This window comes from Paracoccidioides brasiliensis, assembly GCF_000150735.1.
Source record: "Paracoccidioides brasiliensis Pb18 unplaced genomic scaffold supercont2.27, whole genome shotgun sequence".
In the NCBI taxonomy this organism is placed as follows: domain Eukaryota; kingdom Fungi; phylum Ascomycota; class Eurotiomycetes; order Onygenales; family Ajellomycetaceae; genus Paracoccidioides; species Paracoccidioides brasiliensis.
The window spans coordinates 52,840-104,960 of NW_011371384.1; the positions used below are offsets into that span (position 1 = coordinate 52,840).

Sequence of the window (52,121 nt, forward strand, 5' to 3'; positions counted from 1 at the left end):
TACTTTAAATTATATATAAAAATATTTATAGATTTTTTGAACTTTAATAGATATAATTTCTATAATATAGTTAAAAATTCAGATCATATATTGATAAATTCTAATTAAACAATAAAATATAAAAAAAGTTTAAAAAATACTCAATTAATTAATTAAATATAATTTTTTTATTTAATACTAAATTAAAAAGAAAGATATTAATTAAATTTATAAAAAATATAAAAATTGTTTCTAGAGAATAAACTTTAATATCAAATGAATTTGATATTTAATTTATAAAAAACTAAAAATATTTTTAATAATACTTTTATTAAAATTTTTTTATACTAGTTTATTATTTTACTTTATTTTATTTTATTTTATTATTTATTTTATTTAAATTTAAGAAAAGACTGAATTAAAATTGAAACTATAAATATATCTTTTATTATAAGATTATTAAATACTATATTATTCTAAAATAAAACTCTATAAGTATATAAGTTAATTATTATTTATTGATTAGATTAGTAAAATAGTTAAATTTTAATTTAACTACATAGATATTATAGTTACTGACTCAATATGTTTTAAATGAATAATAATAATAATAATAATTTTATTAAATCAGATAATTTATCAGATTTTAACTTAATTATTTGATTTTATCAATTTCTTATAAGAAAATATTTATATATGTGTTTAATGATGCATGGAGACATTTTTAGCATGTTATTACAGCAGTTTTTCATAGCTTTCTAAGAGTTATAATCTGTAGGAGAATAATGTTGTTGTGTGTTTATTGCTAGCTAAGCAAGAACAATATATTGTGTGGGATGATTGCATCTCTCATATTAAGAGGCCTAGCTAGCTATCTAATATACGCTATATCACGTGCGGTGGGGCGGCAGCCCGGGCCATATACGCTTAACCCTCACGCACTAATGTGCGAGATATTATATCCTCTATGTATTCAAAATCTAGCTAGCTATTCTATTCTAGATGTCAACTGAAACACACTACATACAAGTTTTTGCTAGAATGAACTAATTTCCTTGTGAAAGATCTAGGAAGCTGATAAAATGTTTAAATGCTACTATGCTCAGAGGTTTTGTAAGTCTATCAGCTGTCATATCTTTTGTAGAAATATGGTCAATTGAAATCACTCCCTCATTTAATTGTGTATAGAAATAGTGGAATCTAGTGTCAATATGCTTGCTACACACAGTAATTGCTGTCACAGTGACAAGATCAATTGAGCTCTTATTATCTGCTTTAATCTGCAGTGAGTTCTTTGTAATAAATTTCATATTCAACATCATATTGTGAATTCACATAACCTCACATACAGCTTTGCTAAGTGCCACATATTCAGCTTCATTAAAGTTCAAAGAGATGCAAGATTGCTTAGAGAATAATCATGAAATTGAGGCTTCCATCAGCAAGAAAACAAAATTTGATATAAATTTTTAATTATTATTCAGAGGTTCTACTTAATCATAATCTATATATTCAATGAGCATAAATGTAGTATTTAAGAACTAAAAGTGTTCATCATCAGACCCTTCATATAAGATACTTAGATTACTTGTTTCTTTCAAATATGATATGATATGAAGTAAAGCTTTTCATGCTTTGAGAGTGAGAGCAGCATTCTTCTATATCAGAAGAGATGCTATGTGAATGATATCAAAATATAATTTAACTGCAAGATATTGCAGACAGTTAACATTATGTTGATAATATTACTTTATAAAGTTAGCTTTTTCTTCAAAAACAGAAAAGTCATTAATTCAAAATTCTTTTTTCATTGACATATAGACAATGACAGTATCATCCAGGTGAAAATCTTGCATCAAATGATTGATATACTGTCTTAGTGTCAAGTTGATTTCATTATTCTATTAACATTTAATCTTTATACCTAAATACTTTGATAACTCTTTGAGATATTTAATCTCTAGCTTGTTTGCTAATATATCTATCAATCAATTAATGTCTGTAGACTTTTTCATTATTATATGAAGATTATCAATGTAGATTATCCTATAGAGATATGTTACAAACTTAAGGGAATATCCCGTATGAACAATTAAGAAATCATTAGGTAGGAATAAACCTAACAAAAGTGCTGATAGAGACTAAGTGACAGAACAGCAGAATGTTTTCCAGAGAGGATATAGATCATGTGACTGATAGATTGATATGACTGATAGATTCATCTATCAGATCTATCAGTAGATTAGTATGATCAGTATACTAGATCTACCAGATCTACCAGAGGATTTTACCATGTATATAAAGATGCTCATTACTCTTAAGATCAAGAAAGCTTATCTTCTTGATCATGATCAATTTCATTACACTTTGAGAACACTCTACCTTTCAACTATTCTATTTAGTTATAATCATAGTTTTGATTCTCTTGAGATATCCTTCTACCACATCTACATCTCTTACAGATCATTAGAGTTTTAGACAGCTGCCTTAGCTATTATCAGTAATAGAGATTAATATTTTTATTATTCAATTCTAGTGGCAGCTGATTTTTCTACAGTTATCAAGTGCAATAAGACACTTAGTCAATCTGATCTTAATCAACTCAGATGAATGCTTGCTATAACAGAGTCAAGTCCAGTTAATATTTATTGTCTCTACATTCAAGATCACAGAGAACCTTCTACTTGAAGAAAATATTTATTGAGAAGTCTGTATATGAATATATCTTTATCACAACAAATGAATCAAGATAAGATACTCTCAAATCTTTAACAGAAATCTAATAATGGCATTGCGAGCTGGATTAGTAATGAACAGATCAAAGAGAGACATGCAAGAACTAGTAAAGGTGAATGAAACCTTGATTGAGAAAATCAAGATGTTGGAATTTGCTATAGCCACCAGAGAAATGAAGTTGAATCCACCCGTACCATTCTCAGAAGAATGAGGAAAACTATGAGTCTTTTTGGCACAGATGGATGTCTATCTCACTGCTAATATATCTAAAGTCATGAGTGAAGTGGACAAAGTCTTGACAGCTTCAACCTACCTATCTAGAGCAGTCTTTGACTGGTTTGAACCAAGAGTCAGAGAATGATTCTATGAAAAGAAAGAAGATCAAGATAAAAACACTAAATGAGTCTTCAAGAGATATGACAACTTTGTTGAGCTACTCAAAATGACATTTGAAGCAATAGATGAGAAAGACACAGCAACTCAAAGAATTTATCAGACAAGATAAACAGAATCAGCAGCACATTATATATCAGAATTTCAATAAATAAGCTCTTATTTGAACTAGAATACTGAAGCATTAGCTTCCCAATTCTATCAAGAACTGAAGGAGAAAGTAAAAGATGAAATTACAAGAGAAAAGAACAGATCATACACTCTACAAGATGTGATAGAACTCACAGTACAGATTGACAACTGCATGTATGAGTGATGCTGAGAAAAGAAAGAGTAATACTTCTACAATATCAGAACTCAGAAGAAATGAAGTGACTCTTATGAATTACAATCTATGAAGCTCAATACAACTGTGAAGACAGAATGCTTCAAAGAAGAAAAAGAACAACAATGTCAGAGAGAAAGATTACTCTTTTTATGTGAAAAATCAGAGTATATAACAAGGCAATGCCCTCAACACAATAACAACAGAAAGCTAAAGGCCACATGAGAAGGACATCAAGCAACAGGATATCTGCAGGCCACTGAACAGCAGCTGAAGACATCTGAACAGACAGAAAATTCAACAGAGAATAATGAAGAAACCTGGATGACAAGAATTGCCAGAGCTGGATTTCAATATTATCAACTCAGTTCTGAAGTGAGACAGTATTGTTGAAGAGAGGTAGAAAGAAGAACACTTAAGTTCTGAGAAAATTATGAATAATTCACATGAGAATTTTGTGAAAAATGAGTCTAAGAGTTACAAGAAGAAAACAAATCACTTACATTCAGATTAAAACATTCAAAGTATGAATATCATACTGAGCAAATAGATAAATCTATTTCAGAATCAACTTATCCACAACATATGAAATTTGAAATGTATGAGTGTGAGTGTAAATATCATCAACAAGTATAAATAGATGATATTGAATAGTAGCAGACTGATTCAAACTACTTTTATCATGAAACATTCTACTCTTGCAAAGCAGAAGATTGCACAACATACAGAGAAGAAGAGAATGATGAGAAAATATCTGATTCATGGAATATGACAGATTTACAACACCTAGAACACAGAAGACTACATTGGTCATTTTGTCTTAAAGACAACTGTATTATACATATGAAGGACAAGAAGAGCTCAAAATATTTTCCAAGAAGAAAACAAGAGAAGAGATATCTTCACACTATCATATCAGTATATAATAGTGATGACAACAAACCACTCATCAACAGTGACAACAATAATAAAGATCTCATCTCAGAATATGTTGAAAGTATCAGTGACACTGATTGACAAGAAATCATCATGATACTCTCACAACAACTTGAACTTCTTCAATTCAGAATACAGCAGTTTGAAAATATCAACTATGAAAAGCTACAGAAAGCTAAATCAAAGATTGATAATCAAAAATACTCAGAAGTATCATAAATACTATGCTGAAGTGACAAATAAAGAATTCACAAAGAGAAGAAAATGAAAGAAGAATATTATCTGCAAACATCATGACAGAGAGAAGATCATCTCAGGAGAATCTTCTACAAATCAATTTTCATGTCAGAATAGCTAAAAGAAGACCTTAGACTGAATTTAAATCATAAAAAATATAGAGAAATAGCCTGGACATACTGCACTAACCACAGTTGCACAGAAGCATATCATGTGTATCATAAGCATAGAGCACAGTGGAGATCAACAGAACTCACAGATATATTCAAAGAGAAAAGAGTCCATTGATATAAGATTGGAGAATAGATACTGAAGATATGCTACAATATAAAGTGCAGTAAAGTGAACTCAAATTCATAATATGAAGTGACCAGACTGATACAGAAAGAGAATGACAATCTCAATTGATGAGAAGATATAAAAAACATCAAGACACTGTATGAGATATTGAAAGACAAAGTATCAGTTGATCTTAGAGCAATACTAAGATCATTAAAAAATGACTATACTATTCAGAATTAGTACCTTGAGATAGTGAAATAGAACAGTAGTTAATTGTCATAGATAGATCACCACACTTGAAGTTCTTAGTGAAACTAGAAGGATGAAGTGCACATGTACTATTAGACTCAGAAGCAACAGGTATATTCATGAATAAAAGATATATAGAGAAGGAAGCAATTCTGATAAAATAGAAAAAAAATGATTATCTTCTACAGAGACTAGATGAGACAGACCTAAGATGAGTTAACAAAGAAATATACCCCATGACAATGAAAACAGAAGATCATGAAGAAAGAATTGTGTTCAATATAATATAAACTAAGAGCTATGATGTGGTACTAGAATACTCATGGCTAAAGAAATATAATCTGGAGATTAACTGACATGAGGAAAAGATAAGACTAATAGAATGTGAATGTTTCTCAAGATCAGACACTTAGTGACCCAGCAATTACAGCACTGAATGGGCTAGAGACATAGCTACAAATAAAGAGATTCAAGCAACAAAGAATGTTAAAATGTTCAGAGAGATGAAAGAATCAATAAGTCTGTAAGCTATAATAGAAACAGTAATATCAGAGAAGTATTCAGAATTTCAAGAGTTATTCTGAGAGAAGAAATTGTTGCAGAGTCTGCTGAGACACTAAGATTGAGACCACAAAATACTGATACAAGAAGGCAAGAAATCAGTCTACTTGATGATCTATCAAATGGCAGAGAAAAAACTGTCTGAACTTTAGAGATATTTAGGTAAAAATAAAGCAAAAGAGTTAATATAATCATCAACATTACTAGCAGAATATCCAGTGATCTTTATTTCAAAGAATGATAGAAGTTTACAGTTATGTGTAAATTACAGACAGCTGAACAGCATAATAACAAAAATCAGTACTTTTTACCCATTATCAAAGAGATACAGAACAGATTTCAAGGAGTAACATGATTTATCATACTAGACTTGAGAAAAGCCTACAATCTGGTAAGAATGAAGGAGGGTAAAGAATGAAAAATGACATTTAGAACACAGTTTAAACTTTATGAATATTTGATTATGCCTTTTGAACTCATCAACACACTGATAATGTTTCAAGCAATGATAAATCAAGTATTGTATGAATACTTAGACAAGTTTGTGATGACATATCTAGATAATATATTGATATACACTCATAGAGACAGACTAGACCACATAGAAAAAGTCAAAATAGTTTTGAAGAAATTACAGAACAATCATCTACTGTTGAAACTGGAGAAATATGAATTCTTCAGAAAAGAAGTGAGATTTTTAGAACACATCATCTTGATAGAAGAAATATAAATGAATTCAGACAAAATACAAGCAATAATGAACTGACTCATATCTAAGAATGTTACAGAAGTACAATCATTTCACAGACTAGCAAACTGCTATCAAATCTACATTGAATGATTTTCAGAAATAGCAAGAGCACTGATGATACTCTTCAAGAAGAACACATTCTTTGTGTGAGGAGATAAACAGCAACAAGTGTTCAAAAAGATAAAAGATGTATTTCAGCACAGAGATATGCAAAGATACTTTAATTTCAGAAAGTCATATATTGTAGACACAAATGCATCAGACTGTACTATCAGAGCAAAATTACAGCAGTCTGATGAGCAAGAAAAGCTATGATTCATTGCTTGTTTCACAAGAACAATGACACTAGTGAAGCAAAATTATGATGTACATGACAAAGAACTGTTAGTAATAGTGAATGCATTGAAGAAATGACAAGTATATCTAGAAGAAGTCAATCATCAAGTAGCAATACTTTCAGATCATCACAATCTACAATACTTTACTATCATGAAGGAGCTAACATGATGGCAAGTGAGATGATCAGAAACACTGATAGTATACAATTTCAAAATCAAACACTGCAAAGAAAAAGAGAATATTTGAGCTGATGTTTTGAACTGAAGATCAGATCTGATGATCAAGCAGAAACAGAGATAGACACTTTTCAGTGTAAATGAAGACAAGAAAATAACTTTCAATCTACAAATAATAAGAGCAACTAATGCTATCATGAATGAAACACTCATACTCAATAAAATAATAGCTTTAGATGAAGACTTGTGGAAGAAGATCAACAGAATGACAGTAATAAAGAAGGGACTCACACTGTACAAGAAATTGATATATGTATCAAAGTAGATACAAATGAAAGTGATGAGGAAAGAACATGATGCTATTACCTCAGAACACTTCAGCATCAACAAAATCATGAAGAAAATTACAAGAACATATTACTGGCCAGAAATGTGAGCAGATATATAAAAATATATTAGAAACTGCAAAACTTGTAAAAGAAGCAAGTCAGACTGACATGCATCATATAAGTTACTGCAACTAATACCACAGCTAAAGCAACTATGAAAATCAATTGTGATGAATTTTATAGTAAAACTGTCAAAATTTAAAGAATCATAGACAAGAGAAGTGTACAATTCAATACTTACAATCACAAATAGACTGACAAAATACATCTGCTTCATATTGTATTGAGAAGTGACATCAGCACCAGAGACTGCACATAGAGTACTCAGAAATATATTTGCAAATTACAGAATGTCAAAAGAGATCATAACAGACAGAGATATCAGATTTGCTTCAAAATTCTGACAAATTCTAACAGTATGATTAGAAATATAAAGCAAGCTTTCAATGATTTATCACTCACAGATGAATGGATAGATCAAACAATTGAACCAGACAGTGGAACAATACTTGTGTTGTTATATCAACTATCAACAAAACAACTAAGCAGAATTACTACCCCTAGCACAATTGACATATAACAGTTCAAAAAAAATACAATCACAGAGTTCACATCTTTCTTTGTGAACTATAGAAGAGAATCAGACATTTTATAGAAAAGTCTACTAGTCAAGACAAGAGCATAGAAAGCTGAGTTAAGAGCAGAACAGTTACAAGAATTGCATCAACATCTGTAAAAGAAAATCAAATTCATCAGCAAATAAATGAAGCACTACTATGACAAAAAATGCCAGGAGGCACCTTATTTTATAGAGAGAGAGAAAGTGTTTCTATTACAAAGAAACATCAAAATCAGAAGATCAAATGAAAAATTGGACCACAAAAAGCTAGGATTATTTGAAATTACAAGAAAAATAGAACTGATTAATTACAAACTTCAATTACTGAAAATCATACAAATACATCTCATTTTTCATGTCTCACTACTGGAAAAAGTATCACAAAACACTAAACAATACAGAACAGAAGTTAATCTGAAAGAAGAAGAATACAAAATTGAATGAATTCTGAACAAATAAAGAATTAGCAGAAAAAATCACTATCTAATCAAGTGAAAAGAATGTGATATCTCAGAATACATCTGGAAATCTATTGAATATCTGATAAATGCAATGCAGATGGTTCAACAGTTTCACTGACAAAATCTGAAGACTGATTCAGCTGAGTAAGCTACAAATCAGAAAGTTCAAAAGAGAAGTCATTAATAGTAGCAAGAAGCTGCTTCATCTTTTGTTGCTTAGCAGCTTGCACCTCACATTGTTTTTTCTCCTTTTCTTTCAACTTTTTCAATTCCTCTAAAGATTTTGTATCAGATTCAAGAAAATGATCAGCATGTTCATAGAGAAGCTTCTTTCATTTTTGAAAATGAAGCAACTTTTGAAGAATTTGTATCTCTTCTTTCTTCAATTTCTTCTGAGCACAGTATAACTTGTTCTAGTCAGAATGAGAAATGCTGGAATCTATAATACAATAACAATGAACTTGAACATATTCACTATACTTTTTCAATTTATCAGATTTAATACAAAAGTGATTTGACTGTGAACAACAAAGACAAGATGAAAGCATAATAAAGTCTTGTCTATTGATATCAGCAGCAAGTTTATGACAGTGAATCATCTGACCATGAATCATGATGGCAAAATGAAGGAAAAGAAGACTTATAGAAATGAAATCCAACAAAACACAGAAGAACTGCTATTTATATCAAATCACTGAGAACAGCTCAACAAAGAAAGAAGGAAATAATATTATAAATTTAAAAAAATACCTCACATGAACAATTAAGAAATCATTGAATAGAAATAAATCTAATGAGAGGGCTGACAGAGACTAAGCAATAGAAGAGCAGAACATGTTTTCAGAGAGAGTACAGATCATGTGACTGATAGATTGATATGATTGATAGATTCATCTATCAGATCTATCAGTAGATTAGTATGATCAGTATACCAGATCTATCAAATCTATCAGAGAATTTCACTATGTATATAAAAACACTCATTACTCTTAAGATCAAGGAAGCTTATCTTCTTGATCACAATCAATTTCATTATATTTTGAGAATACTCTACCTTTTAACTATTCTATTCAGTTATAATCATAGTTTTGATTCTCTTGAAATACCCTTCTACTGCATCTACATCTCTTACAGATCATTAGAGTCTCAGACACCTACCTTAGCTATTATCAATAATAGAGATCAATATTTCTATTGTCTAATTCTAGTGGCAGTTGACCTTCTTACAGTGATCAAGCATGATAAGGCACTTAGTCAATCTGATCTTAATCAACTCAAATGAACGCTTGCTGTAACAGAGCCAAGTTCAGTTAATAAGATATTTACAGATCATATATCATCATAAAGCAGAGTTATAGAAAAAGAAAGTAAATTCATTCTCATATAATAAAGCTGTCAAATAATGATATCAAATCTTCACTGCTGAATATAATTTATATAGAGATTTTTCAATAGTATAAATTAATGTTCATGAAGCTTTTGCTTCAAATCTAATAAGTTGTCTTATATAGATTATTTATTTAAATTAGTTTTAAAGATATGTCATTATAATATCAACTTAATGTAGTGATCAATTTTTCTTCATTAAGATTGCAAACGTCATTTGATTTATAATATCATTAATTACAGAGATAGATATTTTTTTGTGAGATTTCTTTTTCAATTAATTACTGCAAGCTACTCAGTAAGATTTTTGTAATATTCTGTTCAGATCAATATTGAAATCATTTAAATGATCTTTTTCAACAAAGATTTAATAGTTTGATATCATTAGTTTATCTGTGAGAACATCGGATCTTGAGATCAGAGTTCAAGTTTTCTGCTATCTAAGATCTGTGATCTTATATTTTATTAATTTCTTTTAATAATCTTCTATTTTCTCAAATCTGTCTATAATATTTTTGAATATTTTCAGCAAAGATTCTGTGTTAGAGAAAGAAATATATATAATAAATGATTTTGTGAGTTTGATTTATTTTGCATCTTCAATTTTAGAAACATTATCATTCTCAACTAAGTAGATTATAGAATTGAAGAATTCTTCTATTACAAAATTAAACATCAGTCCTTTATCATTCATTTTATTTAAACACTCTTTTAAGAAGAAAATCATGTTATTAGTAATCAATATTTTATCTATTATAGAACTTCATAATTAAAAGATTGACTTATCATAAAATTTAATAAGTTTATATAATTCTGCTTTAGCAGACAGCTCATTCACAGACTTTTGTGATTCATGAAAATGAGTGTAAATATCTGATTCAAGTTCACAGAAGTGTCAAATCTCTGATGAGATGTTTAGAAGTACAGAGAATAAAATTATATAAAAGCAGTATATAGATTATAATTTGTCTGTAGTAACTGTAAATCAAAATTTTGAATTGTATAAAATAGTAAATATAGATATATTCTTTATAATTGCTACTACTGTCTTCAAGATATTCACTCAAAACTTTTTAAAGATATTCTTATCAATGAGAACTACTTTGACATGCATCATAATTGTACAAATGCTACACTTCAATACATCATCTTAATGAGAGGATTAGAAGATTATGAGATCTTAAATCATTCTCTGACTGATAATTATTATTGATATTCTATTAAAATGAAAAATATTATTGATATTTATTCTAATATATATAGATGAGATGAAATTAAGATTTCTCATGAATTGAATTTAATAGTCATAAGAATTAATAATTTAATTCTTTATGTATAAAAATTAAATTCATCTATAATAAATAATATTATTTAATATAAGTATATAGTATTTTGTTCTCTGATATAATTCAACAAAGTGATCTTTCATCTCATTACATATTTTGCTGCCATCAGTAATATTAATATAAATACATTCTATCAATCTTAGCATCTGTAGCATTGAGGTCTATAAAAATTTTCATATCATACTAGCTTTAATGCAGTTATTACAACAGAAATCTGTTTTAAAATTCTTGATTTGTACATTACATAGAGAATTCTTCATCAATATGATTATTACTCTTATATATAAATATGACTTAAATCAATGTGCCGTTTCATGAGAGTTTTTAATATTTTATTTCTATTGTCAAATTCATCAACTATCGCTATTACATTCTCATATTCATAGAATTAAGTGGCAAAGTTAACTACTTTGAACATATGATAAACATCAACTTCTGATTCTCAGTTAACAATTTTATATATAAAGCTCTAAGGCATTTGAATTACAGTAAAGATGACAATATTTGATATTTGAATAATAAAATAAGATAAGATGAATGAAAATAACTTAAATTAAAAGCTTTAATCTTCTAACTCTGTAAATGATAACAGATTGACAGTTAGATTTAAGATTCAATGAATATCTCTTATTATGATATTTCTCTTATCTAATTTTAAAAGAATATTCTCTACTCTTTTAATCTGTTTCTGATCTTTATCAATTGTGCTAATTTTGAAATTATCTTCACAGAGTTTTGTATACATTATTGAATGCTTTTTATTTTTCATATTGAAGCTAATACAGATGTTTAAATATCATAATATAAATAATATCTAAGATAATGCAAATAGTGTGATTATAGTATTGATATTAAATTATAAGATAAGAAGATTTAATGCTTTTTTATTATTTTTATCATCATTATTCTTATTTTTATTTTTTTCTCTATTATTTTTTAATTTTTATCTGTCACTTTTTTTCATGACTATTCTTGGTAATTTTATTCTTATTCACTTTTCTTCATTGATTGGTTGCTAGTTTCAGATGTTGACATTAGCAGATCTTATTTATATACTCTGCTCAGTTGCAAACATTGAACTTTAAGACAAAAGATGATATATTGAACTACTTATTATCATTACTCACAGTAGCAGCATTTATCTTAGAGATTTTTAAATAATCAGTCTTCTTTGTCTTGTTTATATAATTGATTAGTTGTTTTATTAATTTATTAATATTTATATTCATAATCAGATCATGATCAGTTGTGTAAAAGTTATCAAAACAAGTCTTTATAAATGCTTTCTGATAATCATGTAGATCAATTAGAAAAAAATCATAATAAAAGTTATCATTCTGAGTAGTTAACTTCTTATGCTGTGCTACTAGATATTGAAATCTTCTTTAATAGATAAAATAATTATTATTTTGATAATAAGATTTAAGTGCTTCTTCATGATATTCATATATTTTTTCACTAAAGAAACAGTGTATTCTTGACTAATCTTCTATTACAAAGTAACTATGTTATTCAATTCTAAGATTTCAATTGTTATATGTATAAATTCTAGTAGAGATTGCAATATTTGATGATATAAGATCTTTATATATACTATTCAATGTTTCTTTTTCAACATATTAGTATTTTAAAATAATTTATACTAATTTCTCATAAGAATATCAGTAACTTTAATAATCTTTTCATTTGTCAAAATATCAATTCTTTAGATCTGATAGTTGATTTCATTAAATGTTATCACAGTCTTTGTATTCATTGAAACTTATACTTTCTTATAATATTTATATATTTTCTGTTTCAGAGTATAAATAGAGATAGTTTTATTTATACAGACATTCTTCTGCACAGTCATCATTTGTTGACAAAACATGAGTAGATCAGCTGCAGTTATTATGATCATATCATTGACATTTATAGCAGAAATTGAAATAGAATCAGAATTCAAACTAAAAGTTTTATAATTCTCTGATGATTTACCATGTACAGATCTTTTCTCTGTATAACAGATTGAGCTGACTTTTTTCATTACTTCTTCTGTCAATGTGTATTCAATTTCTTCTTTGTCTGCAGAACTGAGTAATATATTCTCTATTTTTTCATAGAGCATAGAAAATATTTCTAAAGTTTTTAAATGAGAATATAGAAATTTCTTTCATTCTGATTGAGAAGTAGATGATAATCTACTCATCTAGTCACAAGACTTGAGTATCCTCAGATCAAAATTTTTAAAAAAGGAAGAAAAACAGAAAAAAGAAAAAAATGATATTTTTATTTTGATTTCTTCATAGACATAATCACTTTCTTACAATAGATAGAATTCTCTTGAGATCTTCTGATTTTTAGTATAAAAAGAGTGTTTTTAAAGAAAATCTAGTTGAACTCATTCAATATCACATTGATTGCAATGTATTCTGGTTAAAACATCTTGTTTTGCTTAAAAAACTACTATTCAGACCATAACTTATGGGATGGTTGAATCTCTCATATTGGGAGGCCTAGCTAGCTCTCTAATATACACTATATCACGTGCGGCGGGGCGGCAGCCCGGGCCACATACGCCCAACATATTGTTAGTTAATATGGTGGGACCAACATGATAAAGTAGCCGTAGTAGTATACAAACAATTGATTTGATTTGATTTAATTTGATTTGATTACTTCATACACCGACCCAGCCACCTTGAAGGCCGCTATGCGGGAATAAGCTAGTTCTAATCTGTTCAACTACTCAAAATATAAGCAAAACAACCAATGCAGTCACTAATTACAAGATTTTGTTTAAATCACATGCAGGCAGTTACAAAAGAATTGAAAATTTGACATAGAAAAATAGTAGAAAGAAAGAAACATGTTGTTAGTTAGATTTTTCCTTGTGGCTGTTGTACAATTCTTATCTTGCTCACACACATTGCTGCAGTGAGGGCTGTTGAGCATCTGAAACAATTAAGAACTCATTGCTTGATGATTTAACTCTGTACACTCTCAAATTGCTCAAGAAGCTTAGTTTTAAGCATGAAGTTGATGACCTGGACTGTCATATCTGAATCTGTAAGAATTCTTTGAAGGTCTGTAGTTCTTTCTTCATTTCAAAGTTCATTGTGAAGGCTAACATGTCTGTTGCAGTTTAGTAAAATATGTGAAATTGTTTAATTCTCTTGTCCACATTCACATCTTCTGTCCTCAACTTCTGAAGCTTTTCTCAAGAATAGAAATTGTTGTAGTCCAATGTTGGCTGTGCATAGCTGGGTTAGGACACTTGATAGTGATCAGATCAGTTTTATATGAAGCTTTGATATTTTCTCACTGAGTTCCTCAGCTATTCTGAAAAGATCACATTCTTGTTTCTCTTATTTCCAGATCTCTTTCCATTTCACTTTCATTTGAATTCTGAGTCTAGTTTTGAGAAGCTTCAGTGCTGTTCAAATGTTGAATTGTGATGCAGTTTGATTCATGTCCTTCTGCACCTTGCAACCTCTGATGTTTGTGATCAGTCTTCATCCAGTAGCCTTCTTGGCTGCAATATCTGCTTTTTCATTTCCTGGAATGTCTTCATGTGCTGGTATCCACCTGATCTCAACCTGGATGTTGTTTTCTTGAAGTTGGTTTCAAATGTTCACTATTCACTTCATTATTTGTTGTCTGTTGGTCTGGGGGTCTTGGATTGCTTGAATTGCTGCTTGGCTATTCAAGAAGATGATCACATCTGTCTGTAGTGTTTCTGTCATGAATAAAGCTATTTGAATCCTCTTGAGCTCTGCCAGGTAAACTGTGACCCTGGTTGCACTTCTCAAGTATATCTTTTCTGTGAAGTTAAGATTCTCTAGCACTACTGAGACATCTATCTTGTTGTTGATTACACTTATGTCTGTGTATATCCTCAGCTTTGTTCCTGTTTCTTATTGATATCTGTCTTGACTTTTTCTGGCATCTTCTCTGTCCTCAATGTGTATATCTGATGATGTCCATCAAGAGAGCACTATAAACAGCTTTCTAATTTTCAGATTGTCAATATCTTCTCTTTCAAGTATTTTTCAGCAGCAGCACTCATGTCTTTTCAGTGGTGTCCACTTTCTTGTTAGGCTTTCTCAATCATGTGAGTATTCTCTCCAGGTTTTCTCTTTCTGAACCCTGTTTAGAATTTTTCATTGAGATGTTGTTTTGAGTCTCAGATAAGTTTCTGCTGTTATTTTCTTCATGTATAGTTGAAGTGGTGAAAGATGTGTCTCTATATTCAGTGCTGGTTCTGAGACAGTCTTGAATGAGTCTGTAATAATTTTAGCAGCTTTTCTTTGAATAGCCTCCAGCTTGTTTATTAGCAGTGCTCTATAGTTAGATGTGCTCTCAATTGATGTGAACCACATCAATGCTGTAAAAGTCATTGGCAGTAGAATTATTGCTCTGTATATGCTTCTCAGCTCTTTATATTCTGTGTCTCAGATGAATTCTGCTAGACTGATGAGAGCTTCTAATGTCTTGATTGTTCTGACTTTCAACTTTTTCACATAGTTCTTTCACTTGAGCTGATCATCTATTAGAAGTTTCAGAATTCAGCAGCATCAGCTTGAAGTTATAGTGTGTTCTCTTATAATCATGATTTGATGATTATTGAGTTCTTCAGATCTGTAGAAAAGATGAATCAGACTGTATTTGATTGAATTGAACCTTGAGTCATGAGTTTTTTCCCACTTGTTACACCTCTTGTGTATCTTTTCCAGGGTTCTGCAGTTCACTTCAGCTGATTCACTTGTGGTCACTATATTCATATCATCAATCCAGTCTACAGCTGCTGTATTGCTCTCTGTATCTTGACATTCTTTCATCAGATCTGCATTGAAGAACAGATAAAGCATTGATGACATGAGAGATTCTTATGATATTTCTGATTTGATATTCCTCTCTTCTGAACTTTCTTCTGGTAGTTTTATTAAGATTCTTTGATTTGTTAGAAAGCTTTCAATTCATTTCACTACAACTATCAGTATCTTTCTCTTTCTGAGATTGTGAGTAAGTCTTGAATGCAAGATATAGTCAAAGACACTGATTGCATTCAATGATAGTACAGATACTGTCTTAGATGTCATCTGCTCTTTAAGTGCTGTCTCTATCTTTTTCAGTAATCAATGCAGTGCATGTTTAGTTGAGATGTCTTTTCTTCCTCTCAGATGTAATTCAGAAAGTAGCTCATACTTTTCCAGTCAATATGATAGTCTTTTGACAATGATCTTCTTGAGTAGTTTGTCTATTGTGTTGAGTAGAGTCACTGATTGATATGATTTAGTCTGAGTGTAGTCTTTCTTTTCTTGCTTTTTGAGCACTACTGTTATGAATCTTTGAAAGTGGTCTGGACAGTATTCTTGTTCCATGCAGGCATTAAACAGATCTGTAAGAACTGACACTAGTTCTTCTTCTAGTATCTTGAGAACTAGGTTCAGAATTTCATCTGAACCTGGTGCTTTCTTTGTGACTACTTTTTGAATAGTTTTCTGCACTTCTCTGACTGTAATTTCTGTCCATGCAATTGATTTCAGATACTCTGCTCTGATTATATCATTCAGTTCTGCTATATCTGAGAGTGAGAAGAAAGATTTGCTGAGTAGATTGTACTTTTTCTCCAGTTCCATTTCCAGTGAGCCTTGTTTGTATTGTAGAAGTGATGTGTGTGCTGATCTATACTCTCTATTTTTTGCTCACTTTGCCAGTTTTCAAAGATCTTGCATAGATTCTGTGACTTTCTGAACTTTTTCTCTGTGATTTTTTCTAAGCAGTTTTTGAATGAGATGTCTCTTGTAGTTTCTTGCTTCTCTATACTCTTCTCAAGTTTTTTGTGTTTGTGATTTCTGATGAATTCTTCACAGCTGTCTCACTTTCATCTGAGCTTCTTTTATTTCTGAAGTCCAGTTTGGGATTGATTGAGGACTGATGCATGAGCTTGAGCAGTGTGTTTCAATTGTCATGATGACTGTCTTAATTATATCTTTTAGATAGTAGTTGATTTCTGCTCTGTTCTATGATTTTGTTGTCATTGACAGATTTCTTTTAACATTCTTCTTGAACTCTTTTTCTTTTATTCTATGCCATATTCTTGTTTTTCTAGGTTTGCTTTTGACTGTTGATATGTTCAGAATTGTTACTACTGGTAGATGGTCTGAGTCATGGTCTAGCTCTGTGCCTGCTAGATCACAGCATACCACTCTTTCTTGCATTCAACTTGTTCTCAGGACCAGATCTAGTGTTGATGACTCTTCTCTTTCTTGATGTGTTCTGTCTCTCATCAGTAGACATAGACTCAGCTGGTGACTTGCAATCAGCTTGAGCAAGATCTCTGATCTCTCTGATGTTTTTCTCATTCTGAATCCTCCTCACATCAGATGATATAGATTGAAGTCTTCTAGAACAATGTGTTCAGCTTCTGATTCACTATTCAGTGCTTTTTGCAGGTTCAATAGTGTGTCTTCTGCTTCTAGTGAGTGTGTTATCAGATTGTATATGTTATATATGCAAATTTATTGATTCTGATCAGTTTCTCCTCAAAGTTTCAGAGTTACTAGATCTGATGTGTGGTACATGTACATCCAGTTCTTAGCTATATTTTTATTTATGAAGAAACATATTCTAGTCTTCTCATTCTTCTGATATATCAGATTGAATCTGTCTTTAATTGAATGATATGTGGTTTTCTGAAATTTGTTTCTTCATGATTTCTGAATTGTTATGATATTGTACTTCAAAGCTGTTTGACTTGCAAGCAGTGATGTCATAACTTAATCTCAAGACTTGTTGACATTGTATTGTAGAATTGATAGAGTTGTACTATTCATCACAGATCATTAGTGTGTCTGTATTCTGTGTGAAAGTAGAGGTCTCTTGATCTTCATAACATTGATGTTTGTTGTTGTTAACATTTCTGACTGATAGCACCAGTTGTTGATTGCTATTTAACTTTTATAGTATCTGTACAGCTGCATCTGTTTCTCCTTCTTCCTGGGTTTTCACTCTATGACTCTTTCTTGAGAACTGTCCTCTTTTCTGTTCTGAATCTGTTCTTATTCTCAGTTGAAGAATAAATCTGATGAGTGTTACATTTGTAGTTATGTTTTTTTTTTGAGTTCATGATTCACTGATGATACTCTGTCTGTGCTGTGCTGCTGCTTTCTGATGAGTAATAGATCTATTTTTTTTTTTATTTCTTCAGTCTGATCAGTTTCATCTTTCTCATGTCACACTGCATACTTCAGATGAGATGTTTTCCTTCACAGTTCACACATTTCACTTCACTTCTCTCTCTTGATCTCAACTCACACTCATTGATATTGTGGTTTTTTGCACAATATCTGCAAGCTGATTTTGTCTTGCAATGAGTTTCAACATATTCATACTTCTGACACTTGAAGCATTGTCTCAGCTTACAGATTCAGTTGTAGTACTCACAGATAAACATTTGCATCTTCATTGCTATTTCTTTGATGATTGCATTATCTGCATGTTTGCTATTGTTGAATTATATCATCAGAGTGAATGCTTTTTTGCCTTCTAGTTCTCTTTTCAGCCATTCTGTGTATATGATGTTCATGGTTTTCAGTGTTGAATTGTTTCATCTTATCTTATCTTCAATCTCTTTGATGTTTGTGGCATCTATTGCTGTAGAGACTTCATGTATGAGAATTTCAAAGAATGTTATTTGTAGCTGTGCTGTTTCTCTTAGTGCTTTCAGTCATTTCTTCTTGTGTATTTGCATCTTTCTTGTTGCATCTTGATCATTTGTGTATAGTGTGATGTTCTCACTAGAGTGTCACTTTACAGCAAGAATTTTCATTCTCTTTAGATTCTGATTCAGACTTTCCTTCAGTGATTTGTTGACTCTGTCTTTAATGATTTCTTTGATGGCATTTCATATTTCACTTTCTGGGGTGATGTTGCCTATTTTGATTAGAATTTCCCTCAGTCCACTTGAGGGCCTTGGCTGTAGAGATGTCTGAAGAAGGTATGGCTTTTGAGTGGCTTGAGTGTACAATAGTCCTGAGGTGCTAGTGGCTTTCTCCATTGAGGCTGTTAAGATGTTCTTGATATAGATGATGTTCTTTTTCATCTTCTTCTGAGCTTTTGCTGTGACTTGAAGATCTGCAGTTCATTCTGTCTGTGTTGACTGTTTTTCAGTAGGTGATAACACTTTCCATGAATGCTACCAGCATTTGCCATGAGGGGTTTCTTGCTTTTCCTAGCAGATTGTTACAATATTCCTTAAATGCTTTGATATCTGCTTCAATTTGAATAGCATGATCATTAAGCTTATGTGGCTGGAAACCCACCTGCGGGGTGTTTTGGCTACTCACCATACTTCCTTGGTATTGGGCGATACCTAGATAGCCGACGAGTAGATTGAGCCACAGTATGAGTAAAATAGAGTGGTGTTGTAGAGATATTTCAAAAATTCGGTTCCGACAGTATGAGGTTGTTTTTAGTATACGAACAAAAATCAATGATTGATTACATAATCTGATTCTGCCCGCATTCCATTCAAAGTAACTAACTAACCTAACTAGTTAAGTAACTAGGTTAGTTAGTTAGTTATTTAGTTAGTTAGTTAGCTATTTGTTAAGAAGTTAACTAATCTTGTGGTTGCATCAACTACAGTTCCACTCAATCATCAACACTCTTTTCTCATTCATCATCATCACTGATTCATATCTCTGCATTGAGCACCACTACCTCACTAGTTCTACAAGTCGCATTTTTAACACCTCTAATATCCACACTCAGAACGTCGCTGTCCACCACCAACCATCCACCACCCCTGACTGACAACCCCTCGTGGCTTTTGACTGCTGCGACCCTCAAGTGGGCCAGAAGAACCTGGCTGCCTGTGAAGCGCAGCTTCGTCTCAACACTTGGCGGTTCAGTCTTGTCGTATTTTATTTCTTTTACAGGACAAATCATTAGTCCACCATATATACTCATTCTCATCTGCCCGGGCGACTCGAATACGTGTATATCATCATTTGACACAATCAATATCCTGTGCTCTCCTCCTTCTAGCCATCTGAAAGGGGTTATTGTTAATCATGTTCCGCACGCAACAAAACGCCTTCGATGATGCCGTTGGTGAGTTGAATCCCTAATTGCCGTTTACCTATGTGAATATCTTGACGACGGATCCTGAATTAACTTCCCTTAGCCAAGGCGACGGACGAGAACTTGACTTCGGAAAACTGGGAGTTTATTCTTGTATGCTAAGCCATCGGAAAATTGAACTAAGCTCTCCTTGCTGCTTAATATGCTGATAAAACAATGGTGTAAAAGGATGTTTGCGACAAGGTCGGCAGCGAGGATACCGGGTATGAACTTGGAATCTTTGCATAGAACCACAGATACAATAAGTGGAGTTAATGAGCTGACTTTGTTTGTCCGAGTTCCCAGAGCGAAAGATGCTGTGGCTGCAATGATAAAACGGCTCGCCCACAGGAATGCCAATGTGCAACTTTACACCCTTGAAGTATGCTTATTTCTTTCTTGCTTAGGCTTGCCTCTATGTTATAGTTGTGGTTCCTTGGTGGCTAACAGAATCAGCTTGCCAATGCGCTTTCGCAAAATTGCGGCGTTAAAATGCACCGTGAGCTCGCGTCGAGAAGCTTTACAGATGCCCTACTACGACTTGCAAATGATCGGGTATGTCAACTGATGCTTACGTTAACTTAGTGGACGCACATTACCGACACACTCTTCCACCATGCTAATCCGGATCTTCAAAGAATACCCACCAACAAGTGAAGGCGAAGATTCTAGAAAGAATGGAAGAATGGACAGAGATGTTTTCGAGCAATTCTGACTTCGGAATTATGGAGCAAGCATATATGAAACTCAAGTCGCAGAGTGAGTGGCAGGCGGAATGGTGTTGTGGGGTGTGTTAATGTTGGATTCGTGGCTGACTGTTTGCTGGAACAGACCCGAATCTCCAACCGCCGTCCAAGCCAACAAAGCGACAAATCACCGAACTTGATAGACAGAAGGAGGAAGAGGAACTTCAAATGGCACTCGCACTGTCCATTAAAGATAAACCTTCTTCTCCCACTGCCCAAAACAAAACAGCCACCCAACCTTCTGCCAGCGAAACCAACAAAACCCAGCCTGCACCCTCCCAGCATGTCCCATCTGGAACGACTGCAGCGACTGTATCTCGCGTTAGAGCTTTGTATGACTTTCAGCCCTCCGAACCCGGAGAACTCCAGTTTCGCAGGGGTGATGTTATTGCAGTCCTCGAATCTGTTTACAAGGACTGGTGGAAGGGATCTTTGCGCGGCCAGACCGGCATTTTTCCCCTAAACTACGTTGAAAAACTTTCAGACCCAACCCAAGAGGAACTCCAAAGAGAAGCGCAAATGGAAGCTGAAGTGTTCGCAGAGATTAAAAATGTGGAGAAGCTTCTAACACTTTTGAGCACCAGCAACTCAGAGCTCAATGTCCAGGAGAACGAGGAAATCACAACCCTTTACCATTCAACTCTTGCTATACGACCAAAACTCATTGAGCTGATTGGTAAATACTCACAGAAGAAGGGTACGTGTTTGCATTTGTGTGTCACTTGTCAACTAGTTTTGCTGACTTCTTCGAAGATGACTTCACGCAACTGAATGAGAAGTTCATCAAAGCTCGTAGGGACTACGAGTCTTTGCTTGAGGCATCGATGGCTCATCCGGCTCAGCCGCATTACGGACGTCCTCACCAGACCTTATACGGCTATCCAGCGCAAAGTGGTCCCCAGGCATATCCCCACGGAGCTCTACCACAGGACCCCCAGCGTTACTATACCCCCCACCCTCAAGGTGCGCCTGTGTTTTGTCCCTTGGGTGTCATTTCTGACATAAAAAACTTCTCGGGCACAGAGGAACACTGACGGCTAAAACGTAGACACTTCAAAACCTATTCAGCCCAGTCAAGTCCCGTTCTACGGGTCCGAACAATCCCAACTACCCTACCCAACTAACACCCAGACGCCCGATCCTCGACAACGAACACCCACTGGCGCGCACCCGGTAAAACAACATCAACAACATGTTCCACCGGATTCCTACGGAACAAACGGCCTCGTTCACCACCGCCCCCAGAATGCCCCTGATCACCCTCAGGAGCTTGGTACATCGGTATATGATTCCCCTCAAGAGAACGCACCACCAAATATCCGGCACTCTTACCACCTACCTGTGCATCAGGCTCGACTGTCCGTTGCGCAGCAGCAGCAGCCGCAATTACAACAATCAAATGACTTTGCCTCCCCAAATTACTCCGCCGATGAAATCCCACAACTACTACCCCAACCACAAACTGTAAATCCGCCCTATCCCACTCAGTCACAGCCCCCACAAGTCGTCCAGCAACAACATCAACTTTCCCAGAACTCTCCTAGCCAACCTGCTCAAGCGCCTCCTCCTATGCCATCTAGCAGCCCAGTTCAACTTCCGTACCCCAGTCTTTCTGCTGGGGTGAGACCAGGGCAAACTAGTGGTGGGTACCAAACCTATCAGGTGCCTGGCGTGAATCATCCAAGCTCACCGAACACCGAACCAAGTTCTTTTTATCGGTAAATAGGATCCTTTGACGTTGAAAGCATTGGATATATCGCCAAAGAAATAGGAAGAAGATCAGAAGTGTATAGATACACTACGGGGCTTCCTTACAGGAATAGTTGAACGGCCAGGAGACTGGTTTTTTTTTAAAATTATTCGTGTTCTTATTATACATTACCTTGTGACAACAGGCGGTCCAAAATCATTCTGGCGCGTCCTTCTCCCCCCAATTGACAGGAATGACATTCTCTTGTCAAAGGAGTGCCTTACCAATCACTGTGGTTATTATGTGGGCGGCTTTTGAGGATTAAACAACTGCGACCATTGTGTGCGTCACTAAATATCTTGGCCGTTCGTGTTTCGATTCATCTCTCTCCTATACCATTTATATCATATGTTTCTTCTTGTTTATGCCTTTGCTCTCGACACTTCTCAGTTTCTTGCACTTTCACCGTTTTCCTCTACGCACTCCTGAGTAGTTTTAACCACCTCTTGGTCAGTGAATGGGGTGATAGGTCGGATTCAAATTGACGAATTTTATGCAGACATATGCTTAATGACTTATAAAAGCCCTTTGCGTAGTCCAATTAGCATCAAGTAAATATATATCTCACTCAAAGAGCCCAGTTATCTTGTCATCCCGTAATTACTTAATTTATCCAACAAAGTTTGGCAATAAGTTTCCAACGGTTTTGTAAACCAAATAGCCTCACGTGACCACAACTATTTGGTCCCAATCTCCAACATTTCAACAGCTAATCTCTGACTTGAGCTTGAAGGAGAGTGCAACAGCTTGTTTAGGCACTAAACCCAGACTGTAGAGTACTATCTACTTTAAGTTGTGGATATTACTCATACTAGACTGTTGATTCGGGTATTCTTCTGTGCCCAGCTGAGTGTTTAGCTGCTGGTAACTAACTAGTTATTCATAACTAACTTCATTGGTTACTTTGTCATCTTTGCCACCCCTGCTATATGTTACTCCTCTGGTCTGGTGAGAGAAACCCTCTTGAATCATCTAATAAGATATTTCCTAAACTGTTTCCCTCACAATGATGCTTCCCCTTGGGCATAATTCCCTATGGGTAGTGTTGAGTGGTAAAATCGCGAACCTGACCTGACGGCAAGAGATTCACTGACTTCACCTCCAATATCCCAACCAGCATTGCCTGATCGCCGGCAGTCAAGGAGCCTTCATCTTGCATGATGGATCCTGATTGGGATGAAGTTTCCCGGCTAGCTGTTCCTCCTTCTGGGCCCCATGTCCTACCGACTGTCGCCTCAACCATTGCTTTTGATGACACCCAGGAACTGCTATGGACCGGCAATGAATTCGTGAGCTGACCCCTCACCCCACCCTCTCCAGCTTGGGGTTGGTGGAGCATCAGTTGGATAAGAAATTTACTAATACATATCCACTTCCTCTTGTTATTAGGGACGAGTGGCCTCCTTCTATGGGCCTGAACTCCAGAGATATACGTCCGTTAGAGCCCACCCTGCATCTGAGGGACCAGTCCGTCAGCTTCTATTTCACCACAAAGGGGTGATATCGGTTTCTTCCAAAAGTGTGCATTTCATCTCCCGGCGCGGCATAACAATATGGCATATTACGCACGAAGAAATGGAAGATCTCCGCTGCATGAGTTTCACCCAACAGTCTTCAAAAATAATCGTTGCTGGTTGCCAGCCAATAATGTTTCATATTGACGTTGACAAAGGAACCATCGTGGACAAAATTACCACGGAATTCCGCTATACTATAATGAAGAAAAGCCGTTACTTGTGCGCTGCAACAGATACTGGCTCTGTTAATGCTCTAAGTTTGTCCGATTTTAGCGTAGTGAAAAGCTGGAAGGCGCATGGCACTGTTGTTAATGATATGGATGCTCGGAACGACTACCTCGTTACTTGCGGCTTTTCTGTACGGCATCTCGGCTCACCGATTGTCGACCCTTTGGCGAACGTTTATGATCTGAAAACCTTAACTCCTTTACCTCCAATCCCTTTCCACGCCGGAGCTGCCTATGTCCGAATGCACCCAAAATTACAGACAACAAGCTTTGTAGCCTCACAGACCGGCCAGCTCCAAGTAGTTGATCTGATGAATCCCAACGCAATTAATTTACGACAGGCAAATGTAACATTTATGCTTGGCCTTGAAATCTCCCCTTCTGGGGAGGCTCTTGCTGTCAACGATGCGGAATGTTTAGTGCACCTCTGGGGTTCTCTCTCCAAAATCCACTTTAACGAAATGAGCAAAGAATCCGAATTTGCAGATGCCCCTTCACGTCCTCCTTTAGTGGATTGGTTGAACGATACTCCCCTTAATGTAATCGGGATGCCATATTACCATGAACGGCTCCTTTCTGCTTGGCCCAGTCATATGGTTTTCGAGATTGGAAGCATCCCTCCACAAGTTGATCAGGCTATTACTCCATACCTCCATGCCGGCGAAATTGGACACTATGCCCCCAACCCACGTAAGACACGGAGGTATCAAGTTGAAAATACACGTGCACAGCCGATCCCCGAACCTGCATTGGCCGCTCCGAAGTTCTTGAGCGAGCGAGCGAGGGCACAAGCTAAAGCCAAGTTTAACAGTAACTTGGATGAAGCTGCAAAGAATCTGGCAGAAGCAACTATTACTCAAGGCGCAGAAGAAGATCCACTTTTGAAATATAGTAATGTCGAGATCAAATATAGCAAATTCGGCGTCGACGATTTTGATTTTAGGTCGGTTCCCTTCGAACAAACCCATAACTTCCGAATGAATACTAATTTTATAATCCAGGTACTACAATAAAACTTTATTTTCAGGGTTGGAAACACATATAGCCAACTCTTTCACAAACTCCCTTCTCCAACTATACAAATTTATTCCCCTGATCCGGAATCTGGCTCTCCACCATGCAGCAACGAACTGCATATACGACAATTGTTTACTCTGCGAAATGGGGTTTTTATTCGATATGCTAGATAAAGCAAACGGGCAAAACTGCCAAGCAACAAACCTGTTAAAAACGTTTAGCGGTTTTCGAGAAGCAGCAAATCTCGGTCTCCTTGAAGAAAATCTGACCGCCAAATCTCTTTCGTTATCTATTCAGTCTGTCAATCGATTTTTTTTAAATCAGATCTCCCATGATTTTCGATTGATGTTTCCACATTCCGACCAGCTAGACCATACACTATCAACAGATGCAGTTGAATCAATTCGCTGCATGCTTTGTCACAATGAGACCATACGACCTAGTAATGCATTTGTAAATGAACTAATCTATCCTACGATCGATCTTAAACAGTCGCGGCGCAGTTCCTCTTATCAATTTTCGAGTATCCTCAAGTCTACAATCGAACGTGAAACACAAAATCGAGGCTGGTGCAGCCACTGCCGACGGTACCAACAAGTATCGATACGTAAAACAGTGCATAAGATGCCGCTTGTGTTGATGATAAATGCTGCCATCAATAACGCCAATATCCGCCAATTATGGGGTACGCCTGGATGGCTACCAGAAGAGGTTGGGATCCTCCTCGAAGATGGTCGTATTCAATGTTTCGAAGGCGAAGAGCTAAAAACACGCCAAAAAAATGACATTCCTAGCTTTATGGTCTATGAGCTGGTAGGACTAGTTGCGGAAATTGATATCCCCGACCATCACAAGCCACATTTGGTTTCTTTCATCAACGTCGCCATTTCCTCACGTGATACGAGCGAAATGGATCGTTGGCATCTTTTTAACGATTTTCTGGTCACAGAGGTTAGTCGAGATGAGGTGTTTGCGTTTAGTCAGACTTGGAAAACACCTTGTAGTTTGGCTTATCAGGTGCAAACTGCTCGGCATGGCGTGGACGATTCCTGGAAAGACGAACTAGATACCACTCTTCTATTTTATGAGTGGTCCATGAAGTGCGTTCTCTCTATTTTTTATTTTTTTTATGTCCCCTTTCATCCCAACCTGGCACCCTACTTCTCTCCTACCCACCGTCGGATTATTTTCTCTCTAACTAGTCCACAGCAATTATCGCCTAACTGAGGCATGTCAAATTCTCCAGGCAGACGAAAAGCCGTCTGCGCGAACTCCTGTCGCTTTGGATACCGAGTTTGTTGACCTGGAGAAGGCAGAAATTGAGGTCAAGGCAGACGGTACACAGGAAATGGTTCGGCCGAGTAAAAGCGGACTTGCACGAGTTTCTGTCATCCGCGGCTCTGGCGCTGCCGAAGGAGTCCCTTTCATTGATGATTATATTACCATCAAGGACCCGATTGTTGATTATGTTACACAGTACTCAGGGATCAAGCCTGGAGACTTAGATCCCCGAACCAGCTCTCATAACCTTGTTCCTTTAAAAGTCGCTTATAAGAAGTTATGGCTTCTTCTAAATTTGGGTTGTGTCTTCGTTGGGCATGGTCTGGCTTCGGATTTCCGAAAGATTAATATCCAGGTCCCCAAATCACAAACTGTGGATACACAGTACCTCTTCTTCCATCCATTGAAAAATCGTCGCCTCAGTCTTCGCTACCTTGCTTGGGCTGTTTTTAAAGAATACATCCAGGAGGAATCGACCATATCCACGACTTATGTCACCTCTTCCGACCCCTCACAAGCTGCTCCTATCAGTGCTTTGACAAGTGCATCTGCTTCTGAAGGTCATGATTCTATCGAAGATGCTCGCATGGCCCTACGTCTTTGGAAGAAATTCCAAGAATATGAAGATGCGGGCATTGTCTCGCAAATGCTGGAAGAGATATTCCGCGAAGGCTTTAAACTGGGCTTCAAACCTCCTCCTCGGAATTCTTCTAATTCTTTGGCGTTATCAGGGACTGCCAACTCACATCTCCCTGTTAGTGGCCGCAATACCCCAGATTTAGGAATAGTTGCTGGAACCCTGAGTTCCGGTGGAAGTATGAACGGCAGTGCTCCATCTACCCCCGGACAAGCCTTTAGAAGATCGGCTGCCCTTACTCCAAGTAACGGTAGCTTTGCGGGAGGAGCTAGCAAGGTGCCAGACATTTTCGGAGGCAGTCCTCTAAGATGAGACATCTTCCCCAATATGACGTAGTCTAGCAGTAGAGAGGTATCTATCGACTTAATTGAAGTGGCCGTTTATGTTGGCAACCATTGGCGGATGATATTCGGTTTTGGTGTTTTTATGGTACAGCTTAGCTGATGACTAGATTGGGCATTCAACAGGTCAACGTAGCTTTGTTGCACTGTCAATGATTGATCAATTACTATTTACGACTGTATGCTTATGTATCTATGTACAGTATAAACAAGCGCTTTGAGTTATAAATTCTTTGGTGTCCAAGCCACCCGCAGATGCCTGCTTGAAACGCCAGGAAAGCAGCACTGCCCCAGGTGTCTGCTTCGACTCTCCTGAATGTCAATAATCTTACCGCCCACTTTTAGCCGCTGTTCTCCAATCGAAATAGGCTTCCTAGCAAAAAATACCTGATCTAGTTTCTGCTCAACTTTTGGAGGCCATATATCATAATTCCCTTTTTAACCAACCATCCGGTTGGTTTAAATGGGTATATAATAGAATTAAGCACAAGACGCAAGACGGCACTCCGGGCTAAGTGTTTACCTTATGGGGTTTGTCATTGTATGTTTTCGCAAGTTTCACTAACCATGACAAAATTCCATCTATGTTTCTTTTGCACAATGGAATGAACCCGTTCAAAATGAAAATCCCGAAAGCACTAGGGAGAAATATATGAATGACTTGTTGGAGAATCATTCAATCATGTCGAAAACGTAGCTTGTTGAAGCGAACGACGTTATCTGGAAAAGAAATGAGTGCAAATGTGTAGCTACAGTGAGAGCACACTTACACTCAATGCCCCCCCTTCTTCCACAAGAGCCTTAACTACATTATCTTCCACAGTCCTATCAACACCCAGGATCATCAATGCCTCCTTTTCAGGTTCATAACTCCCTGTTTCGTCAAGGCCGGCTTTGACCTCGCCAAGACTTTTGTTTGTTGGGGCCACTAACAAGCTCTTGGAAACAGGGGCCACGCCCATAAAGTTGATATTGACACCTTCCTTTCCCAATATACTTCCGACAACTCCAATTTTCCCAGGAGAGTCATAATTGTGACAAATTAGCAACGTCCCTTCAGGAGCAAAGGAGGTAGTAAATCGACCGAGCCGGGATATTAGAGGTTGAGACTGCGAGCATGTCCCAGATATTATTTGTTGTTGTTCGGGGACCAGTTTTGCGGAGGAAACGGAAATTGTCTCACCCGGTGGAGGACGGGAGGATGGGCGGGAAGGCGGGCGAGCTGCCAGTGTGATGAGAGAAGAATATGAGTGTAATGCCGGATCTCGGGAAAATTGCTCGTTGACGACAATGCCACGTTCTCTTGCAATGAGCTCTGCGTTAACGATATTCACGTTTACACCTGCGGTATTGCTGATCGGTGCAATGAGGCCCTTAACCAAAGCAGCGAAGAGTGGTTTTGTATTGTTAATTCCCGAAATCTCACCTTCATAGATCAGGTCAAAGGCAGTACTGTTTGCTGTGTATGTGGAGGACGAGGTATAATGCTGTGTATACAAACTTCCCATCTTCTCAACAAGATGCACAAACGGTTGGAGTTTCTTATACTCCTCTGGTAAAATCAGCGGGGCATTTACAGCGCTTCGGGGAAGAGCGCCGCCTAATATATGAAGCACTTGCTCGCAAACATCAATGGAGACATTTTCCTGCGCTTCAACGGTAGAAGCACCAAGATGCGGAGTGGCCACCACACGAGGGTGAGCGATTAGTTTTGACGCGCTGGAGTCAGCCAATGGTGGTTCAGAGGTAAATACATCGACTGCTGCAGCAGCCAGCTGGCCTGATTCTAGAGCTTCAAGAAGAGCGACTTCGTCAACAGTTCCACCACGAGCTACATTTAGTATACGAGCACCCCGTTTCATCTGTGAAATCTCTGCTGAAGATATCATGCCCTTCGTAGATGCGAGTAAGGGTGTATGGATCGTGAGAAAGTCCACTGTTGGTAGTAGAGCAGCGAGGGAAGGAAAAAGGTTGACAGAGGCGGATTCTGCAACTGCTGGGGAAGCATAGGGGTCCACAGCATTCACCTTCATACCGAGCCCTTTGGCGAGCCGCGCAACTATCAAGCCAACTACGGGAATGAATACTGTATGAGAGGGTGTGTTGTTCCTTTCCTGCTTCGGGTTCAAATCAAGTAGAACGGTACGAACCTTTTCCCAATCCAATGATTCCTAGAGTTTTGCCTTTTACTTCAACGCCCACTAACCGACTCCTTTCCCATTTACCAGCTTTGAGGATTGAACAGCCTTCAGAGATGTTTCTGGCCATTGATAACATGAGTGCTATGGTATGTTCTGCGGCAGCGCCGACATTCCCTGAAGGGGAATTTATAACTACAATCCCAAGCTTGGTTGCAGTGGGGACATCTGTTTGAAGAAGACTGATCGTTAGTCAACACTTCAAAACTCCAATATGCAAAGATTATATTCCCTGGCCCGAGATTATGGGGATAATTAAAGTAAACAACAACAATAACACACACAAAAGACGAAGCATGTTAAAGACATATAGAGATGCAAGGGGGACAGCAGAAAAGAAAAGCATTGAAACATTCTCACCAACGTTATCAACACCAACTCCCGCCCTCGCAACAACCTTCAAATTCTTCCCAGCCCGCAAGACCTCGGCAGTGACTTTGGTCTCCGAACGAATAAGCAATGCTTGGTAGTCCGGAATGATTCTCAGCAGCTCTTCTGGACTGAGACCTCTTTTCTCGTGTACATCCAGTGTAGTTCTGAGCAATGCTAGGCCATCAGGGGATAGGTTCTCTGGGACTAGCACCTTTGCTGGCACGCCGTTCTCGGATAGTAGAGGCATAACTATGGGTGATGGATGGATGGTATTGAAAGCTGTGTTGAAATCAAAGAGATCGATTGCCTTGAAATTGTAGTGAGATGAAGAGCTGCAAGCTGATGATACGGTGGCACAAAAATATATTCCTCAGTGTCTAAACAATTGAAGACAATTAAAAAAAAGGATGATTATTCACGTCGTACTCCGTATTAAGACTGTCCGAAAATAAGTTTCTTAGCTGGGGTGCAGTGGATGATGGTTTTTAAAAATGAGAGGAACATAGCAAGCAAATGATAATTCACTAAGGGAAGGGATATTCACAGTAGTTACGTCTGTATGGCAATCCCTTTGTTATATACTCACTCACTGTCACTGGCATGGCCTCTCAATGTTCTCTCTGCCCCGCGAATCTACGCAATCAGAGCAAACTCAGATGTCGGATGCGGAACAAATCAGCGCCACAAGGCATGTTATGTTATCATTGGGTGACGAGCGTAGTTAAATAACTCCGGGCTGGCTGGCTAGCTGCTGTCTGTTCGTGGACCTTGTTACCTTGGGAGTTAGATATTGAGTGGATCTCCTTAACTAGTTAGTTATTAGTGATGGATAACTTAACTATGTGTCTGCCTGTGCCTAACTAAATGTGGCATGAATAGGTACCCGGAGAGTGAGTTAGTAGGAGATTGAGTTGCCTGGAACCAAGGAACATCCATTTCCATTGAAAGGAGAGGTTATTATTTCATTGGACTGGACGTTTCCAACGCCGGCTGACCATCATATTGATATCCATGGATGCTTTGGAGGTACCTGGCGGACGATAGGAGAGCGATATATATCTATAGTTACAGTTACAGTTAATAAAAGGGTATATATGGATAGACGGATAAATCCAACTGGTTGAAAGTATCTTATGTACATGTAACTACTGCACATACATAGTTAAACTACGTTTTATGGTTAGTTACAGGTTAGCGAAACAAATGAAAAGATAGAATATAAAACAGCATTAATTAACCTAGCAATTCATCTCCTGGCCAGTTAGGAAAATTTGAGTTCAACAGAGTGGTGTATCGGCTACCAAATATATATCTCCTAATACTCCATGGAGTCCTCGAAAAGCTTCCTTAATTCTTCTCTTTCTGCTCCCAGCTCTTTACTCAGCGTAGGGGCTAAGTTCAGAACCCGCTGTTGCGGAATGGTTCCTTCGATCAGATCGTCCACATTGCTGGAATTAAACCCAAGAGCCTTCAACCCTCGTGGCTGGTCACCCAACCCGATCAGAAACTCTGCTATTGTTTCACTCAGCAACTCTCCAGCGCTCTCTCTTTTTACATTGGAGATATCCTTCCCGAATGCTTCCGCTGCGACTAAGTGACGGTCCGGGTTGCTTGCCGCAGTGAATTTGAAAACGGCTGGTGCAGTTACCGCAACAGAAACGCCATGGGGGATTATATCGTGACCCACAGCATATCCTGGGTGCTTATAGCCCGGATTTTGCCCAGAGATTGGGTAGCTCATTCCGTGGCACAAATGAACCCCCGCATTTCCGAAGCCGATGCCAGCTAACGTTGCAGCGAGCAGCATTTGGCTTTGTGCTTCGCTATCGTCTGGGTCCTTCACCGCACGGGGAAGGTATTTTACGGTACTGCGCAGCGCCTGCAAGGAAAAGATATCTGAGATTGGGTTTGCACCCTGGTAAGCTGGTCGGTTAATTGGGTTGGAAGGGCGTGGGATTCTTTCGTTGTAAGGGATCGCGGTCCACGACTCAAGCGAATGGCAGAGGACATCCAGACCGGAGGAGGAATGTACCTGGGACGGCATAGTTCGCGTGTTGAGAGGGTCACAGATACCAAGTGTAGGTTTCATATTTCTGTGTGCAACGCCCGTCTTTGCTTTCTTCGAAACAAGATCGAAAATCGCCGTCCCTGTAGTTTCAGAGCCAGTGCCAGCAGTGGTGGGTACGGCAATCAGGGGCTTCAGATGCGTGGCAATTGGCAGTCCTTTGCCAAGAGGTGCATTTACGAAGTCCAGGAAATCGGCTTCGGGGTTGACGCAGTACAGATTCATGAGCTTTGCCGTGTCAATGACGGATCCACCACCTGTGCCGAAACAGGTCAGTTTTTAACCAGTTAGAAGACGGGAACATGACCAAGCACACCTCCATAATACAAGACATACCCACGGCCAGAAAAGCATCGGCATTATAAGGTTTTGCAAAGGCAATGGCATCCTTGACTCTATTCCAAGCGGTTCGTCAGTACATCAAGTTCCCACTTAGGCCGCCTCCCACGGCCCAGCCCGCTAGGAAGAAACGTGATGATGGGATGAGACGTAAAACACTCACGAATAATCCTTTGGCTCCACGCGCACTTTATCGTAGACTGTGAATGCCACCCCTTCTTTTGTGAGGGCCTCGATTACATGCTCCATAGTATCAAGTTTGGCAATGTTTTGATCTGTCACGACACAGACCCGTTTGGCACCCAGGTTCTTGAAATCCATACCAACCTCCTTGGTGGACCCTGGGCCAAACCTGATGCTCGATGCGGCCATTTCGAAAGCATATTCCTTCTGGTGTGCGGGATCTATGGGTGTTGCGAGGTTGCGGATGTGTTGGGATATCAGAGACTTATGTCGATGGTGATGGTGATGGGTGGGGTTAGAATGGCAGGGGCAATTTGGAGGATGGGTAAACTGGATGGCCCGGAGAAGGTTCACAGCCCTAGAAGCAGCTGACGAAGCTATTCTGATAGACGGGAGGCTCATGGCAATCTATATTCTGGTGGTGATTGGAGACAATGAGAGCGGACAGGGGTCAGAGGAGAACCAGGGTAACAGTTAAAAAAATATAGCTATAGCTGCTATGCGTGCGATAGCAGATGCCAATTAACTAACCTACGAGACCCAAAGGCGTAGAAGAAGAATATTATAATAAATGACTGATTATGATTGCGGTTGCTTGCGGGGAAGGGCTGTCTCTCTTATAAGGTCTGTTGGGAGTTATAAGTTTTGCGGGGAGAATAACCGCGGTTTCGGAGCTATTATCCATGCACCATGCATCATTTAATTATTATTTGAACGACTGACAACAGGCTGGGCGATCGGGCCGAGTTATGGAGAACAAGGTCGACATCCGGAGCATGAATGAGATTGATACCTCGGCACAAATACCTGTTAACAAAGTTATCTCGTAAGTTAACCAACAATGTTTTCAATTGACTGATCAATCATACTCAGCTATATCGTAGGTATATTTGTTTGTGATTGAGAAGGCCTTGATAACCAAGCTAGAGAGCAGAGGTATGGTTGCTTACTCTGTACGGAGCCTTTCGAAAGTTTCTTCCTGCCAAGGCGCTATATAACACCATGAAATCTTAATTCCACCAGAATCTCACTTATCTTTAATATATGAAAAATGTTACGGTGCAGTCGCTGGTAATATGGGATAAGGTTGATCCGTTCCGACCTCAACTGCCTATATATATTCAGCTGCTCGTTCATTCAAATATGTTGGACGTCTGAAGTGGTTGTATTGGTAGCCTATCTCAGGGATGCTATATACTATTGTGCGGTGCGCTAGTCCATAATAGGAAGCCTAGGCTCCAACACCTCCCCTTGGACTAGCTACTGTGCAGACTAGCTACTGTCCTACTCAAATCAATTATATCCATCTTCTTTGTCAATCCATCTTGTCTTCCAATTGCTGTATCCATCAAACCCTTTTCTTATTTCACCCATAATCTGACTGACTTCTCAAAAGTTTTTTAATATTTAAAAAAATTGTTATAAAGAATACTTGACTTGACTGACTTATAAGTAGATTCTCTGTATTTCTATCTTTACTTTTATCTCTATTCTTAGTCTTGTTTCTATATCTATTTTTCAATATCTCAATACACTTCTTATTATACTTCTGTCATTCAGTGCTTGTAAGATTTGAGTTCTTGAACTAGCAGTGTTTGATCATAGGCTCTGTATTCTCATAGTAGTAATATTAATATTTATCAAATCATTTAGTGATGAAATTTGCAGCAAATAAGTTGATATGAGTTGTAGTGATAGTGACATGAGTAATCAACTAATTCATCAATTCATTAAAATTTAAATTCTGAATAAAATTTTGTTTGATGGTATAAAAATCATCTAGCTTTATTTTAATAAATTTTTGTTATCAGTCTCTCAGTTCTAGTATAAATAAATCATAATAGATACTCTCAGCTCAATTTTCATCTAAAGATATAAGTTTTATCTTTAGATTTTGAAAAGTTGCAAGATAGATATAAAAATCACTATTTTTGAGCTATAAGTCTCTTTAATTTTTTAGTGATTTGAAGATGTTCTTCTGCATGAGATATAGCATAGTGCTAAGCAAGATTCTTTCATATAGTTACTACTAGAGAGAAATCTTCATTCAGTGATTCTAAAAAATTATATACAGTTGCATTCAAAGATTAAAAAATTCTTGTGTAAAGAAGTTTATTTTTTTTATTTCAAAACTTAATTTTCAGAGAAACTGTGATAGAAGATGTTGTTTATTGTTTGTTAAGAACATTTTTATTTGAATTAAATAAGCATCTGCAAGAATAGAGCTCTTTTATTTCAAATAATTGATTTTAATGAGAATGACTGCATGCTTCTCTTTCAATTTTATCTTTATATTTTTGTAAAATTTATTAACTTTATTTTTGATAAAATTCTTAGTAGTATTTGATAAGAAATCTGAGTTTTTCTCTAGTTTTTGTATGAGTTTTTCTATTTGTCTATTCTGTCTTTTCATGTATTTCATCATCATTCATATCATATTCATATTACTTTTATTTATATTTATTTCATCTTTTTGATTAGTTTCTTCTTTGGATTCAGAGATAGATCTATCATATTTGTATTCAACTCTATTCATATTGTTACTTGCAGAGATAGTCAATAATTCTGCAGCTTATGTTCTTGAAGATATCTGTTTATCTTCTTTTAATTCAATCTGTTTTCTATAATCAAAGCTTTTAAAATAGTTACTTTTTATCAGATTCTTGCTGTAATTCAGTGATGCAATTCTCATAAGATGTTTTATATCTCAAATTAAAGAAGAAGAAGAAATAGAGTGTGAAAGTAGTGCAGAAAACTTTTCAAAAAGAAAAATAAACTATTCAAGTTACAATCTGTTGAACATATGAAGTGGTTGTATTGTATAAAGGGTTAAGCTCTAAGAACTAGAGGCTAGTCCTCCTATAAAACAAGGACAAATTGCTTGAGAAAGGGAAGAAAAGAATGAGATGAGAACTTGAGCTTAAGCAAGCTTGCATAGCATGATCACATGTGCATGTGCAAACAATGACTAGGCTGAGTCAGTCAGCTAGAGTGAATCTAGAGGTTCAACCTCTTATAATACCCCTCTTCTCCCTCTTTGTTATAGGCCTTTACAACTATTTAAAGTTCTTTTTACATCTAGTTTTGCCTGCTGAGAGGTCTCTCAAGTGTTCAAGGCCTTTACTTCTTGTAGGAAACTTGCATCATTTCATGTAGGCTCAGCCCAATCTACTCATTTAACAAGGTATTACTTTTTCCTCTGGTAGGTTCATTTGCTCTGAATTTTCTCAATCTCAAACTCAGATTCTTCTAGGATCTCTATAGTGAGTGACTGCCAGTCAGTTTGCCTCTGACTAAGCAGAGAATCTGTCATTACAGCATGTAAAAGCTTTATATTAAAGACATCATGAATGCTGAGTGGGACATTCAGTTGATAAGTATGAGATTCTATTTTTTCTAGTATAGTATATTGATTGTATTTCACATCCAGCTTCTTGCACAGATGATTAGTTCTCATGTTCTATAAGCTCAATCAGATCTTATCTCCAGGTTGAAAGCTTGAAGCCAGATCTCTTCATCTATTCACATATTTCTCTTGAGATTGCTAAGCATCTGTCATTTTTACTTGAGCTCACTTCAATACTTTGTGAGTCTTCCTCATATAATTATCTGCAAACTCAATGAGATTATATGGTATTTCAACAGAAGGTGCATCAGCTATATCAATGAAGAAGACATGGAAAAGATGCATTAAAAAGAACAGACTCATACCTGTTGAGATAGCATCTCTATTATTGATGACCAGCTCTGCTAGAGGGAGCTATTTACATCAGTCATTCTGTTGAAAGCTAATGTACTTGTGCAGATAGATTTTCAGAGTCTGGTTCAGTCACTTTGTAGCTCCATCAGTCTCTGAGTGATAGACTGTAAAGAGTCATCTCTTAATGTCTAATTTCTTATACATTTGAGTTCAAAACATGCTTGTGAAAGCCAATCCTCAATCTGACACTATCATCTTAGAGATACCATGTTGAGAGATGATGTTGTGAAGAAACACTTTAGTTACTGTCTTCACATCAGTTTTCTTAACTGCTTTTAATATAACCCTCTTGATCAGTCTGTCTATTATAATCATGATGTTCATGTATTCTTTAGAGCTTGATAAGTTCACAATAAAGTTCATAGAAAGCTCCTGCCACATGTGTTCAGAAATGAGGAGAGGCTTGAGCAGTCTCTGATATCAATCTCTTCATGCAGTATTTGATCTGCAAAGATGACAGTTTCTGATCATTCTTCTCACATCAGCAGTATAGTTTGACCAGTAGAACTCATGTCTTAGAACTTCTGCTGTTTGCTCTCACCCAAAATGACTAGTAAAAGATGAGTCATGAGTCTCATATACTAATCTGATTCAAAGAGGTTCAAAGTTTGGCACTCACTTACAATCTTGAAAGAGAAGCTCTTTGTTCTCATTTAAAGAGCACTCAGAAACAGAGGCATTAATGCTGAGTTCAGAAGAAAATCTGAATCTTTTCTCACAAAGAGTTTGCTTCAGATGCTGCAGAATCTTATCATTTTTGTGAGTCTCATTTCACTGAGCTTGAAGAGATATTTCAAATTTCACACTGACAGCAGCCACTATTGATTTCATTTCAGATGTCAATACATTAAACTTAAGTAGTTGAGCTTGTCTCTGCTTGATTCTCTTATCATCAGTACTCTGTGACATGCTCTGCTCCCCTCACAATAGAGTGTTCAGTCCAGTGTTCAACTTCTCTGACCAGTAATCAATTCTGAAGTTGAATTGATAGAGAATATCCATTCAACATAGCTATCTTTCATTTAGTCTGTGTGTAGTCATGAAGTATTCTAGATTCTTATGATCTGTGAGGATCTTGAATTTCTTTACACTTTGTAGCTCAGTGTTTCATTTCTTTAAACACTCAATTATTACTAATAACTTTTTATCATGAATCTCATAGTTGCATTCCACAGGTGAATACTTGCAAGAGAAGAAGGCACATGGGCATAGAATGCTCTGCTCATCATATTGTAGCAGCACTTCTTCTGAGATATAATCTGAGAAGTCCATTTCTAATATAGTCTCACAGTTAGAGTCAAATTGAAGCAGGATTAGAGCAGAGATAAACATTGATTTTAGATGCTTAAAAGCTTCCTCAGTCTTGCTTGTCCATAAAAAAGTTGTCCATAAAAAAGAAATATTCTTGTGTGTAAGAATCATCAGTGAGATTGCAATCTTTAAGAAATCTCTGATAAATTATCTGTAGAAATTGACAAAGCATAAAAATCCTCATATTGTTAGGCTCAGCGTCCGACCGAGCCCGACCGAAGGCCGGTGCCCGGTTAGACTCGACGTCGGATTAAGTTCGGCGCCCGATTAGGCCTAATCCATATCACGTGACCACACGACCATGCAGGTGGTTATAATCCACGCAGGCCCCCAGCACCCCCTTTCATCCCATCAAGCTTAGTATTTCGTTATATAGCAGTTAGCAACGCAGAGAGTCTTTCTTCTTATGCAGCTCGCATTCGCTCCCTAACACAATACTAAGCTTCCCTTCTACCTTCTCACTCAGGTTTCAGCAGAAAACTTGAGTGCCTCAGTTGAATTAGAACCTGCTAGTTCAGAGCCTGACAACGCGTCAGATCAACTGCTAAGACAACAGCACTGTTGAAGACAACGGCTCAATCCAACATCAGATGGCCACCACAGGCTCCCAACCCCCTGGAAGGGCCGAAAGGACTGGCGATACCTCCTAACAAGACCAACTGACCAACCACGCGTCTCAATTGAGGAATTCAGAGAGGCAATCCACTCAGACAGCGACCGTGTTTATAATGAGTTGGCGGCGATCTTTGATGGCATCTTTGACGATGAAAAAACATTAAGGGATACAATCACACGTCTGAGGATGGAACGGAACAACGCCACTGACCAGGCCGCTGTCAAGCAAAGCCAGATTGATGAGCTAATTGCTGAACGCAATGAACTTAGCCACACCCTGGTCCGCATGACAGTCAGCAACCAAGCAGCAAGTCGAGGTGTCACCCCCTCTGAGACTACCCGGAGGTCTGTCAAGATTGATGACCCAAAACACCTCACTGACGGCAAGGAGCCAAAATTTGAACACTGGCTCTCCCGGATGAAGAACAAGCTCCGGGAGAACGCTGACCACTACCCTACTGAACGCATGAGGATTGCATACATCGAAAACCGGACTGATGGGGACGCGGCACGTCACATTGCGCCCCGTATGGAAGAGGACCACCCCGAGCGATATCAGACTGCAGAAGAGATATTTGAGCACCTCAAGTCAATATATGAGGATGCTAACAAGCTGCAAAATGCCAAGAGTGATTATCGCAAGCTGATTATGCACAATGGGGACAATTATCATGAATTTGTCACAAAATTCTTACACCTGGCAGGTGAGGCCAAGATTGCCAGGGGGGACTACAAGACAGACTTCAATGACAAGCTGTCCTTTGACCTCCAGAAGATGGTAGCAGTAGCCAATGCGACCACTGATACATATGCTGAGTTTCAGAAAATCTGTGCGCAGGCAGCTCACACCCTCCAGACAATCAATGCCACCCAGAAATCAAAGAGCTCGCGGGGAAATGGGCCTAATACCTTCAAGCAGAACACCCTGCGGACCGCCAACAGTCAAACACCCCCCAGCATCTCTACAACAAAATCCCCTACTGTGAAGGAGGCCTTGAGCTCTCGTCCGGATATTCAGTGCTACTACTGTAAGGAAAAAGGCCACATTGCCAGGAACTGCCCTGCAAAGCAGAAGTCCCAGCAGGTGATTGCTGAGCTCACAGGGAATGATGCCCCTGAGCCTTCAGCAGATTCGGGAAAAGAGTGAGCCTGAGAGAAGACTCCACCTCAGGTAGTTCAATAGTCTGTGAGAGGTTTGAGATGAAGGACTTGATTGGGGGGAAAAGCTTTAATGTACCAATCAAATTAGCCTACAATGGAATTGCTACTTCTACAAATTCTCTTGCTGATACTGGAGCAAATGGAGCGAATTTTATTGATACCCGATATGCCATAGAATTGGCAAGATTCTTTGATAGGAAGTTTCAAGAACTCCGATTCAAATGCCGCATGAAGGGATACAATGGCGCCCCCGGCGGGGTGATAGACCGCACATTGACCCTAAACCTCTGGGTGGATGGCCGGAGATTTCAGAATGTCCCTCTGCTGGTAACAGACCTAGGCCAGCACCCTGTCATCCTGGGACGGAAGTGGTTGGCAGCACAGGATATATGGCTTGATGTTAAAAACCAACGCCTGGTTTGGCCGAGTGAACGGTCTATCCCTGAACAGGTGGCGGAGCCGATGTTGAAGATAGTACCCTGGTCAGTACTGAAGCGCCCAGACCCCAAGCCTGAGCATCAGGCGGATGTGGAACGAAGAGAGATCAAGCTGGATGAGGAGATCAGACAGGAGCATCAGGCTCAGCTCCGCAGATTGAAAGGGACCAGCTCAGTCGTGATGCCTGAGACGAGGCAGGGGCTGACCTGGGAGGAGACAGCACCACAGATGATGGATATGAACTTCATTGGGGCTGCTTCCTTCCATGGTTATATGAAGAACAAGAAGTCAACAGTCTTCATAACCAGTCTGTATGAAATTGATAAACAGCTTGAGGAGAAGCGGGGTTTAGTGGGAGCTGAGGATGAGTCTGATGAGGAGCTGATCAGCAACTTACCAGAATGGTTGAAAGGCCGGGAGGACTGCTTCTCAAAGAAAGCATCAGATGAACTGCCCCCCCTACGGAAGAATGTTGATTTTAAAATAGAGCTCCAGCCTGATGTTGACCTCACCCAGGGCATTGGACATGCGCCTCTATATAAGATGAATCTAGAGGAACTAGAGGCAGTGAAGACCTACCTTGAAGCCAACCTAGCAAAGGGTTTCATCACCCCAAGTTCAGCCCCCTACGCCTCCCCAATCCTGATTGCCCGTAGTGGGAAGAAGCTACGATTCTGTGTTGACTTTCACAAGCTGAATGCTATAACCAAACGAGATCAGTATCCCTTGCCCCTGATAGATGAGCTGATGGACCAACTCAATGGGGCGAAATACTTTACAAAGTTGGACATTCGGCAGGGGTTCCATCGCATCCGAATGGACCCTGAGTCTGAGGACCTGACCACCTTTAGAACCCGCTACGGGACCTATAAATATCGGGTGGTCCCCTTTGGCCTTACAAACGCCCCTGCCTGCTTTCAACGGTTTGTTAACAGTATCTTCTTTGACTACCTGGACAAGTTTATGACAGCATTCATGGATGATCTTCTAATCTATAGCAAGAATCTGGAGGAGCACAAGCAGCAGGTAAACTCAGTGCTAGACCGACTAAAGACAGCGGGTTTGCAAGCCAGCATCCAGAAATGTGAGTTTGCAGTCCAGAGGACAAAATACCTAGGGTTCATCATCAGTACAGAAGGGATTGAGGCAGACCCAGAGAAGACAGCTGCCATTGTGAGATGGCAGGCCCCCACCACAGTCAAAGGAGTCCAGTCATTCCTAGGATTTGGCAATTTCTACCGACGATTCATAAGGAACTACAGCCGAATCGCAAAGCCACTGTACCAATTGACAAAGAAGACTACCCCATTTGTGTGGACATCAGAATGCAAATCAGCCTTTGAAAAACTGAAGAGGCAGCTGGTGGAGGCTCCAACACTGCGTTACTATGACCCTGAGCGGGAGACTCGTATTGAGACTGACGCCTCTGACGGAGTAGTGGCTGGGGTACTAAGTCAAAGATTTGAAAATGACCTTTGGCACCCAGTAGCCTTCTATTCAAAGACAATGAATGGTGCAGAGCTTAATTATGAAGTTCATGATAAGGAAATGCTGGCAGTAGTCCGGGCCTTACAAGAATGGCGGGCAGAGCTTGAGGGACTACAACGGGAGGAACGATTCAAGATCCTCACTGATCATCGTGCACTGGAATACTTCATGACTACCAAGAAGCTGAATGCACGTCAAGCCGCTGGGCAGAGTTCCTCTCCCGTTTCTACTTTGAGATCAAGTATCGACCAGGCAAGGCCAACCTGCTAGCAGACGCACTGAGCAGGCCTGAGCAGGTTAGAAGGCAACAGGACGGCCGTATGCAGATCCTCCTAGGACCAGAGACCCTCGACCCCCAGATCACTCCCTCTACAGACATTGCTAGCATCAACTCCTCAGAGAAAGAGAGCATTGCTGAATGCATAGTGTCTCTAAACAAGACAGCCACCTCAATTGAGCCCCTGCGGCAGCAGGCAGATGATGAGAATAGTCCCTATACAATGGAGGACAATGTGCTACGGTACAATGGAAGACTAGTGGTGCCTGTTCAGGAAAAGGAAACCCTGATAGCCAAGCTACTGCAGGAAATTCATGATCAAGCTTCAACAGCACACCCTGGAGGACGAAAGACCCTGGCCCTGGTGCAATCACGCTATTGGTGGGCCACCTGGCGGACAGACGTCCTACGCTATATTCGGAACTGCCATGTGTGCCGGATCAGTAAAATTCCAAGAGATAAGACTCCTGGTTTGCTAAAGCCATTACCAATACCAGAACGGGCATGGCAGCATATTGCAATGGACTTCATGGACGTGCCGAAAAGCAAAACAGGTTATGATGCCATTTTGGTCATAGTATGCCGGCTAAGCAAGAAGACAATCTCCATTCCAACCACCCGGGGAGTTACAGCCCAGGAGCTGGCCCGACTATTCATTCGATTCTACTATTCATACAATGGGGCGCCTGACTCAATTGTCTCTGACCGAGGCCCCCAGTTCATATCAAGCTTTTGGGATGAGTTTACACAGATCCTGGGCATAAAACTGAAACTCTCAACGGCGCATCATGCACAAACTGATGGACAGACAGAAGTGGTGAATCAATACATTGCCACCCGTCTTCGCCCCTATGTCAGTTACTACCAAGACGACTGGGATGAGTGGCTGCCCATTATAGACCATGCCTCCGCAGCTACCCCAAACGCTTCCACAGGGATCTCCCCCTTCCTCGCAGCAAATGGATATGAACCCCGAATGTCATTTGACTGGCAACCACTGGCGGAGAAATTGGACATGAATGAGAAAAGAAATCGAGAAGCAGCAAGGAGCTTCATTCACCGAATGAGAGAGATCTGGAACCAGGCGAGTAAAGGCATAAAGACAGCACAGGAACAGATGAAGAGGCAGACTGACAAGCACCATCGAGAGCCTGACTTTGCAGTAGGAGATTTTGTTTATCTAACATTGAAATCATACAAGATGGATCGACCAAGCCGTAAACTGGCAGAGCAGAATGCCGGCCCCTTCAGAATCCTGGAAAAGGTGGGCAATGCCTACAAACTGGACCTCCCCATAACAATGAAAATTCATTCAATCTTCTCCCCAGACAAGCTACGCAAGGACTCCAGAGACCCTCTACCTGGCCAGACTATCAGACCACCAGACCCAATTGAAATAGATGGTGAGAATGAATGGGAAATAGATCGTATACTGGCCAGTAGAATAAGCCGGAGCAAGCTGCAGTATCGGGTGCGCTGGAAGGGGTTTGATGAGGATTCTTCATGGTACCCCGCTCGCGACTTCAAAGGATCACCACACGCCATACGCGACTTCCATGAGGCTAACCCTACAAAAGCTGGACCCCCAAGGCGACTAGATGAGTGGCTGAAGGCATGGGAGACAGACAGCTACCTGAAGGACGAGGTTGATGACGACCTACCGGCATGAGGACATGCCTGCCCCTAGACCGGGGGGTGATGTTAGGCTCAGCGTCCGACCGAGCCCGACCGAAGGCCGGTGCCCGGTTAGACTCGACGTCGGATTAAGCTCGGCGCCCGATTAGGCCTAATCCATATCACGTGACCACACGACCATGCAGGTGGTTATAATCCACGCAGGCCCCCAGCACCCCCTTTCATCCCATCAAGCTTAGTATTTCGTTATATAGCAGTTAGCAACGCAGAGAGTCTTTCTTCTTATGCAGCTCGCATTCGCTCCCTAACACATATATCTTTAAAAGTAGTAGATATTGCTCATTTCAAAACAGCTTTAATCTTCTCTGAATTCATTTGTATATTCTTGCTCACTTCAATGATGAATTCAAGATATTTGTGCTGTTCATCTCAAACTCACTCTTTCTGATGTCTGCCTGCAAGCCTGCTTCTCATAGACATATAAGCATCTTTTGTACATGCTCATGATGCTCCTGTAAGCTTCTTGAGAAAAATATCAAGATGTCATCTAAATAGATTGAGCAGAAGTTATTCAGATATCCACATAATGCTCAGTTGATATATTTTTGAAATGTACTCAGAATATTGGCAAAACCAAAAGGTGTAATCAGTCACTTAAATAGCTCATATCTGGTTCTAAAGGCCATCATCCACTCATCACCTTCCATGATTTGAATCTTGTGAAAAGCTGCAATAATATTCAGCTTAGTGAACCACTTAGTCTGTCCAATTCACTGTAGAGTCTCACTGATTAATGATAGAGGATATCAATTCTTTTGAGTGATTTTGTTAAGAGCTTGATAGTCTACACAGAATCTTAGCTCACTTTCAGACTTCTTTGCAAATAGTACAGAGGCAGCTGCAGAGAAGTTGCTCACTCTAATAAAACCCTTATCTAGATAATGTATAAGAGTTTTTCACAAAGTCAGTAGTTCCTCTCAAGACATATTATATAGTGGGCCCCAAGAGGGTTGTTCCACACTATCATCAGCCTTTTTAGTCAGTTCAATCTCATGATCTCTACCTGGGCCACAAAGTGAAGGTAGAGTGTTAGCGGCTTCCTTATCAAATATGTCTAAAAACTCATGATAATGTTCAGACAACTTTTCTCTAGGGTCAATCTTTGATTTCACTTCTAGAGTCTTTTGAATGTCAGTTAAACTGACAGTGAAGATCTCAATGTTTCACTTCTCTCAAGTGCTCACAAGCCTAGAGAAGCTTACAGCAGAGATGGAAATCACATTAGCTTTTGTGTTTGAACTAGGCTCTATCTCTATGTCATTCTCTACAAATCTCACAATTCTTCAATAAGGGATTATAGTCATCTTTTGCTGGGCTAGCCAGAGGTCACCTAGATATATATCATGATCATGTAACCCATTCACCATGTAGAGAAAGGCTCATTTACTTACATGACTATCTATATCAATTTGAATGCTAGTCACTATGCTCATGAAGAGTCTCATGAAGTCTTCAAAGCTAGTCATTTTAACAGAGAAAATTTCAATACACAGGAGCTTATGCTTGTTAATGTAGAATTGAGTAATAAGATCATAGACATTACATCTACTGTTTATCATTGCTTTAGTTGAAGAGGCATTATCTACTAGAGCATCAACAGTGAAGGGTTTGAATATCATCTTAGATTTAAATCCTCTTCATTACTTCTTCATAAGCTTCTTATTTCACTTCTTCTAGTGTCTTTTGATTGAAGCTACTCTTTTTCCTGAATTCTCACTCATATTCACATCATCATCATTCAGCACCAGCTTGGAGACCACCTTAGCTATTGTGGGGGTGGCAGAGTGTCTGAGAGATTTGAACAGACAGCTCTTAATTATATGACCTTCAGCTCTGCATCTCAGACATAGGTCTTGCTCTCTTCTTCAATTAACCTCTGTCTAATTTATCAATTTGATATGATAAGCATTTGAGGTCACAGCATTAGAAGAGAGATCCATCAGATCATCAGCAGAAGCTTAAGACTGATTTCATCAATTGTGAACAGCATGACAAAGTAGAGAATATGGATTAGACATTATATAATATAAAGAAGATCTGTTCTCATGATCTTTAGATCACTGCCTTAAAGTCTTAAGCTCAGAGAGTTGATGATCAACTAATCTAAGCTTCTTGCAGTAATTCTTGTAGAGAGATGATTCTCTTATACCCATCATGCCTTCCCTCAGCTCCATGCTTAGAGTGGATTTTAAATACCTCTTTTTAATGTGATCATCTCATCTGTGACCATCAGCTTCCAGCAGTAGCTGATTAAATTTAAGCAGAAAGTCAAAGAGAGCTCTTCTACTCTGTCATAGATTGTTGAGCTTTTGCATAGTCTTTTTCTATCATGTGAGATCACTAAAGAGCATGTGCATCTGCTTCAGTAAGCTCTCTATCATGAAGTTAATCTTGTTCTTATTATTCTCAACTCAGAGGTAAATTTAAGCTGCTGTCATTTCTTTCAGTCTCAAGTACACATATCAAACACATTCCTCATTATTATCTAAAGCTTTTCCATCGATCTTAAGTTTTGATTGAAGCTTTAGCTCCCACTGAGGATAGTGCTTCAGATTAGAATCATTATACTTCTTGCAGTTCAGCAGCTTGGTCTTTGATCTTCTGACTGCAATAGATGATTGTGAGTTCAATTGAGAGAGAGTTGATGTCAGAGTGTTCAAAGCTTGTCATAGATTAGCTATTTCAGCTTGCTGAGCTGCTATTAAATCTCTGTTCTCATGCTGAACCTGTTTCTGCTGTTGAAGAAACATCATTCATTGTTGTTCAAAGCTGCTAAGGGCATCCCCACTCATTGCTTCATATTGATTCATTTGTGTATTTGTTGTACAAGTCTGTCACTTTATCTTGTTCAGCTAGATATTTTCAATGTTGCTCATTCATTTGTTAGCACAATTGCTAACCCAGTCTATTCATATACCAGTGCTATCACTGAACTTCATGATGCAGGATTTAAGACTCTCAATAGTCTATCATATGTCAGCATGTTTGCTGAGCTTCATGATACAGAATTAAGGCTCCCAGTGGCCTATCAATGAAAGGAGTGAAGCAATTCATAATGTAAAGGGTTAAGCTCTAAGAACTAGAGGCTAGTCCTCCTATATAAAAAGAATGAATTGCTTGAGAAAGGGAAGAAAAGAATGAGACAAGAACTTGAGCTTAAGCAAGCTCACATAGCATGATCACGTGTACACGTGCAAATGATGGCTAGGCTGAGTCAGCCAGTCAGAGCGAATCTAGAGGTTCAACTCTTTATAGGTATTTCACATGTTCTATTCTGTACTTCTCAATATATGATGAAACTACATGCAAAAGAAAATTGAAGAGGTACAAGAGTTCAAATTGAAGTCTGTCATATTGGATGTTCATTCAATCATGGAGGAAATATGCTCTTGATTGAACCTTTTCAAAGAGGTTAAGAAAGCTGTCCAAGCAGTTAATTCTTCAGTCAACATAGCTCAGACTGAAAATGCAGCTGCAGGTTCCAATAATAGCAGCAATGTTCAAAATAATTCAGCCTGTGGGGGTCAACCCAGGGGATGCAGAGGCTATTGAACAGATAGATGTTCAAATTCTGTCCTCTCAATCTGCCTAGAATATGAGCATTATCATGATGAGCTTCGCTGAGCAGTCAATCTGAATAGCACTTCTAAAAAATGAAAGATCAACAATACAGTGAGAATAGAAAAATATAATAATAAGAAGAGTAGTGAGGGTAAAAAAACTCTGCCAATTGCAAATGGCAGCTCTGAGACATTTCAAATGATGAATCTAGTGCAGGTCATTGAGGTGTTTGTGTACTCTGCTGAATTAATCACCAACTCACTCACCATATGAGATAGCAGAGCTGGATGTCATATTGCATATGATCAATCATAATTTTCCCAAATAATGAAGATTAGCAGCTCTACAATTCAAGTGGTCAATAAGACTACTTTGAAGGTTCAAAGGATCAAAGTCACCTCCATCTCAGTTGGAGAAAGATTACTTAAATTTGGCCATGTCTATTTGATGCCAGACTTATCTGCCAACCTCATATCCACTGGCCTATTGGACTGCCAGAGCTATTTTCACCGTGATCTGCAGGTAGATACTGGAAATAACTTCGAGATAATAGCATATACAGAAAATAATATCTTCTATGTGAATTTGAATTCCAATAATATATATATTCTATCTGATATTCTCTTTATGTTTGGGGTATTATGAATGATTTGGAGCTTGGACCACTGGCATACTTGATAGTTCTAAAGCCCAGGATGATTTCAATAGATTATGATCTGAATGCTGCATCACTGGGTCTTCTCAATTGTGATGATGTAGAGCAGCTAATTAATCTGAAGGATCTGAATACTGATATCTTCATTTTATCCCCATCAATCTGACTCCTCACTATTATGCTAAAGCAGCTACTGATTGATGAGTGGCATTAGTGATTGAGTCATATCAGTGAGAAGAATCTAATTAAAATGTCACAGAAGCTCTGTTTTAAAATTGCCATCATCAATCTAAAGAAGCTATCATTCTGCACCACATATGTTAAAGTCAAGCATAAATGTGCAAGTTATAAAAATACTTCACTATACTGTGCCATCTGCAAAGATCTTAAGATTTGAGTGAACCTATTTGAGGGTGGAGAAATGCTTGATAATGAAGAAGATACATCATCTTATATGGGTAAGAAGCTCACAGTGATGATCACTGATGATGCCACACAAATGCAGTGAATCTTTCTATTGAAGTACTACAATAAAACTCTAAAATATATACAGACCTTCAATCAATTTATGAAGAATCTGCTCAATCACAGTGTTGTGATTATTCACTCTGACTGCAGTGAGTTGAATTCAAACACTGTAGCTGCCTATGTGATGAGTGAGGGTATTAAATGAGAATCAACCCTGCCTCACACTTCACAGCAAGATGGTGTGTCTGAATGTTCAATTGATTTGATTATTGAAAAAGTTTGAATGTTATTAATAGATTCCTCCTCCCCTCTCCAGATGTGGGGTGAGGTGGTAATTGCAGTAACTGAAATGCTTAATCTTATGCCAATATCAGCCAAGCTCTATAAAAGCGTAGAGGATCCAGATCTGAAGCTGGTTACTCTGTATGAAGCTTGACTCAGAGCTCTGCCCTCTGCATGTGGTTAGAATAAGATATAACTAAGTTCATTATATTCAGCAATTAGCTTATCAATCTGACTTTGCTTGATAGTAATCTAATTAATAGTATTATATCATTTCATTTTCCAATATGTGATTATATCTTTCAATATTTTTTTATCATCAAAGATACTATTACAGATTATCATCAACTCATTATGAACATGATCGCTGTCTGAGTGGATTGCCTTTGAATTTCTCAATTGAAATATATAATTGATCAGTTGATATTATTAAAAGATATCATCAGTTCTTTTGACCTCTTTCAAAAGATTAAAAGCCTGCAGTGGTCATCTGATGCCAAATTGAGCTGTTGTCTTCAATAGTTGATCTGATATATTATCGGACTCTCAACTAGTAGATTATAATTCAACTGAGAAACTTGAGTTTTTTGCTAAAATCTGAGTGAAATAATAGAAGAAAATCTTAGTATTATATTAGAGAGTGAATGTGAGCTGCAAGGAAGAAAACTCTCTCTATATTACTAACTGCTATATAATAAAATTCTAAGATTAATGAGGAAAAAAAGATGTGTATATATGTGTGTGTATATATGTTTTTATTTAATATCTAGTTAATTATTATATCTAAAGAGCATGTGATTTAGTAGAGTGTACACTGAACTATAGAGTGAGTAGAGCTACATTTGTAGATGATTATCTATATAGTAGCTATCTTACAAATAAGGTAAAATGAGTTGCATATTACTACACTAGCAGAGTCTGTAAGTCAATTGTCATAGAACAGAAGTTTTGAGAATTTTTAAGTTTATAAGAGAGAGATAGAGAAGATAAATAAAAAGAAAGACAAAGAAGAAAAGAATGAAAGAAAGAAAGAGAAAAAAGAGAAAAGATAATAAAGAAAATAAGAGTAAGACAGAAGAGAAAATGATTTATGAGATCTGATCTGAAGATTCATATGAGTATATTAAACAGATATTCTGATAGAAGGCTGTTTCTCTTAGTTAGTTGTCAAATTGTAGAGTCTCACATAAGATTGTCAGTATCTCATGAAGATTATAGATAGATCAGTGTCACTTTGCTGCTTTATGTGCAAGAGTGCAATAGTAAAAATGTTCTAAAATTTTACTATATCTGCACTGGCAGTAGCACTCTGTATCTTCATACTTAAGATGACTATAATAGATTGCAAAGTCTTCATGATCTGATTAGATAGTATAGAGCTTTTCTAATATGAAGTATAAAAGTTTTATCTTCATTAAGACTCTCTTTAGTGAAATCTTTAGCTTTATATAGTATTTAAGCAGGTTTTTGACCCAGTAATTCTTGAATGCCTATGTGATTTATTTCATATTGTGATATTTTATATAAGCTAGTGTGTCTATATTATTAGATCTAGATACTGTGCTTGTACTTACTGTCAGCACTATGACTGCTTTGACTTCAAGATCTATCTTTTCATTATCAGTCATATCTATGTGATCTGAGACTCATCTAATAATTATTTTGCTCTGAGTGATCAATAAGAGTCTATCTCTGCTTTGTCAAATCTTTATAAGTTTTAAAAACTGCACAAAGACTGACTGACTAAAGGTGTTTGACATGAATTCAAAAGCTCATGCTATCTTCAAATTGTCTAGACAAATGTAGATATTGCTGGTATACTTCATCTGAGAAGAGATGATGATTTTTTTTAAGCTTTGAAGAGCTGTTATTATCTTTATATTAAAGATCTCTGCTTTATTCATTGACAGATTTTCTGTAAAGACTAGATAATGCTTACTATCTTAGCATATAGCTCATTCTGCATCAGTTGTATACTGCAGACATACTATATATGAATTATTAGTAAAGATCATCGAATTCAGAGAATTGCATTATTGCAGCCAGCTCTTAAAGTTTCATATTATCTGTTTCTTTATGCAGTCTGTCTTATACTCAATCTGCAATTCTTCTTTTCTGAGAATTCTTATTCAAAAGAATGTGAGTAGATGGTCATGTGCTTCTATATCACATCAGCATAACTAAATGCTCTAGATAGATATGTGGTATAGAGCTGGGTGATAGCTACTTTATTGAAGTATCTCACTAGCAGATATCATTTGTTCAGATTTTTAATTCTTACTGCAAAGACAGTATGCTAGTTGTTTAATGTCTCTTTTATTGACATGATTTCTAGCATAAAGTGTAGAGCTAAAATAGATATAATCTTGTAGACTGATAGTGCCTCTTACAAGATATCATTAAGAGTTAGATCTAGCTTTCTGACTAGACAATTTATTTAATTAAAGATTTTTCTTTTCTTCTTCATTCATGTAACTTCAGATCACTAGATCACTACTTTATAGCAGAGCACAGAGAGCATACAAATCTGAATAGATTATATAAGTAGTTGTACTAAGACATCTCTTGCTGTGTTGCTTAGTATCTATATGTCATTAAACATCTGTCATGTCTTAGTTACCATGATCTCTATGTACTTTTTGAAGCTTAGTTTTACATGTGAGTATAATTACATGATGAAGATAAATCTAGCCTCAGTGCTGGGTCTAACAAAAGCTCAATTTATCTATTTAACTAGTAAGCTATAATGAGAATATTAAATATAATTGAGATTAAAGTAAATAAATTTTATTTTATATTATTAATAATTATACTTTAATATTATATTCTAATTTAAAAAAGTACTTACTCTCAAGCAGATATACTAAAATACAAGAAAAGAGTCAAATAAAATATATTAAATTTATTAGTAGATTAATTATTTTATTTATTTATTTATTATATTTTTATAAATTTTTTTTTATGTTTCATTAATATCTAAGTCATTATTATCAAATTCTTATAAAAAAACTATGATTTATGTAATAGTTTAATAGTAATAGAGTTTAAAAAATATAAATAGAATTAATCTTCAACTCAATAATTATTAAAATAAAAAGAATTTATATAAAGATATAAGATCTGCTTACTGAATTTTTAAAGCTTTTGAGAAAGAGAAGTTTAGTATTATATTATAACTTAACTAGAGACATGATAAAGAAAGGATAAAAGTTCAATTTATCTATTTAACTAAACAGTTATGATGGGAATTATAATGCGAGAAGTTGGGGTTGAGGTTGGGGTTGGGGTTGGGGTTAGGGTTAGGGTTAGGGTTAGGGTTAGGGTTAGGGTTAGGGTTAGGGTTAGGGTTAGGGTTAGGGTTAGGGTTAGGGTTAGGGTTAGGGTTAGGGTTAGGGTTAAGGGTTAGGGTTAGGGTTAGGGTTAGGGTTAGGGTTAGGGTTAGGGTGAGGGTTAGGGTTAGGGTT

The 52,121-nt window shown here is 37.6% G+C and overlaps 5 protein-coding genes across 5 annotated transcripts; 3 read left to right on the forward strand and 2 right to left on the reverse strand.

Moving 5' to 3' along the window:
• Positions 1-20,224: 20,224 nt before the first annotated feature.
• Positions 20,225-22,741, forward strand: PADG_08646 (ESCRT-0 subunit protein HSE1; the record flags this gene model as incomplete). Its single annotated transcript, XM_010765660.1, has 9 exons — positions 20,225-20,264; positions 20,338-20,387; positions 20,463-20,497; positions 20,580-20,655; positions 20,730-20,828; positions 20,912-21,032; positions 21,105-21,716; positions 21,773-21,982; positions 22,068-22,741. 9 exons carry the CDS (start codon positions 20,225-20,227, stop codon positions 22,739-22,741), a joined length of 1,917 nt encoding a protein of 638 aa, XP_010763962.1.
• Positions 22,742-23,929: 1,188 nt separating this feature from the next.
• PADG_08647 (PAB-dependent poly(A)-specific ribonuclease subunit PAN2) lies at positions 23,930-27,760 on the forward strand (the record flags this gene model as incomplete). The annotated part of the gene is made up of 4 exons (XM_010765661.1): positions 23,930-24,058; positions 24,159-25,456; positions 25,515-26,630; positions 26,740-27,760. 4 exons carry the CDS (start codon positions 23,930-23,932, stop codon positions 27,758-27,760), a joined length of 3,564 nt encoding a protein of 1,187 aa, XP_010763963.1.
• Positions 27,761-28,538: 778 nt separating this feature from the next.
• Positions 28,539-30,606, reverse strand: PADG_08648 (phosphoglycerate dehydrogenase; the record flags this gene model as incomplete). The annotated part of the gene is made up of 3 exons (XM_010765662.1): positions 28,539-29,875; positions 29,940-30,155; positions 30,348-30,606. 3 exons carry the CDS (start codon positions 30,604-30,606, stop codon positions 28,539-28,541), a joined length of 1,812 nt encoding a protein of 603 aa, XP_010763964.1.
• A 1,068-nt stretch (positions 30,607-31,674) lies between these two features.
• PADG_08649 (uncharacterized protein) lies at positions 31,675-33,348 on the reverse strand (the record flags this gene model as incomplete). Its single annotated transcript, XM_010765663.1, has 3 exons — positions 31,675-32,681; positions 32,761-32,819; positions 32,927-33,348. 3 exons carry the CDS (start codon positions 33,346-33,348, stop codon positions 31,675-31,677), a joined length of 1,488 nt encoding a protein of 495 aa, XP_010763965.1.
• A 5,471-nt stretch (positions 33,349-38,819) lies between these two features.
• On the forward strand, positions 38,820-43,665 carry PADG_12503 (uncharacterized protein; the record flags this gene model as incomplete). Its single annotated transcript, XM_010765664.1, has 3 exons — positions 38,820-39,775; positions 39,859-41,870; positions 41,900-43,665. 3 exons carry the CDS (start codon positions 38,820-38,822, stop codon positions 43,663-43,665), a joined length of 4,734 nt encoding a protein of 1,577 aa, XP_010763966.1.
• Positions 43,666-52,121: the final 8,456 nt, after the last annotated feature.